Source organism: Syzygium oleosum, unplaced genomic scaffold (assembly GCF_021117445.2).
Source record: "Syzygium oleosum isolate NSW1041296 unplaced genomic scaffold, Sole_v2.1 Sole_v2.11, whole genome shotgun sequence".
In the NCBI taxonomy this organism is placed as follows: Eukaryota; Viridiplantae; Streptophyta; class Magnoliopsida; order Myrtales; family Myrtaceae; genus Syzygium; species Syzygium oleosum.
In genome coordinates, this window is record NW_026607495.1 from 4,111,199 (window position 1) to 4,182,613 (window position 71,415).

General features: G+C 41.9%; 4 protein-coding genes, 1 long non-coding RNA gene and 3 pseudogenes across 6 annotated transcripts in view; all 8 read left to right on the forward strand.

Moving 5' to 3' along the window:
- Positions 1–4,152, forward strand: part of LOC115668222 (cysteine-rich receptor-like protein kinase 25) — a 24,016-nt gene extending 19,864 nt beyond the window's left edge. The window contains exons 8-9 of the mRNA XM_056316157.1: positions 1–138; positions 3,682–4,152. The exon at positions 1–138 is cut by the window's left edge and continues 183 nt beyond it. Coding sequence (XP_056172132.1) covers positions 1–138; positions 3,682–4,152 — 609 coding nt within the window. The remainder of the gene's footprint in view (positions 139–3,681) is intronic.
- A 4,073-nt stretch (positions 4,153–8,225) lies between these two features.
- On the forward strand, positions 8,226–8,756 carry LOC130139254 (cysteine-rich receptor-like protein kinase 17; annotated as a pseudogene).
- A 9,169-nt stretch (positions 8,757–17,925) lies between these two features.
- LOC115673835 (cysteine-rich receptor-like protein kinase 44) lies at positions 17,926–21,055 on the forward strand. Of its 2 annotated transcripts, XM_056315720.1 has the most exons (7): positions 17,926–18,859; positions 19,111–19,239; positions 19,520–19,641; positions 19,736–19,946; positions 20,092–20,329; positions 20,464–20,614; positions 20,734–21,055. In XM_056315720.1, the coding sequence occupies exons 1-7, from the start codon at positions 17,938–17,940 to the stop codon at positions 21,040–21,042; spliced, it is 2,082 nt and encodes a 693-aa protein (XP_056171695.1). In that variant the 5' UTR covers positions 17,926–17,937; the 3' UTR covers positions 21,043–21,055. The 2 variants fall into 2 exon arrangements, with proteins under 2 accessions (XP_056171695.1, XP_056171696.1); XM_056315721.1 differs by lacking the exon at positions 19,111–19,239.
- Positions 21,056–29,107: 8,052 nt separating this feature from the next.
- On the forward strand, positions 29,108–32,827 carry LOC130139367 (cysteine-rich receptor-like protein kinase 34). Its single transcript, XM_056316174.1, has 5 exons — positions 29,108–29,216; positions 29,309–29,519; positions 29,665–29,902; positions 30,037–30,187; positions 32,294–32,827. Exons 2-5 carry the CDS (start codon positions 29,402–29,404, stop codon positions 32,600–32,602), a joined length of 816 nt encoding a protein of 271 aa, XP_056172149.1. The 5' UTR covers positions 29,108–29,216; positions 29,309–29,401; the 3' UTR covers positions 32,603–32,827.
- A 4,596-nt stretch (positions 32,828–37,423) lies between these two features.
- On the forward strand, positions 37,424–37,924 carry LOC130139315 (cysteine-rich receptor-like protein kinase 14; annotated as a pseudogene).
- Positions 37,925–37,997: 73 nt separating this feature from the next.
- Positions 37,998–40,724, forward strand: LOC115668997 (cysteine-rich receptor-like protein kinase 44; annotated as a pseudogene).
- A 3,993-nt stretch (positions 40,725–44,717) lies between these two features.
- LOC115664728 (cysteine-rich receptor-like protein kinase 44) lies at positions 44,718–49,208 on the forward strand. The gene is made up of 7 exons (XM_030586618.2): positions 44,718–45,564; positions 46,894–47,025; positions 47,418–47,545; positions 47,633–47,843; positions 47,936–48,173; positions 48,301–48,451; positions 48,531–49,208. The coding sequence occupies exons 1-7, from the start codon at positions 44,757–44,759 to the stop codon at positions 48,876–48,878; spliced, it is 2,016 nt and encodes a 671-aa protein (XP_030442478.1). The 5' UTR covers positions 44,718–44,756; the 3' UTR covers positions 48,879–49,208.
- A 4,432-nt stretch (positions 49,209–53,640) lies between these two features.
- LOC130139316 (uncharacterized) lies at positions 53,641–55,990 on the forward strand. Its single transcript, XR_008817557.1, has 2 exons — positions 53,641–53,796; positions 55,685–55,990. It is a non-coding gene; the product is annotated as an uncharacterized LOC130139316 (long non-coding RNA).
- Positions 55,991–71,415: the final 15,425 nt, after the last annotated feature.

A 71,415-nucleotide genomic window follows, 5' to 3' on the forward strand; every position in this document is an offset into this window, starting at 1 on the left:
CTTGAACTACCCCAACGACCGGCCTTCTTCCCCAGCAGGATTGAGAGACTGATGGAAGAGCTGGAATCAGACCAATCCACCGGTAGGTCGATGCCATTGTCGACCACTGAGATGTCGGACCAATCCACCGGTAGACTGGTATGAACCGCGATGTGAGTGGATCTTTTGTCATGATAGTCTTACAGAGACCTTGATCATAAGATCCTTCGCATTCCCACTGAGATCATCTATAAACAAAGAGCAAACACCTAAGTCCTGTATATCTAAAAGTACAAAGTGTCTTTTCTTTTAGGCTAACCATGTCTTATTCCACTGGATATGGAAGGTTGTTTATATTAATATTTGTATGTGGTTTTACTGGATCGAGGAATCAAGTTTTTTTTTTTTTGGTTAAAAATCGAGGAATCAAGTTCTTCCTCGTCTAAAGCAATAATTAATTGAAACGATTGGAGTCACTCAATAGTCATGATTTTCTCACACTACTTTTCATTATATATGATAACGTACATTCTTTCGTACATAATCCGCACCGCTTTGTTGCTGTCAAATTTCCGCAAATATTCCTTTGCATCACCTGCCTATTTACAAGATAATAATGGTCGGTGATTGATAATGATGAAAAGGCAAGCAACTTCACACAAATCCTTCCATTTATATTTCCCCATATGTCTTCCACAAAATAAACACCTCTTTCTCTCTCTATATAAATATCTGAGATCTTAGCCATGGCCTACAAGGAGTTGAGCTAGTCGATTAGCTCCTCCATGGCCGGAAAGTGCTCAAATGGTTCTAGTGTTGAGTAGCAAGATGGGATGTTGAGGGAGGGAGGGAGACTGCGAGATCATAGGCCGAAGACCAGATAAGTGTAAATTGAATAAACACGCATTAATGTCGTAATAGCCCATAAAGGGTTGACGTACAAAGTAATGTATAATTCCATGAACTCAGTTTCTGGAAACCTATTTCATATTAATATAATTAGATTATATGAATCTTGTACAGAACCTACTTAGCTTGTAAGTTCGAATAATTTCTAGTTCAACAAGGATAGAGGATCTCACTCCATCAATATTTTATTTTGGTGGGTCCATATTCCGAGTTTGAAGGGTCACAGACCTTGTCAATGACCCTGCACAAGGCCAAATAGGTGTTAGACGTGAATTTTTACAAGAGAAATAATATGTAGATAATTACAAAAATGAACATTTACATCAAGTAAATTCTTTGTTAGACCTTATGTTGGAGTTTTATTTAAAGTGGATCCAAATACCTTCATAAAGGTTTATCTCTCGATTAAAAGAAAACATGAGAGATACGATTGCAATATTTTTCGATTCATAATATGTGTACATGCAATATTGGTATGCGATGCGACAACTTAAAACATGACAGCAAGGAAATTTTGCCTTAGAAATCCCCTAATATTGGTATTAATGTACTATTTTTAATCGGAATGAAATTAACTTATATTGGTGTTAAAATGTTCATCAAAATATTATTTGACAGCTTCATAAAAAGAAACTGTGTATGGATGGCTGGTGGAACTAAAGGGATTCGCAGCCAATGTGATTAATCATCTGAGTTTGGATGAAATGTGAATATGCTTTGTCTTCTCATATAAATGTGGATTTCAAGGGGTATATTCCGAAGCACCTAACCATTGTTCCAGATCACAGCCATGTCTTTCGTTGGAAAAAGGAATTGGAAACCCTCAAATTTTTCTTACATTCACACGCAGTGCGAGCAATTGAATATATTATCTTCACTTTACAACGAAGACTCCTCTGTCTCTCTATCTCGCATTCCTTGTTTGAATTTCAATTGTTTTTTTTATTCGATTTAACCATATTTGTTGCCAAGTGAACGATAAGATTTGACTTGTTCTTTCCAGAGTGAGCTTAGCCAAGAAGTAATTGCATATTTTATAAAGGGGACTTGCTAGCCTGACGTTGTCGTTAGACTGAGTTTCTAACGGTTCTATGTTGACCGCAATTTTCATTCCATAGGCTGTTTAATTGCTTCTCATAAAAAGTAGAACGGTTCCCTTGTAGAAAATGGAAATGAAAAACCATTCTTTGTAGCATGATCCTTTTTTTAAAAAAAAATTTTACTCGACATTTTGTTATATTAAAACGTCATAAATCTTATAATATAGAAATATTCACATTGTATGACATTCTGCTCTTGACAAACGCCAAAATATCTATATCTCATAAAATAAAACAAGAAAGTTATGACAGTCACTCAGTTACAATAATACGAAATTATTTGTAAATAAATTTTCTCATACTTTATGATATGTTGCACTCGATTGCAATAAAGCGTTATCAACGGTGGTGCAAATTCGTAAAATGAAACAAAAATATATTTTATGACATCATGAATACTTGATTACGATCAAACGTAACAAAATTGTAGTAGAATATCGTAAAGTGAAGGAAAATATATTTTATGATCTTTTGTGCTTGGTCACATCTACCACCAATATTTTTAAGGGTTAATATCACGAAAAATTTTAAATTGGTACATCTATGACAAATTTACCCCAAACTAATTTTTTGATCACGAAAAACCCCAAACTGGCACACCTGTGACAATTTTACATCGAATTAATTTTTTGACTACTAAAAATCCCGAACTGGTACACATGTGACAAATTTACCCTTTGTTAATTTCAGTTAAATTTTTCTATCAAATTGATGAGTTTGATGGTACGTGATAGTTGACGGGTGTATTAATTTAAGGTTTTACCTCTCTATTTGTCACAAGTTTATGAATTTGTGGTTTTTCGTGATGTTAATCCAACGGAGGGTAAAATTATCACAAGTGTCCTAATTTGGAGTTTTTGGTGGTAAAAAAATTAGTTCGGGGTAAATTTATCACATATATATCAGTTTGGGGTTTTTGGTGGTCAAAAAATTAATTTTGGGTAAAATTATCACAGGTTTACCAGTTTAGAATTTTTTGTGATCAAAAAATTAGTTCGGGATAAATTTATTACAGATGTACCGGATTAGAGCTTTTTATAGTTAAAAAATTAATTCGAAATAAAATTATCATAAATATATCAATTTAAGATTTTTCGTGATATTAATCGTATTTTTAACCTTTTCTTCCCATTTTGGGAGGATATCGGTGGGCCCGATAGACTCTTTTTTGCACACCATTCCTCCTAAACACGTGTAAGAGTTCTGACTTTTTCCCCACTAGGCAAAATGGCAGATGTAAATCAATTTGTCGGATCCATGTTTTCAAAACTACAATTATTCGAGTACGTGACATCACCTCGCTTTGCTTTTCGCGACATCACCTCACTTATTATTGTCACGTCACCCCTAGACTTAATCACGTCAAAGTTTTTTTTATTTCCTTCAACTTCCACACCCGCCTCTAATTGATAAGTCACATGAATGGAGGGATAAGGACAAAAAAAGTATCATAATATTTTTTTTCACATTTGAATGTTAAAAATTTGCAAAAGTGATCACTTGAGTGCCAAATGCTATATGACAGCCAGAAAATCCGATGTGGCTTCGCTGGAGCTGACGTGGCTTCACCAGAGCTGACGTAGAAAATATTTTGATATTTTTTTGAATTTTTGAATTTTTGAATTTTTTTATTTTTGCAAACTTTGTTTTCAATGCTAGCAAGGGTCACCGGTGATTCTCGCTGATTGTGAAGGCCTCGCCCAGATTGGACAAGGGCCGCCTTGCCCTTGGTTGCGAATGCCCTGGGCAACGCCGCGAAGGCCGTCTCGCCGGCCGTGGGCGAGGCGGCCTCGAAAGATCTGGTGAGAGCCTTCACCGCCACGGGCGAGGCAGCCTCGCCAAATCTGGCGAGAGCCTTCACCACCTCGCCTGTGCCGGTGAGGCCGCGATGGCCTCGCCAAGGGCTTTCGCCATCGCAGGCAAGGCAGACTCGCCGGATCTGGTGAGAGCCTTCACCGCCGCGGGTGAGGCGGTCTCATCGGATCTGGTGAGAACCTTCGCCGCCGCACCTGCTGCCGATGAGGGATGGCCTCACCCAGGGCATTCACAGCTGCAGGCAAGGCAGCCTCACCGGATCTGGCGAGAGCCTTCACTGGCTCGCTCGCGGCGACAAGGCCGCGATGGCCTCACCAAGGGCCTTCGTGGCCATACCGGCCGATGGTGAGGTGGCCCTCACCCAATTTGGCCGAGGGCGAGGCCTCCGGCGAGGGTCACCGGCGACCCTCGCCAACCTTGAAAAAAAAAGAAAAATAAGAAAGAAAAATAAAAATTAAAAGATAAAGATAAAGAAATTTTTTAAAAAAATCAATAAAATAACATAAAAAAATCCATGTCGGATGAAAAATTAATTAAAAAATCCACGTCAGCTCATTTGCCGGAAATGACACTCAAATGATCTATTTTCGCCGGAAGTGGCACTTAAATGATTTATTTTACTTCAATGTGGCACTCAAGTGAGCAAAAAAAAAAAGTTATAGCACTCAAGTGAACGCCGTACGAAAGTTATGACACTTCTAGTGTCCTTGTCCCCATGAATGGACATCATATACATTTGATTTTGATTAGGTTTTGTGCCGGTAATTTTCATAATTTGTTCCCAACCAATTGGAAGTATGGCTAAAGGACCCTCCTCCAACCAGGATTAAAGGAAAATATTGTTTTCTTTTTTCATTTTACACAAAAGGACTTCCTCCTTGTTTAAGCATACTATATAACATGTGTAAGGTCCAAATCAATATTTTATGTTCATCTTCAAAAGAAGGATTTATATAACGTACACCATCGTGTATCTAACTAAGCATGAGAAAGAAGAAGAGTTCTATGACTTCTAGTTTATACTCAAGGCTGCTCAAGGCTGCGAGCAGGACGATGATGACCAATGTTGGTGTCAGCGGGGCTACAATTTTGTTTGTTTTCATTTCTTCTATTTTGCTTATTGTTTTACGAATCTTCAAATTTGTTTTGATTATTTAAGAAAATTTACTACTTATTTAATCATCATGAACTTTTCCCTTGCTAACTCATTTTTTTGGTCGGCAACTCAGCTTTTCCAAGGTCCATGTTAGCAATAATCGGTCGGAAAAAATAAGAGATTAACCAAAGGACGAATGATGTGACTTTCTAAAGAAGTACATGGACGGTTTTGAAAAGAAAACAGAGGGGTGGTTTTGAATTTCAAGTAAAAGTAGAGGATCCCTAGTGAAATTATCCCCTGAGATGTACAGGTGAATAGTGATTTTGCTATAGCGTCTGATTGAGTAATAAGCTAACTTCGAAAAAAATATTGCATAGTCTATGGACTATATAAATTAAATCGATCTAGACTATTGATCATGTGAACCCACGATGGAATCAAATTAATTATTCAAATGATATTAATTTATATGGTTTATAAAATATACGGTAACTTTTCGGCTAAGCTCACTCTAAAACGAAGAGTTCAAACCTTATCATTTCAATATTTTTTTAAAAGGCTACTTCATTCATATATGGTCAAAACCTAAACACTAATAAAATGTGAAGCTCAAGAAGTGCTACAAGAAAAACAGCCTGAGACGACAAAATTTTTTGCGACGAAAATGACTTTTGTCGCCTCAAGTTACCCAAAGTTTTTTGTCTCCTTAGGATGAACCAATTTGCAAGGAAAAGTGCCAAACAAATTTTAAATCTTTTTCATTGGTGCCAATTTAGTCATAAAACCTTTTTTCGGTGCCAATTCAGTCTTAAACCTTTTGCATTTGTGCCAATTCAGTCCTAAACCTTTTTATGGTGCCAATTCAATCCTAAACCTTTTGCATTTGTGCCAATTTAGTCCTAAACCTTTTATTTTTATGCCAATTCAGTCCTTCCAACCAATTTTGGTCGGATTTTACTGACGTGGACGTCGACCGGCTGACAGCCGGTCACTGGTGCTGACGTGGACAACTTTAATGATATTTTGATATTTTTTTGAATTTTTTTGAATTTTTTTATTTTTTTTATTTTTTCTTTTCTTTTTTTTCCCCTCCCCTCCCTCCTTCCTCTGGCCGGCACCGGCGAGGACGAGCCTCGCCCGTGACCGGCGTGAGCGAGCCTCGCCGGGACCATTGACCGGCCAGAGGAAGGAGGGAAAGGAGGGGAAAAAAAAAGAAAAAGAAAAAAAGGAAAAAATAAATAAATAATTCAAAAAAATATTTAAATATTATTAAAGTTGTCCACGTTAGTGCAGGTGACCGACTGCCGGCCGGTCGACATCCATGTCAGCAAAATCCGGCCAAAATTGACCAAAAGGACTGAATTAACACAAAAATAAAAGGTTTATGACTGAATTGGCACAAATGCATAAGGTTTAGGACTGAATTGACACCATAAAAAGGTTTAGGACTGAATTGGCACCAATGCAAAAGATTTAGGACTGAATTGGCATCATAAAAAGGTTTAAGACTGAATTGGCACCAATACAAAAGATTTAGGACTAAATTGGTACCAAAAAAAGGTTTAGGACTGAATTGGCACAAATGCAAAAGGTTTAGGACTTTTTTGGCACTTTTCTCCCAATTTGCAAGTTAACTCTAGGGAAAGTTACTGTTGTCATTGATTCGATTAAAGAAGGGATTTTTTTTAACCTACGATGACAAAAATGAATTTTTCTCGCCTTTGGTCAGATCAAAGGAGACAAAAATAAAAAGTTTACGCGTTTAGTGGTGATGACCTAAGGCAACAAACATCAGATTTTGTAACAGCCATAAACCTTAGGGGTTTAGGAATACTAATAATTTTATCGCCTTAGATTTTTCTAAGGCAACAAAAATGAATGACCTTGTCGCCTTTTGTTGGATTGGTTATCAAGATTTTCTTTGAACATGAGATAATATAGTATCAAATTTTTACATGTAGTCATTATGTACAAGAACTGCTGAGTTATATATGAAAGTTGTCACTCTTGATATCTAATGGTTGAATATATTACATATACAACAAGTGAGTTACCAATTAAAGCATTTAATTCAACAAATGCATAGCATCGAGGGTATTATAGTCTTCTAATTATTTTTATTCTAAAAGAACCCTTGCTTTTAGATTAATCAATTAAAAATAAAAAGTTGTCACTTTTGTGGAATGAATTAATTGATCAGCGATTAGAAGGAGTTCTCTGTGTTATATTTGCGAAAGTCGGTTATATATATGAGCTTCATACATTTCTTTTAGCTAGCTAATAGGTTGTAAGTTATCACATTTATATATATTTTTTGTATATTTGTTACAAATATAATTAATTTCATTATTGGAAGAATGAATCGTTTTTTTGTCATTAAATATAAACATTTGATGTATGACAGAATAGAAATCTTTTCGCCTTAGACGTACTCTAAGGCGACAAAAGTAAGTTATTTGTCACCTTATGTATATGATAAGGTGACGAAATTTATTATTTTACCACCTTAGATATATCTTATTGTGTCCCATGAGCACTCACATAATCAACGGCTGGGATGCTGCCACATCACTCTCTTTATCCTTTTCCAGCAACCCAAGACCTTGTAAGTTTTTTTCTCACAGAGGAAAAATCCTCCTTCATCCATCACTACCCTTCGGCCAACGTCACCATTGCCGCTTCGGAGCATCATCATCGTTCTCCAACCCAGACCGTTCCACCACCAGCATAGTCACCACCGATGCGGCTGTTCCAACCACCATTATCACCATCACCACCATCGGCAACAAGAACAAACTCTCTCTCTCTCTCTCTCTCTCTCTCTCTCTCTCTCTCTCTCTCGGTTGACAACCAGGAGGTGGCGACAATTGGGTCTAGCTAAGCAACATAGGCTTGAGCAATTTATGTTGATGATATCTTCTCAGACACGCCCGATTTTGCTCTTTGGGCCAACCGGGCCTCCAAATCCATGACCTACTCTCTAGTCGTGACCAGAGAGAGATCTGAGACTGACAAACAAATCGATGCAGGCCACCGTAGTGTGCCGGGGTTCCGAAACTTACCGGAATAAAGCTAGATTGCAATACTCGTACAAACGATTTTGGCCTCTGTGGGTGTGACCTTGCGTTTGTGGAAGTAGCCCATGCCTCTAAAGCCACCATCATGGTATGTCCAGGGTTAGCATTTGCATTCGCATAATTTCTTGATTTTGTGTTTTGTCACGCAAACGCTATGACATGGGCCATGCCCTATGTTGGAAACAGTCTCCCTTTTGAAGAACTTATATTGGTCTTCTTTCCTTTATTGTCCTGATCCTCTTCAATCTCTACTTCAAGTTTTTCTCCAGAGCATCATCAAAATCCAACCATGACCTCCGTAATTCACCTCACTCACAATCACAGAGGACGACTCATACTTCTCATCTTCAACTATGAAGCTGAAGCAGCCTGCAACCATTCTGTCTGCACAGCCTCCTTCAATCCCTCCTCTTTTTCTTCGTCTTCCTTCTTACCTTCTCTTTCTTCACATCCTAACGTTCGACATGACGATTATCACTGCTACGACACGGCAACTTCATGGCCGCCGGCAACTATGCTGAGAACCACAAGCTCCTCCTCTCTTCTTTCCCTAGCAACATGGCTTTGAACGGCGGGTTCTCCTCTGGGACGGTAGGGAATGGCTCAGATGCCTTTACGTGTTCAGTTTCTGCAGAGGCGACTCTTCGAACGACACTTGCATCAAGTGCATAAGCGCTACTGCTGAAGATTTGATGGTCGAGTGTCCAAACCAGAAAGCTGCATACTCCAAGGGGACAGTAAATCCTCCGTGCTTCATCCGTTACTCTGATATTCTGATGTATGGCGTGAAGCAGACATCTCCGACGCTAAAATTTCATCGTGTTGGCGGACTTGGAGCTCAAGTTTGCGGAAGGGGGTGAACTTCCAGACCGTGTTCGTGCTGTTGCAGTGCAACCCCAATTTGTCCCGGTTTGATTGCCAGAGTTGCTTGTGGGAATGCATTAATGATTATCAAGGATGTTGCCACGGAATGTGGTCGTGAGCTATTTTAGCCTATTTGTTAGGCATTTTTATTGTATATATTTCTTCCTAGTATAGAATCATTCCTATTGTATATCTCCTAATTAGGGTTTTCATATGTCCTATATATATAACAGGATTGAGCATTGTAAATGTACAGAAAACATATTCATTGAATACAAAAAGGAGAGTCTTTTTCTACATGGTATCAGAGCCCTAGGGTTTGATCCTTGGGGTACTGTACATCAATCATCGACTACGGTGGTCCCACGTGCGTCTTGCCTCGCTTTCTTTCTCTATTGCGCCGTCCGACGTGCGTCTTGCCCGATCTTCTTCATCGCAATTCAGTTTGCGAAGCTGATCTCATGGCCGACGAACAGTCGAGTGTTACAACTGACCAAGCGGATGCTAGTGCCTCTGCTACTGCCATTCTGGCAGACCTGACCGTTGCAATGAAGCAGCTCTTGACCCAGCAGGCCGCGCCGCCGCGCGCTGAACCTCCTGTTGCACCGATTGCTGTCAAGCTTGATGGAAAAAATTATGGCGTATGGTCCTAGGTTGTTGAGATGTATGTCTCGGGCAAAGACAAACTGGGCTATTTGAATGGTGATTCTCCTGAGCCCCCTCCTACTGATCCATTTTTCAGACAATGGAAGACCGATGATTCTACGGTGAAAGGTTGGCTTATCAATTCTATAGACCCAGCCTTGATACCAAACTTTATTCGGTTTCCCTACTGCCAGAGCCGTATGGGATGCTGTGGCAATGACCTTTTTTGATAGATCTGACACCTCCCAAATCTATGATATTAAGAGGCAGGTTTCTCGATTGAAGCAAGGCGGTGGACCCATCGAGAAATATTACAATGATCTTCAAGGGCTCTGGGGCTCTGGCGTGAGATTGATTTCCGCCGTCCTAATCCTATGCAATGTCCGGCCGATATTCTGAGGTACAATGCCATTGTCCATGAAGATCGAGTTTATACTTTTTTGGATGGTCTCGATGACCGCCTGGATAATGTTCGTGCTGATGTTATGAAGATGGATCCATTTCCCACTATTGAGCAAGCTTATGCCCGAGTCAGGCGAGAGGATATGCGCCAATCTGTCATGCTCTCCACTCCTGTTGAGGTCACCTCTGGTTCCGCTATGGTGTCACAGCGGGGCAAGGGTGATCAGTTAGTGCTTTCTGCCCGGGGACCTTGCCCTAAACCTAGTATGCCAATTCAATCCGAGGGATGCTCTCACTGTGGGAATCCTAAACATACAGCAGCATCTTGTTTTAAACTGCATGGTTATCCGGACTGGTGGGATGATTTTCAGACCAAGAAGAAGAAACTAGGCTCCCAAAAGGGGCGGAATGGAGGGCAAGCCTCCTTAGTGACTAGCGGCTTGTCATTAATTCCCATGGAGTCTGAATCTGATAATGCCGAATCTCTTGAAGGTAATTGTGGGTTTGTCTTTGCTAATGGACATGGTGATGGTCATCATGGGTGGATAATTGATTCTGGCGCTACAGATCATATGACTCCGGAATCTGGTGACCTTCTTACATCTACTACACCACGTCGAGATCATATTTACAATGCTAATGGACATAGCTTTCCTGTGACGGCTGCTGGGCGTGTGTCTGTCACGCCTTCTATCTCTCTATCTCATACCTTACTTGTTCCTTCATTGTCTAATCGTCTGTTATCAGTTGGACAGCTTACTAGTGAGTTGAACTGTGTTGTGCTTATGTACCCTGATTTTTGCCTGTTTCAGGACATTCTCACGAAGGAGATTATTGGGCGTGGTACTAAGAGGGAGGGGCTGTATTTCGTGGATGAAATTACTTCTGGACGGACCTATCATTCTCGTGAACAGTTAGCTCAAGAGAAGGAACTTTGGTTATGGCACCGTCGGTTAGGTCACCCATCCTTTGGGTATTTACGACATTTGTTTCCCAAGTTATTTCATGGTTTATCGAACTCTAGTTTTCAGTGTGATACATGTATTTTGGCAAAGAGCCATCGCACTTGTTTTCCTCCCAGTTTGAATATAAGTTCTACTCCTTTTTCCTTAATTCATTCTGATGTATGGGGTGCGTCTCCTATTACTACTGTATCTGGGTTTCGATGATTTATCATCTTTGTTGATGATTGCACACGTATGACTTGGCTATATTTGATGAAACATAAGAATGAGGCTGAAGCTATCTTTCGGACTTTCCACCGTATGATTCAGACTCAGTTTGGGGCCAAACTTCAGGTTCTCAGATCTGATAATGGTGGCGAATACTTAAGTAAACCTCTTGCAGCTTATTTTCAAGAACATGGTTTGATACATGAAACTTCTTGCCCTCAGACTCCTCAGCAGAATGGTGTTGCTGAGCGCAAGAATCGCCATCTTCTCGAAACCACTCGAGCACTCTTGGAGGGTAGCCATGTTCACCATCGTTTTTGGGATTCTGCCGTAGTCATAGCTGCTTATTTGTTGAATCGCATGCCTTCCCGCATTCTGAGCTATCGCACGCCAATGCAAGCACTTGCTGCCCATGTGTCTCTTCCTTCGGTTCTTACATTGCCTCCTAAGGTGTTTGGGTGTGTCGCTTATGTCCATCTTCACAAAAATCAACGGACCAAACTTGACCCTCGTGCAGTCAAATGTGTGTTTCTTGGTTATGGCCCTTCTCAGAAAGGGTATCGGTGTTATGATCTTGCCGGGAAGCACACGTATGTCACCATGGATGTAACATTTATCGAGACAGAGTCCTATTTTCCTTCCCCCCAGTGTCCTGTTCAGGGGGAGACTAGTTGTAGAACCAGGCATTGGTGGGAGGTAGGAATTGCAGGAGCAACGGATGGGTGCGCATGGCCACGTGATTCTGAGGCTGCACGTGATTCTGAGGCTGCTGAGGCTGAGAATTTTGAGCTATTGCCGCATGATTCTGAGGATTCTGAGGCTGCACGACCAGACAACACTGAATTACTGCATGGGTCCGAACAAGTGTCAACAGATGCAAAGCTGCAACAGCCCTCCTTGTCTTCGCCCTCTTCGCCCTCTTTAGTACCACTCCAAGCTCCTGAGAATGTACCTAAGGTAAGTACTTCTACTGTACTTGATTCTTTTGAAGATACTGATGTGCTTACTGGTTATAAGCTACCCGATAGGCATAATAGGGGTAAACCACCGAATTGATATTCTCCAGATGTAGAGGACCGCCGGTCTCGATACCCTATTGCAGACTATGTGTCTGCCAAGAGGCTGTCCACACCATTACAAGCCTTCGTGCTTACGATTTCCTCAGTTCAAGTTCCAAATAGGGTTGAAGAAGCCATAAAGGATCCGAAATGGCTTCAAACGATGGAGGCAGAGATGGAGGCGTTGGAGAAAAATCGAACTTGGAAACTTGTGGAACTACCAAAGGATAAAAAGCCGGTTGGATGTAGGTGGGTGTTCACAGTCAAACATAAGGCAGACAGCACTATTGAGAGGTATAAGGCGCGACTTGTAGCTAAAGGGTATACACAGACTTATGGGGTGGATTATCAGGAAACATTCTCTCCAGTTGTAAAGTTAGACACTATAAGAGTGTTGTTATCTCTGGCTGCAAACTTGGATTGGCCTTTGCATCAATTTGATGTGAAGAATGCATTTCTTCATGGAGATTTAGAGGAGGAGATCTATATGGAGCTTCCACCTGGATACAGATGCGCAGATAAGCCGAACATGGTCTGTAAGCTGGAAAGATCATTGTATGGGTTGAAGCAGTCCCCTCGTGCATGGTTTGGTCGCTTTAGCTCAGCTATGAAAGGGTATGGATACTCCCAAAGTAACTCAGATCATACTTTGTTCTTAAAAGGTGCTCAAGGAAGAATGACAGCTCTTATCATATATGTAGACGACATGATTATTACAGGCAATGATAGTGCAGATATTATGAGACTGCAGGAATTATTATCTAGGGAGTTTGAGATGAAGAACTTGGGAGGTCTGAAATATTTCCTGGGAATCGAGGTTGCTAGGTCGAAGGAAGGGATTTACTTGTCTCAGCGGAAGTATGTTCTTGATCTTTTGACCGAAGTTGGCATGCTAGATTGCAAGCCTGCAGACACTCCTATGGTACAAAACTGTAAGCTTGGAGAGTACCCTGATCAGACGCCTACTAATAAAGAGAAATACCAAAGGTTAGTAGGTTGATTGATTTACTTATCACATACACGTCCTGATATTGCTCATGCAGTAAGTGTGGTGAGTCAGTTCATGCATGCACCTAGTGAGGATCATATGAGTGCTGTGTGGCGCATCATTCGATATTTGAAGTCAACCCCAGGAAAGGGGTTGCTATTTGCAAAGAATGGCCACCTTGAAATAGAAGGTTACACAGATGCAGATTGGGCTGGAAGTGTGACAGACAGGAGGTCTACATCAGGGTATCTTACATTTGTGGGAGGCAACCTTGTTACATGGAGAAGTAAGAAACAAAAGGTTGTAGCTCGGTCTAGTGCAGAAGCTGAATTCAGAGGTGTAGCAAAGGGGTTATGCGAACTTCTATGGCTTCGGAAGCTGCTAACTGAGCTCGGGTATCGATCAGGTTTGGAAATCAAATTGTTTTGTGATAATAAAGCAGCCATAAATATTGCTCATAATCCAGTTCAGCATGATAGAACCAAACATGTGGAGATTGACAAACATTTCATCAAAGAGAATTTGGAGGCAAAAGTGATCCAGTTACCATTTGTCAAGTCTGAAAACCAGTTAGCTGATATATTGACAAAGGCTCTATCAAGTAGAGAATTTCATTGCTCACTTATCAAGTTGGGTATCAAAGACATCTTTGCACCTACTTGAGGGGGAGTGTGGTTGTGAGCTATTTTAGCCTATTTGTTAGGCATTTTTATTGTATATATTTCTTCCTAGTATAGAATCCTTTCTATTGTATATCTCCTAATTAGGGTTTTCATATGTTCTATATATATAACAGGATTGAGCATTGTAAATGTACAGAAAACATATTCATTGAATACAAAAAAGGAGAGTCTTTTTCTACACGGAAGACTAAGCGGTCTGTTTACAAGCCAAGCTGCTTTATCCCATGAGACTTGTACCCGATTCTTGACTCCGATCCCGGCATTCCGCCCTCATCTCCACAGCCACCAACTGCAGCCACCGTGACCGACCCTTCTGCTCCTCAGCCTGCAAATGCCCAAGTCACCAATGCTTGGTTCAATTTTTTAGTTACTGGTGATTTAAATTCATGAATTACAATTCTTATTCAGAGTTCTCGCCTACTGCGTGGGATAAAGCCTTATCCGATATACATGAAATTGCTGGTTTGCATGTATCAAAGGCCCGTTTGAACGTTATTGCAAAGATCACGGTATCAAGTTTAAAAAGATTGTTTCAAAAACACCACAATAAAATGGGGTTGCAGAGAGAATGAACTGGATAATTAATGATCGGATACGTGTTAGCTTTCTCATGTGAAGTTGCCTAAATCATTCTGGGGTGAAGCGATGAGAACGCCAGTGGACTTAATTAACCTTTCTCTATCAATTCCTCATAGGAGGGATGTTCCGCAAAGAGTCTAAAGATGTTTCATATAATCATATAAAAGTTTTTTGTTGCAGGGCATTCGTGTTTGCTCCAAGAGATGAAAGATCTAAGCTTGATAACAAGTCTAAGCAGTGTATCATATTAGGTTATGGACATGAGGAGTTTGGCTACAGATTATGGGATCCAGCTGCAAAGAAAGTTATTAGAAATCGAGATGTGATTATCATTGAGCATCAAACCATTGAAGACATCAACAAGTGGGAAAAACCAAACTCTACACGCAACAATTCACAAATTCAAACAAAATTAAAACCAAAACTTTTTCTAATTAAAAAAAAAATAGGTTACTTCATGCATAGACGGTAAAACTCTTAACACCACATAAAAATGTGAACCTCAAGAGGCGCTACGAGAAAACAACCTAAGGCGACAAATTCTTCTTTTGCGACAAAAATGACTTTTGTCACCTCAGGTTACCCAATTTGTTGCCTTAGGTGCGACCTAAGATAACAATCATAATTTTGTCGTCTTAGGATGAACAAAGGCGGCAAAAACGAGTTTGGTCGCCTTAAGTAAAACTTAAACGACAAAATTAGAACTCTGTTGCCATTAATTCAATCAAAGATGAGATTTTTTTTGAACCTACGGCGACAACATGAAATTTTCTCGCCCTTGGTCGGACAAAAGGCAACACAGATAAAAAGTTTTGTTGCCCTTAGTCATAAACAATGACCTAAGGCGACAAATGTCAGATTTTGTCGCCTTTGGTATGTGGTCGCTTTTGGTCATACCTAAGGCCACAAATTCTCGTCGCCTTAGGTATAGTCTAATTTGTCGCCTTAGGGATACTGATAACTTTTTCGCCTTAGAGTCTACCTAAGGCGACAAAAATGAATGATTTCTTTGCCTTTGGTTGGATTGGTGATCAAGATTTTCTTTGAACATGAGAGAAAATAGTATCAACTTTTAACATGTAGTCGCGCGCTGTGCACAAGAAATGCTAAGTTATATAAGAAAGTTGTTACTCTTGATGTCTAATGGTTGAATTTATTACGTATACAGCAAGTGAATTACCAATTAAAGCATTTAATTCCACAAATGCACAAAATTGAGGGTATTATAGTCTACTAATTATTATTCTAAATGCGCCCTTGCTTCTAGGTTAACAAATTGAATATAAAGTTGGCTCTTTTGTGGAATGAATTAATTGACGAGCAATTTGACAGAGTTTTCCACATTATATCTTTGAAAGTCAGTTGTATATATGAGCTTCATATATTTATTTTGGCTAGCTAGTTGGTTGTAAGTTACCACATTTATATGTTCTTGTATACATCTGGCAAATATAATAAACATTGGAAGAAAAAATCACGGCCGTCATTAAATACAAACATGTAATGTACCACAAAATTTATATTTTGTCGCCTTAGGCACACTGTAAGACCTTAGGGAACGAAAGTCATAAAAGTAAGGTTTTAGGTGTCCCCAATGGTGTGCCTGGAAAAGTGTCAAAAAAGTCGTAAACCTTTTGCACTGGTATCAATTTAGTCCTAAACCTTTTTTTGGTGCCAATTCAGTCCTAAATCTTTTGCATAGGTGCCAATTCAATCCTAAACCTTTTGTCTTTGTGCCAATTCAGTCATTCCGACCAATTTTGGCTGGATTTTGCTGACGTGGACGCCGACCGGCCATCGGTGTTGACGTAGATAATTTTTAATAATATTTTTATTTATTTCTTTTTTTTTTTCCTCCCCTCCCTCCTTCCTCCAGTCCGGCGACTGGCCACAGGCCAGAGGCCGGCGAGGTCGCTTTGCCGGATGGCCGTGAGGGAGGCCTCGCGCTGGGCAGGCGAGGTTGGAGAGGTCGGCGAGGTCGGGCCTCGCCCAGCCGCCAGTGAGGCTCGACCTTGCTAGATCCGATGAGGTCGGGCCTCGCCCAGTTGCAGGCGAGGCTCGAGCCCTCGCAGGAGGCCACAACGTTGAAGGCCTCTGGTGAGGGCTCGAGCCTTGCTAACGGCTGGGCGAGGCCCAACCTTGCTGGATCTGGCGAGGTCGAGCCTCGCCGGCCTTTGGCCTCTTGGCCGGTTGCCGGTTCGGCGATCGGGTAGAGGAAGGAGGGAGGGGAGGGGAAAGAAAAAAAGAAAAAAATAAGTAAAAATTCAAAAAATATTAAAATATTATTAAAAGTTGTCTACGTCAGTGCCGGTGACTGGCTGCTGGCCGGCCGGCATCCACGTCAGCAAAATCCGGCCAAAATTGACCGGAAGGACTGAATTGACATAAAGACAAAAGGTTTATGACTGAATTAGCACAAATGTAAAATGTTTAGGACTGAATTGGCACAAAAAAAAGGTTTAGGTCTAAATTGGCATAAATGCAAAAGGTTTAGGACTGAATTAGCACCAAAAAAAGGTTTATAACTAAATTGAAACCAATGACAAAGGTTTATGACTTTTTTGACACTTTTTCCCATGGTGTGCCCCATCAACCATTGCATATGAATGGTTGGGATGCTGCCGCATAACTCTCTATTTCCTTTACCAGCAACCAAACACTTTCTTTTTTCACAATGGAAAATCCTCCTTCAACCATCACCACCCCTCGCCCAACGTCGCCACAGCCGCACCGGGGCACCGTCATCGCGCCTCACCCGAGACTCCTCCGCCACCAGCATTTTCACCACCACCGCAGCCTTTCCAACCACCATTATCGCCATCACCTGAATACACCGTCGGCAACAAACACAAACTCTCTCTCTGGTGGGGTTGACCGCCGTGGAGGTAGCGGCCACTGGGTCTGGCTAAGCAATCATAGGCGAGAACGCGAAAGTAAGAAGCAACGGATCGAGCAATTTGTGTTGATATGTATATTCTCAGGCATGCCCATGTTGCCATTTGGGCCGACCGGGCCTGGGCGAGACCCACGGGCCTCCAAATCCATGATCTACTCTCTATTCGTGATCCAGAAGTCCGAGATTTTTTTTGAACATAACCATTTCCATTTCATTCATTCAAAAGACGAACCAGAAGAGCAAGGTTGACTAGAGTCAATACAGATTAAATCCCAAAAAGGTTTGGGAGGTCTAAACATCCAACTGTAAGGGAGTGTCCCTTTTCGGTAAGATTTTGCGATCCAGAAGTCCGAGATTGACAAGCAAATTGATGCAGCCCACCGCGGTGCCGAAGTTCCATAACTCATCCGCATTAAGCTAGATGCACACGATGCTCCTACGAACAATTTTAGCCTCTGTGAGAGTGACCTCACGTTTGTGGAATAGTAGCCCGTGCCATTCAAGCCACCACCGTGGTATGTCAAGGGTTTGCAGTTGCATTTGCATAATTCCTTGATTTTGTGTTTGTCACGCAGACGCGCTTTGACATGGTCTTGTCCCTCCATTGTCCTCATCTACTTCAGTCTCTATCAACGACTTTTTTAATCCAGGCATATTGCCAAACTCCAGCCATGACTTCCACAGAGGACGACTCATGCGTCTCAACTTCAACAATGGAGCTGAAGCAGCCAGCGACCACCATGTCTGCACAGCCTCCTTCAATTCGTCCTTTTCTTCTTCGCCATCTTCCTTCTGTCCTTCTCTGTCTTCACATCCTAGCATTCGACCTCTCCGACGCTCAATACTGCTATGACACGGGCAACTTCACGGCCACCGGCGACTACGCCAAGAACCGTGAGCTTGTCCTCTCTTCTCTGCCTAGCAAAATGGCTTTGAACGGCGGGTTCTACTCCGGGAAAGTAGGGAACGGCTCGGACGTTGTTTACGTGCTCAGTTTCTGCAGAGGCGATTCTTCGAACGATACATGCTTCAAGTGCATAAGCTCTGCTGCTCAAGATTTGATGATCAAGTGTCCAAACCAGAAAGTTGCGTGCTCCTGGGGGACAGATCCTCCGTGCATCATCCGTTACTCTGATGGTCCGATTTACGGGGTGAAGCAGACATTTCCGACGGTAAGCTATTATAACACCGGCGACCTCCAGATGGATCAGGATCAGTTCGATCAGATATGGAGGAACTCGACAGAGGAGCTAGCAGCGAGGGCTGCGAAGGGGACATCAGAGCTCAAGTTCGCGGTAGGGAGGACGGCATTGCCGGAATTCCAGACCATGTTTGCGCTGTTGCAGTGCAGCCCCGATTTGTCTCTGATTGATTGCCAGAGTTGCTTGTGGGAATGCATAAATGATTATCAAAGATGTTGCCATGGAAAACAAGGAGGCGGTGTTAACAAGCCGAGCTGCATTTTCCGATGGGACCTGTACCCATTTTTCAACTCCGATTTCGGCAATCCGCCGCCATCTCCACCAGCACCAACTGTAGTTGCTGAGGCCGACCCTGCTGCTCCTCCACCTGTAAATGCTCAAGTCACCAATGGTTGGTTCAATTTTAAGGTTACTGCTGATTTTAAATTTATGAATCACAACTCTCATTCAGAGTCCGCACCTGCTACGTGGGATGAAGTCTTATCCAATACACATGAAATTGCCTGTCCATGTATAATTGGGGATTAGTAGGGCCCAATGTTTGGATGTCCGTGCTATTGAAAGAATCATTTTCATCTGAAATGCTAACAATCATGAGTTTCGATTTCAAATTGGATTAAATGCATTGCTTGATGTTGGCAGGTAATATCTCAAAGTCATTACGCATCGTGGTTGCCGTGGTAGGTTCGGCAGTTTTCTTCGTGATGCTTGTTGTCTCCGTGTGTTGCTTCATTGGAAGGAGAAGACGTAATCCATGGAAGGTCACATCTGGTTAGTGGATTTATCGGTAGTTTTGCGTTCTGCATCTTAGTTGGTATTAGATGACTTCTTATCAAGCTTAGCATAAGGATTAAAGTAGTGTGCGAGGGCGAACGGCGTGATTTCGGTTTATATTCCCCTTTTGAGAGACAGTGCAGAATCTAAAACCAATCCTAGATTTTTGTTAAATAATTAAGAGAGCCCAAATGGCATGTTAAGAACAAGAAAATTTTGAATTTTTTTCTGGTCGGATTCTGGGAATCTCATGTTGATTGCTCTGCATTTTCTTCAGCAAAAGACGAGGTCAAAACTGCTAAAAGCTTCCAGTTCAAAATAAGCGAGATCAGGGCTGCCACAAATTTCTTTTCAGAAGGCAATAAGCTTGGAGAAGGGGGATTCGGAAAAGTTTATCGGGTAGCTGGAATTTTTTTTTTTTTGATGTTTATTTGGGAATTACATCACTACAAGGAGATAACGTTGTTTCTTGCAAATGAAAATTTGACTGCAGGGCAAGCTTGAAAATGGACAAGATATTGCTGTGAAGAGGCTCGAGGGGTGTTCTAATCAAGGTCAGCAACAGTTCAAGAATGAGGTCACTCTGTTGGTCGGACTTCAGCACAAAAATCTGATTAAGCTCCTTGGCTATTGCTTGGAAGAAGGGGAAAGACTTCTTATTCTTGAGTTCGCACCCAACGCAAGCCTTGAAGGATTCATTTCTGGTACGAACTAGGACGTTCAAATTTGTCGCTTCCATTTCAATGATAGTAAATGTACTGATTGGACAGATTTTTGCATCAAACCATTTGGTAGTACTTTGCATTACACGCAGAACAATTAAGAACCTAAACAATGTCTATTTTGCAGATTCAATCAAACGTATGTTGTTAACTTGGGAGAGGTGTTTCGGTATAATAAGTGGAATCGCTCGAGGACTTCGTTATCTGCACGAGGATTCACGCTTTAGGATCATACACCGCGATCTGAAGCCTGGCAATGTTCTGCTGGATGAGAACATGAATCCCAAGATAACTGATTTTGGCACGGCAAGGTTATTCCTTTTGGACCAAAGTAGAGCAAATACTGCACAAATAGCGGGAACTTTGTAAGTTTAAAATAGACTTACCTAATGCTCCTTCGTCTATTTCATCCTTTCAAGGAAAGCATACAATGATAACAGGCACCAATTTCAGTTTCCCCATTGATGATTCTTGGATCCATTTGTTTTACGTGTAACAGTGGCTATATGGCTCCTGAATATGTAAGACATGGAGAGATCTCTGTGAAGACCGATGTGTACAGCTTCGGCGTAGTGGTATTAGAGATCATCAGTGGCAAGAAGAATTCATACAACAACAGTTCGGGGACTTCCGAGCACCTACTGGGCTACGTGAGTATAAATTGTGGAATTTTGTCCAGTAATTTAGTTAGTGAAAATCTATAATGCTTCTCCTTGCGCATGTGAAATTACAAAACGCATTTAGTTGCTTTTGTGATTGTGTACTGCAGGCATGGAAAAATTGGAGAAAGGGTACACCTTTTCACCTTATAGATCCCATGTTAAATGGCAGCTCGAGAAGCGAAATGTTAAGATGCATCCACATTGCATTGTTATGTGTTCAAGAGAACGTAGCGAGACGGCCTACCATGGCTTCGGTGGTTTTAATGCTCGGGAGCCAGAGCACGACCCTCCCAATGCCGACACGGCCTGCATATTTGACAGATGCCAGTGGTAGAGAAATGTCGACTGCCGCTGTTCATCGCTCATCACCGACATCAATAAACGAAGCTTCCATGACGGATCCACACCCTAGATGATATTATTACCGAAGGATCGAAGCTGAAAGTGGAAGTAAGACGATGCGAGCTGCTGTTTTAAGATAAGTTTATGCTTTTGAAAGGTCTAAACTCTTGGCACATCAGAAATCTAGCTAGAGATTATGCGGTGGAATGGTAAAAAATAGAATGAAAACTCTTGTTTATTTTTATAATATGAGGGTATAGACTCATGGACCCGTTATCTGGAAATCAATGGAACACCCTGCACAGCACACAAACCAATAAATACTTAAATTCAAGCTTTTGATATACGCAGTTTGCTCTAAAGAGTCCATTTTTTTTAAGAAAATACTTCAGGATCGCATATGTTACTTCATCATCTAACATGATGGACAAATCAAGCTATTCAAGTAATTTATTAGCTTCTCTCTCCTCCATAATAACTTGTATTCACGATCTAGTATAATCTCCGAAAGCCATTTTTTTTTATGTCGCTCTACACTACATAACAATATGATGTGCTGATATCTTCTCCTAACGGAGTGTAGGGAAATAGCAAAACTAAGAAAACGAAGTTGATTTTCTTATTTTCAGAGGGTGGGCATCCGCCACCCGCCATTGCCGGACGGCCCTCGCTAATGAGCTATGGAGAGCCCGCCCCCCTCTCCAGTGATGCGCGTTAATGCCGCTGCTCGGCCGCGCGCAATCAATCATGAAGCTTTTTAATTAGCAATGTGTCAACATAACAAAAAGAGCAAACTTGAACAAGAAAAACGAAAATACACCGATGCACCAATTTCTAGCCAAAACAAGAAAAACCGCAAGACCCATCTCTCCCTCCTCACGGCCATCCCGCCCCCCACCACCCGGGTGACGCGCATCTCCCGGCTTTCGCCGTCGACATTGCTGTCAATGGTTCGTAGAGAACTAAATAGCAAACTTTTATCATCAGTGGTTAATAGCCGACTGGAAATCGAAATTCGGGTCAAGGTTACACCTTAGGAGTTCAATATACGGTTGATCCATTCAATTTGCAAGTTATTTCCCTTTCATATCAGAAGTCTTCTATGTTGAATTCTTGCTCCAGAGAATTTGCGGTCGTCTTTCTACCGTATCGCGTGCTCTCTCATTTCCACTGGCACTACCCACTAGGCTTCTTTGATTCTCGGTCAATCCGTCAAAGTTAAAGATAGTTTCCACTTTTCTTTTTTTTGGTTTTTTCCCAGCAATTATGCTGTAATAATCCTACATATTCTTTTCATAAGAATAGATTTCTAAGCTGATAAGAAAAATATTGTCCATCCCAAAGATCACCCTCCCCGATGGAATTTGCAAGTAAAACGTACTTTTTTTACTGCCCCGTCGAAACTTAAGGATATATCTAAATTCCAAAAAAAAAATCATGAATAAATTCTATATAATCCAATTTATATGTCGACCATTACATATTATGAAAATCTCGTATATTTAGAATTAGAAAAAATCAAAGCGCGTATCCGACAATACTAAGAAATTCTTCTACGGTTCAGTCTCGTCACGCAAAAAATCAACTTTGAATATTCTACTGTTTCTATTTCGTTATTGTCCTTTGTCTACTCCAATCTCTATCATCGGGTTATAAGACGATGTTATATAATATACTCTGAAGCTTCGCACCAATTGTTTAAAGTGAATATGAAATCATAGTGGACCACATGGTGCATTATTAGTGGAGTTAATGTTATATAACAATCAAACGTTTATATTTTAGTTTATTTGCTTTGTTTCGCGACACCTACTTGTGAGGAAAATTATCCAAAAAATCATAAATCTATTGTACTTTTGTCAGTCCAGTCCTAAATCTTTTAATTTTATCAATTATGTCATAAACATTTTTACGGTTTGCTAATTTAGTTCATTAGACCAATTTTAGCCGAGACGTGGACGCCGGCTGTCCTACGTGGCACGGTCGGCGACCCTCGCTGAACTTGGAAGAAGAAAGAAAGATAAAAATAAGAAAAGAAGAAAAAAATAATTAAAAGTTCCTAAAAAAATTAAAATATTATTAAAAATTAACCCACGTCAGCGTCAACCATTTTATATAGAATTACTGGTGTCCACATCAGCAATTTTCAATTAAAATTGATCAGGTGGACTCAATTGACAAGACATAAAAGGGTTTACGATTCAATTGATAAAACTAAAAGATTAATGACTGAAATGATAAAAATACAATATGTTTAGAACTTTTTGAATAACTTTCCTCCCCTATTTGTGGGTGTGTGGGTGAATAATAAAATTCTGATAACAAAACACAGCACACGATATTCTTTGACCAGGGCCACAAGAATCCGTACAGGAAGAAGTCAAACTTCGAAGATTCTATTGTTTCCTTTCGTTATTGTCCTTGTCTACTCCATTCTCAATCATGGGTTATAAAATATTATACAATATAGTCTGCAAACTTCGTAGCAATTGCTTAAAGTCAATATGAAATCATAGTGACCTGGCCTTAAGACAAAGATAGACGTGTTATCACATAAGTCAAGATCAACGATACGTAAGTGGGCATGATGATTCATGCAGAAAAAAAATATATTATCAATAATTCGAGAGGAGCGGAAAAGTCGGTCTTTGATGGAACACATCGTTTAGCTTACACTACAAAAAAAAGTAGGTTTTAGCGACAAATTTTGCCACGAGAAATTTGTAGCAATGAATTTTACCAAATTTTTTGAAGAAAAAAATTTCGTCGCCAATTCGGCGTCGTAAAATTTAACGATGAAAAATTTCAATTTTCGTCGCTAAATTGCAACGAAATATATTCGTTGCTAATTATTTATGGCAAAATTCGTCACTAATTTGCCACGAACTGTATTCGTGACAAAATTCGTCACTAATTAGCCATGAACTATATTCGTGGCAAAATTCGTCGCTAATTATTTGTGGCAAAATTCATCGCTAATTTTTTAATAATTTTTTTTATTTTTTTCGAATTTTATTTTTGTATTTTTCTTTTTCTTTTTTTTCCCTATATCCTTCGCCGGTCGCCGGATCGGCGACCAGCAGAGGCCGGCGAGTTCAACCTCGCTGGCCATGGGCAAGGCTAGCCCTCGCCAGCACTGGCAAGGCCACCCGACCTCGCCCAGATCTGGGGGAGGCCAAGCGGCCTCGCCATGGCTACCGCTCAACCTCGCCGTCGCGCCCAAATCTGTGGCGAAGAGCAGAGGCGCAGAAGAGAGAGAAAGTGCTGTGGCTCGCCCTCGCAATCTCCCACTGATCCATAATCCATTGAGGTACGCAGCATTGGTAGCTTGACTCCAACCCTAGAATCTTGCTCGGTTCCTCCCTCTTTCAACGCCGGGCGCCGTCGTGTTCTTCACGGCGAGCTCAGGTTTTCATTCCGGGTCTCGCGGGGGTGTCGGGTTTGAATCGCCGTTTGTTGTTCCCTCGTGCTCGGGTTTTCGTTTGTGATGGTTCTGCACATTATGTTGTTTTTTATGTGTTGAGGCAAGGGGGGGTGTTTTTTCTTTTCTGGGTTCTGTGGAACGATGCGTGTGGCCTTTCCCCGGCTCTTGATTTCGTGGGAATTTGCAACGAATTTTCTTTTGTCGCAAATTAGCGACGAATTCAGTTTTCGTTGCAAATTCCGTCGCTAATTTGCAACGATTTTTTTTCGTAGCAGATTAGCGACGAATTTAATTTTCATCACAAATTCTATCGCAAATTAGCGACGAAAAATTATTCGTCGCTAATTTTCCGTAGCTAAATCCTTGTTTTTTTGTAGTGTTAATTGAATATTTCACATAAAATATTATGGGCAAGTGTTCGAAAGCTAGGCTCTATATCACGTGCTTTCTAAGCTATAGAGCATTTAAAATGCTTCCGTGATGAATCAAGTACCTAACAAACTTATGTCAAAGATAAACCTGTTCTCACATAAGTCAAGATCTACGACAACACACTTACGTGGGCAGGGAAAATTACTAAAAGAGTCACTAATGATGTCAATTTAGTCAGAAATTTTTTTTTTCCAACTGAGTCATAAATATTTTATATTTATGGCAATTTAGTCCATCCAGTCAATTTTGATAGGAAATCATTGACATGGACGTCGGCCGTCCTACGTGACACGCTTGGTGCTGACATGGATAATTTTAAATAATGTTTTAATATTTTTTTGAATTTTTTATTTTTATTTATTTTTCCTTTTTTTTCTTTTCTTTCTCTTTTTTATTTCCTTCCTTTCTTCCTCCAGCAACTGGCCAAAGGCAAGGGCCGGCGAGGTCCGATGAGGTTGACCCTATGTGGGCATGATAATCACGTAAAATGAAATTATTAACAATTCGAGAGGAGTAAAAAAAATTTAGTATTCGAGGGAACATATATATATTTTATTATTAACCATTGCGCATAATTGAATCATTTCATATATTAATAGGGGGAAGTGTTCAAAATCTAGGTAAGTACGAGTTTGAGCATACATTATTTTTTGAACAAGATTTATAGTTTAGTATTCCCTACACAAATAATTTGATTATTTATTGAAAATATGATGTTAACCAAAGCCCGTACTTCGGTTCTGGACCACCGCTTTGAATTCGTTCAAACACAAGTTTTTCACCCTAATTACAATTATCGAACGAGCGAGGGGGTAAATTAAAAAGAAAAGGCTAATGATAACAAATGTAAAAACATTTCTCAATTAGGTTCCGTTTGTTTCTCAGAAAATGAATGATTTGAAAAATATTTTCTAGGAAATCCGGCAAGGGTCACTGCCCAATTGCCGGTCACCGGTCATTGCCAAATGCCGCTAGTCGCCGTCGGTCATAGCCGGCCACTAGTCACCACTAGTCGTTGATCGTCACTGGTCACCATCGGTTGTCATCAGCCAGCGGTCACCACTAGTTGTCATCGGTCACCGGTCATCAATCGTCGATTGTCGCCGTTCGGCAGTCATCAGTTGTCATCAGACGTCGCCAATCACTGGTCGTCCCCCAATCACCACTGGCCGTCAGTCGTCGGTCGTCACAGATTGCCGGTCACCAATCATTGTCATTCGTTAGTCATCAATAGTCGCCAGTCCCCGGCCACCATCAATTGTCAGTTGCTAGCCGGCTGCTGGTCGCCGATCACCAGTTGGCTGGAGGTTGTTGGCCGTTGCTGGTCACCAAACGTAGAAGAAAAAAAAGAAATAAATAAATAAAAATATTTAAAAAATCAAGATTTTTTTTAAAATTACTAAAATTGTCCACAATGTTTTAGCAATATATATTTTAAAAATTTTATAAGAAACAAGTTTTTCTAAATTAGATTTAATATTGAAATCTTTTAGTAATATGAGTTGGGTCAAGTATAGGTTGGGTTGGGTTGGGTATGGGTCAATAGAATTGTGCTGTATGAAAATGGGTCAAAATGGGTTAAATGGGTCAGATCATTTTCGACCCGACCCACGTATTTGACAGGTCTAGTGAAAGCCAGTGGGATATATTTCTTTTTAAAGGATAAATGAACATACAGTTTTTAGGGCACTATTCAACGACTGCGCTATCTCCATCCATAGGGTGGGGTTTGTCGTATGGAATCGATTGGCGTATGCATCATACACATTCTCGAGCCAATTCCCCACCATTGCCAATATCTACTCACACTACAAAAAAACTGAATTTTTGCCACGAAAATTTGCGACGAAAAAATTTTCGTTGTAAATTTGCGACAAATTTTCCAACGAAAAGTAAAATTCGTTGGAAATTTCCAACAAAAAATTTTTCGTCATAAAATTCGTTGGAAATTTCCAACGAACTATATTTCGTCGCAAAATTCGTTGGAAATTTCCAACGAAAAAATTTTCATTGGAAAATTAGTTGGAAATTTCCAACGAAACAAAATTCGTTGGAAAATTCGTTGTAAATTTCCAACGAATTTTTTTCCGTTGGAAATTTCCAACGAATTTTCCAACGAATTACAAAAAACCCGGTACTGTTCGGCATTTTTTATATTCGTTGGAAAATTTGTTGGAAATTTCCAACGAATTTTCCAACGAATTTCAATTTTCCGGGCAATTATTTCAGTTTGTGCAATTTTCGTTGGAAAATTCGTTGGAAATTTCCAACGAATTTTCCAACGAATTTCAATTTTCGGGCAATTATTTCATTGTATACTATTTTCGTTGGAAAATTCGTTGGTAATTTCCAACGAATTTTTTTTTGTTGGAAATTTCCAACGAATTTTCCAACGAACTCCAAAAAACCGTGTACCGTTCGGCATTTTTCATATTCGTTGGAAAATTTGTTGGAAATTTCCAACGAATTTTCCAACGAATTTCAATTTTCGGGCAATTATTTCATGGTATACAATTTTCGTTGGAAAATTCGTTGGAAATTTCCAACGAATTTTCCAACGAATTACAAAAAAACCGATACCGTTCGGCATTTTTAAAATTCGTTGGAAAATTCGTTGGAAATTTCCAACGAATTTTCCAACGAATTTTAAAAATGCCGAACCAACGAATTTTCCAACGAATTTCAATTTTTGGGCAATTATTTCATTGTATACAATTTTCGTTGGAAAATTCGTTGGAAATTTCCAACGAAAAAAAATTTGTTGGAAATTTCCAACGAATTTTCCAACGAATTACAAAAAAAACCGGTACCGTTCGGCATTTTTTAAATTCGTTGGAAAATTCGTTGGAAATTTCCAACGAATTTTCCAACGAATTTCAATTTTCCGGGCAATTATTTCAGTTTATACAATTTTCGTTGGCTCCGTCCCCGCGTCGTCGGCTCCGTCCCCGAAGGTGTCGCTGCGGCCATCCAGGGCCAGGCCCCCGCGGCGGTCGGCGCTCCCGACGCCACCATGGGCCGCCCCCGACGCCTCGTCGCCGGCGAGGGCCGAGCTCGCCCAGATCTGGGCGAGCTCGAGCTCGTCGCCAGCGAGGGCCGAGCTCACCCAGATCTGGGTGAGCTCGGCCCTCGCCATGGCCGGCGAGGCCGCCACCCATCCCGCCTCACCGCCACCGTCCAACCGACCTCGATCTCTCTCTTCCTTTCTCGGCCGCGTGAGCCGCTTGGAACCGCCGCTCGCCGGTCCCGCGGCCTCGCCGGCCATGGCGAGGGCCGAGCTCGCCATGGCCGGCGAGCTCGAGCTCGCCCGTCATCGGGGAGCTCGGCCCCGCCGCGCGACGAGCTCGAGCTCGCCCAGATCCGGGCGAGCTCGGCCCTCGCCGGCGATAGGCCGGCCTCGCCACCGGCGAGGGCCATTTTTCGGCCAAAAAAAAAATTTTTGAAATTGAAATTTTTCGACCAAAAAAAAAATTCGATGGAAAAAAACTTTCCACGATTTTTCGATCAAAAAAAAATTTGTAATTTCCAACGAAAAAAAATTCGTCGGAAAAAAAAATTCGTTTCCAACAAATTTAGTCACGAGTTTTCCAACGAAATTTCCAACGAAAATATTTTCGTCGCAAATTTCCAACGAAAATTGAAATTTTTCGTCGGAAAATTTTCCAACGACCTATTACCAACGAATTTTTTTTCGTTGGAAAATTTGTTGGAAATTCGTTTTCCAACGAATTTTCCAGAATTTTTCGTTGGAAATTTCGTCGGAAAAAATCAGTTTTTTTGTAGTGTCAATTTGGACCACCTCACATAGACCCAAATGTTCATAATATGGAACAAGCAAAGTTTCGAGTTCCTTCAACTTGAATCTTGAATCCAATAGGATAGACACAAAAAAAAAAGAAGGTGGAATGTTCTTATACCATTTGAGGGATTTTGCCATCATGGCCATTATCGCTTTATAGAAGAAGGAACCATCCTCGTTGTTTGCTAATTTAAGTGACATGATATATAGAAATGAAACGGGCGGTTGGTTGACCGATTATAGCTGGACTAAGCATTCGTTGCACCATTGAAAATTGCAAGAAATCCCTAAAGACTTCAACAGCCCTCCAATTTTGTTGTTTCAACTTGAAAGACTGACACTTTCGCTATGATTGGTGGAGTACAACGTCACATTATTCTTTCTCGACAATTAACTTGAAATGTTTAATGAGTTAAGAGAACATTCCAACGTAATCAATTAAAAATAATGCTCTCTGCATTTTCTTCAGCAAAAGAGGAAAGGTCAAGACTGCTGAAAGCTTATAGTTCAAACTAAGCGAGATCAGGGCTGCCACAAATTTCTTTTCAGAAGGCAATAGGCTAGGAGAAGGGGGATTCGGAAAAGTGTATCGGGTAGCTGGAAATTTGTTTTTGATGTTTATCTGGGAATTACATCACTACAAGGTGATAAACGTTGTTTCTTGCAAATGAAAATTTGACTGCAGGGCAAGCTTGAAAATGGACAAGACATTGCTGTGAAGAGGCTTGAGGTGTGTTCTAATCAAGGTCAGCAACAGTTCAAGAATGAGGTCACTCTAATGGTCAGACTTCAGCACAAAAATCTGATTAAGCTCCTTGGGTATTGCTTGGAAGAAGGGGAAAGACTTCTTATTCTTGAGTTCGCACCCAATTCAAGCCTTGAAGGATTCTTTTCTGGTACGAACTTGGACGTTCAAATTTGTCGCGTCCATTTCAATGATAGTTAATGTACTGATTGGACAGATTTTTGCGTCAAACCATTTGGCAGTACTTTGCATTAAACCCAGAACAATTAAGAACCCAAATGATGTCTATTTTGCAGATTCAATCAAACGTATGCTATTAACTTGGGAGAGGCGTTTCAGTATAATAAGTGGAATCGCTCGAGGACTTCTTTATCTTCATGAGGATTCGTGCCTTAGGATCATACACCGTGATCTAAAGCCTGGCAATGTTCTGCTAGATGAGAACATGAATCCCAAGATAACTGATTTTGGCATGGCAAAGCTATTCGTTTTGGACCAAAGTAGAGCAAATACTGCACGAATAGCAGGAACTTTGTAAGTTTCAAATAAACTTATCTGATGCTCCTTCGTCTGTTTCAACCTTTCTAGGAAAATATACAATGATAACAAGCACCAATTTCAGTTTCCCCATTGATGATTCTTGGATCTATTTGTTTTATGTGTAACAGTGGCTATATGGCTCCTGAATATGTAAGACATGGAGAGATCTCTGTGAAGACTGATGTGTATAGCTTCCGCATAGTGGTATTAGAGATCATCAGTGGCAAGAAGAATTTAAACTTTAACAGTTCGAGGACTTCGGAGCACCTACTGGACTACGTGTGTAAATTATGGGTCCAAAAAAAAAAGGAAAATGGTTGAAATGTCAAAAGAAGCAACAGTGATGCTCGGCTCCTTTTAAGACGCCAAAACCACGAACAGAAACAAAAGAAAAGAGAGGAAAAGAGGAGAAAGGAGAGGAAAGGAAAGAGGAAGAAGAAAAAGAGAAAAGAGAAGAGGGCTTTGCACCGTGGAGGTCTCGCTAAGTCGATTTGACTTTGTAACGCAACGCTCCGTAAGTATTCGCACCCCTCGTTCAATTAATCGGAATATTTTTCGGGTTAGGGCTCGTAATTCGGAGTTATGTGTTATTCGAGCGGCGAAATCAGATTTTTTAGTCGTAGAGCTACGTATTTTTATAGAATTGGTAGTTTAGGGTGTTGCGAGGCCGTGGGATTTTACGGAACCTGATTTGGACTTACGGTTTGCCGGATATGAATTTTTGAAGTTGAGTGCGTGCAGTGAACAGTGCGCGATCAGTGGTTTTTAAGCCGGTTTTTGTCAATTTTCGGCTCAATATTAGGACGGCCAAGTTGGGTTCTTGTATTACTCTGAATAAGCTTTCTCTTGACTATAAGTTCGCTTAGAACGGAATTTAGTGGAGAAAGTTATGGTGCAATCAAGTTTCGCACTCAAGTTCCGCGTCGTGGATGAATTTGGATAATCGCTTTGGACGAGTGATTTGGGGTCGTCTTTTAGTCGTTATATTAGCATCTAAGCCTAGTTGAGCCAAGTCGTAGTTGAAGTAATATTTTACTCGGTTTTGATACCGTTTTTCGACTTATTGTTAGGTATTCGAGTGCGTCGGCTCGAGAAACCGCTGTAGGTTAGTTTTTCAGCTTTTCAAGGTGAGTGGTATTATTTCTTCTTTGAATTTATAAGCTCAAGTTTAGAAAATGAGATGTTATAGATATGTTATCATATAAGAATTGGCATTTTGTTTGCATAAAAAACTGGATCGAGCATTTACTGCCATTTTGTGTATTTGAAATAGAAGATTCCTTTTGGTTTCGGTTTGAACTTATGGAATGTAAAAGGGTTTGTGAAACCATTTGTGAAAGACTTATGAGGAGTTCTTGGGTTTGAATGTGATTTTTAAAGGGTTATATACCCGTTTGCGAAATGATTTCTGAATATTGGTGATTTTGATTGTGGATTGGATTTGCTGGTATGGGAGGATGTGGATTTTGATGCTCAGTGTCTCTGTGAACCCAAATGAGGGGTTGTGGGTATGCGCATACTAGTTTAGGATATCATTGTGAGCCGAGCCACCGGCTTATAGTAGGTGAAGACCTTGCCAAGGGGGGAATCTTGGTCGCCTTTCACGGGGCGTTATCCGTGATCATACTTAGATTTCTAAGCATGAGATTGGCCAATGAAATTGACCATTGGCGTGTGCTTTTCGACGAGATTGGGCAATGGAATTGATCATTGGTTTCTTCTTTGATATTATTAATTAAAACAAGATTTCGTATTGTGAAAAGGTTATTTTTAAAGTGGTATATAACGTATTTTGACGTTGAAGTTTGTGATATGTTGGAGTTGGGTTAATTGGGCTTTCGTTTGGTCTTATAACCGTGTGCATAGTGGGTGGTGCTCGATCTACTTAGAAGAAATGTATTACTCACTGAGCCGTGATAGCTCATTCCTCTCATCTTACTTGTTTTTCAGGTTCTTCACCGAGACGCTAGTAGGCGTGAGAGTTCCGGTGTCGGGGAGGACATTTTGATAGTTGGGACTTTTTGGTACGAGTTACACATAGATGTGGAGTTTAAGTTTTAGCCTATTGCTGGTTATGCTTTTGGCCTTTTGATGGATTGTAGTTAACTCTGATATTATAACCAGATAAACTCTATATCATGTATATATATGTGGATGCATATATTATGATATTAGGTGAGTTTTGGTTATGTTTAGACTGCGTCCTTTTGAGAAAGGATGGCCGTGTCATGCCCTTATTCTTGTTAAGTTTGGGGTGTGACAACGTGAGTATAAAATCGTGGAGTTTTGTCCAACAAATTAGTTAGTGAAAATCTATAATACTTCTACTTGCGCATGTGAAATTACAAAACCCCATTTACTTGCTTTCGCAACTGTGCACTACAGGCATGGAAAAATTGGAGAAATGGAACACCTTTTCACCTTATAGATCCGATGGTAAATGGCAGTTCGAGAAGCGAAATGTTGATATGCATCCAGATTGCATTGTTATGTGTCCAAGAGAATGTAGCGAGACGGCCTACCATGGCTTCGGTGGTTTTGATGCTCAGGAGCGAGAGCACGAGCCTCCCAATGCCGACACGGCCTGCATACTTGACAGATGCCAGTGGTAGAGAAATGTCGACTGCCGCTGTTCATCGCTCATCACCGACATCAATAAACAAAGCTTCCATGACGGATCCACACCCTAGATGATATTATTACCGAAGGATCAAAGCTGAAGTTGGAAGTAAGATGATGCAAACTGTAGTTAAGATAAGTTTATGCTTTTGAAAGGTCTGGACTCTTGGCAAGTTCGTCAGAAATTTAACCAGAGAATATGCGTTGGAAAGGTTAAAAATAGAATGGAAACTCTTGTTTATTTTTATAATATGAGGATATAGACTCATGGACACGTTATTTGGAAATCCATGGAACACCCTACACAGCACATGGACCAATTGACCTTTAAATTCAAGCTTTTGATAGATGCAATTTGCTCTAAAGAGTCCGTTTTTTGAGGAAAATACTTTAGAATTGCATATATTACTTCATCATCTAACATGACGTACAAATCAAGCTATTCAAGTAATTTATTAGCTTCTCTCTCCTCCAAAATAACTTGTATTCACGATCTAATATAATCTCCGAAAGCCATTTTTTTTATGTCGCTCCACACTACATATCAATATGATGTGCCGATATCTTCTCCCAATGGAGTGTAGGGAAATAGCACAACTAAGAAAAACAGAGTTGATTTTCTTATTTCATAGGGTTAGCATCCGCCACCCGCCTTTGCCGGACGGCCTCTGCTAATGAGCTATGGAGCGCCGGCCTGCCTCTCCAGCGATGCGCGTTAATGCCGCTGCTTGGCCACATTCAATCATTCATGAAGCTTTTAATTAGCAATGTGTCATCATAACATGAACAGAAAACATGAACCAGAAAAACGAAAATACACTGATACACCAATTTCTAGCCAAAATGACAAAAATCGCAAAACACATCTCTCCGTCCTCATAGCTCCGCCGTCCCCCACCACCCAGGTGACTTGCATCTCAAGGCTTTTGCCGTCGACATCGCTGTCAAAGTATTATTAAATATATATTTATATTTGATAAATTATTATTTTTAAATTTGATTTAAATCAACAAATAAATAAATAATAATAAAAAGCCTAGAATTTACTTTGTGTCTTGGAAAAATTAATAATAAAAAAAATAATGGCGCACCCCGGGGGGGGGGGGGGGCGGGGGCGAGGAGGAGGAGTCGTCTGCTAGAGGGGTTCTTGGTCCACGAAACGGAGGAGGGTGGTGGTAGGCTCAGGGTCTGAGGGTGGGGATTCGAGGGTTTAGAGCTTGGAGGATGTGAAGGAAGAAGATGAGAAATAGTGAGGAAATAGACGCAATCAGTGTTCCTCTCCAAGGCCTCCTCCTCGGCGGATATCGTTAGTTCGAGCGAAGAAGAGAAATCGCGAATCAAGAGGGGGAGGGAGTATAGAGCGCAAGTGAAGGCACTGTTAAGATGATAATAGAAGACTATGATTTTTTTTCACCCTTTTCTTTCTTTTTTTTTTTATAAATAAATTTACATTTTGACCCCTAATTTTTTGAAAATTTATAAAATTAACCTCGTGTGTGTCGGAATCGCGTGTCGGGATTCTGGACTCGCGTGTCGATGGCATGTTTGGCGCGTTGACCGCGTGTTGGATTTTCGACACCTATTGACTGCGTGTCTGAACGTGTTGGAGTGTGTCAGACACGTGTCACGTGTCGGACACCGACACGTCAGGCTCTTGAACGTGTCCGTGCTACATAGCTCACCAGTCTTGGGCAAAGGTCACAAGATCTGGTAGAGGGCTGCAACCCTCACTTGTGGCTGGACTTGGAAGAAGAAAAAGAAAAAGAAAGAAAGAAAAGAAAAAAGAAGAAAATAATAATTAAAAATTTTGAAAAAAGATTAAAATATTATTAACTATTGTCAACGTTAGCATCGATCGTTTAACGTGGCACTACCGGCGTCCACGTTAGCAACTTTCAATTAAAATTTGCTAGATTGACTCAATTGGTAAAACGTAACATAAAATTTATGACTAAATTGACAAAATTGAAAGCTTTGAGACTGAATTGACAAAAGTAAAATAGATTTATAATTTTTTAAATAATTTTTCTGCGGGTGAATAATTAAATTTTGAGAAGAAGCCACAGCACACGATATTCTTTGACCAGGGCCATTAAGAATCCGTGTAGGAAAAAGTAAACTTCGAAGATCCTGTCGTTTCCTTTCGCTGTTGTCCTAATCTACTCCAATCTCTATCATCGTTTATATATAAACTTATACTCTAGACCTTCGTACCAATTGTTTAAAGTATATGCGGAATCGTAATGACTGGTGTTAGACAAAGATAAACGTGTCGTCACAGAAGGCAAAATCTACAACAACGGACTCACGTGGACAAAGAAAATTATTAAAAAAAGTCATAAACCCAATACAGTCCAAAACCCTTTTTTTGGTCAATTTTGACAGAAATTGCTAACATAGACGCCGGCCATCCTACGTGGATGGTCAATTTTGACAGGAAATCGCTAACATAGACGCCGGCCATCCTACGTGGCGCACCCAGTACTGATATGGATAATTTTTAATAATATTTTAATAATTTTTCAAATTTTTATTTACTTTTTTTTTATTTTTTATTTTTCATTTTTTTTTCTTTTCTTTCTCTTTCTTTTTTTTTTCCTTCCCTTCTTCCTCGGGCGATCGGCCAGAGGCAAGGGCCGGCAAGGTCGACGAGATTATGTCAATTTCTTTTTTCCCTCCTTAAAATATTGTATAAGAACCTTTCCGAGAGGTTAAAACAGATTGATCCTGTTTAAATGCATTTAGTCTTAGATAATTTGCCAAAGTTAGCACGTTTTCTGTCTTGCATGGAAGTGTTCAGCTGTACAATATCGTTCTAGTAATGGCTGCTAGAGGGGAAATTCACAGGATGACTTTCTTCCATCTATTTTTAAACAACAATGACATGATCTGCAACAATTGCTAGCATTTGGCAGCTTGGCTCCGCTAGTTTTGTCTGGTATTTTCAGTTGATAGCTATTACCTTGAGTTTGAAAAGAAAGTCGAGAAAGATTAAATTTGCCTTGCTCTAAGTCTTGCGTAATTTGGTTAGAACGACAGCCATTGATGTGACTAGCGCAGCGAAAGAGATCTCGTGCCTCAAGAAAAGTGAGATTACAAATTCGGTTCTTACTCGACCAACTACTTCGAACCAGAATACAAGAAAGCAATTTCTCGTGAATCCCCTAATCCTAGTATGGATGGTTTGCCTTTGATGGACTAAGAAAGTGGCTTTTTTTTTTACGCGTGAAATTGAAAATTGACCCAAAATAGAAAATTTTTTGTAACATAAATGGAACGCAAATCATGCATACCTTTTTTACACTCTCTCCGTCTGCGGTGAAGTCCACGAAGATATTGTTCTTTACAGTTTACAGATATCCATATACCAAGTCAATGAAGGCCACATATTAGCAAAAATGTCTGGGGCACCTGCAATTGGAAGCAAAAGATATAATCAATTTAAGATGTTTTCCAAGGAATTTGTAGGTTAATTGAACATTTTGACTACAGTTTTAGCACTTTAGGCCCAGCAAAGAAGAGTGAAAGAAGCATAGCTTTTGCAAGACCTTTTCTAACTGAAAAGGGGGGAAATAAGTAAGAGGACCGAAATATAAGTTACAGGGAAGAGAAGCAATGGAAGAGACTTATAACTCTCAGACAAACTTTCTTGCCTTAAAATGTTGAACAATGGAAGGAAACTACTTAACATGCCATGAGAAAAAATGTCTGCTCCACAAGAGTCCCTTTTTGGTCCCATGTCGAGTCCCACAGCTTAGAAAAACATGAAAACCGTTTGCTCGTAAATCTCCCAAAACAGAAGAATTAATGCGATCAACATCGATACAGCCCAAGTCCCGCCTTCCATCCTTATGCGCAAGCCCGCACAACGGCACCAGACTAACCTGTCACTTCCTAAAGTTGCGATTCCCATTGCCTTAAATGGGCAGAAGAGACATTGTGCTAGACATAACAAAAAAGATCTCGAACCATGCAAAAGGATGGATCAGACCGACAATAACAATTAACCAGAGATGATCCCAAATAACTTCTGACACCGGTCTCAACGAGCTGCGCAAAGATCCACCATTCGTGTCGAGCCCAGAAAAGATTACAAGACGCCCATACTATCCAATGAATTAAGCCTAGGCAAAATTAATAGCTCTAAAAAGGCCAAATATCTGGAAAAAGGTTTAGAGGACTGCATCGAAGGAACAGGGCCCATTACTGAGTTGTACACACCCAATTTAAGGTAAGACAAAACATGATGAAGCAGCGAAAGATGAGGAAAATACAGTTCTTCATTGCAATACAATACTCAACAGCAAAAGCAAGAAACACTGATCCTTTAGAAAGAACTTGCAGAGAGGGAATCGAGGACTTTAAATCACAAACTCTCTCTCTCTGGTGGGGTTGACCACCATGGAGGTAGCGGCCACTGGGTATGGCTAAGCAAACATAGGCGAGAACGCGAAAGTAAGAAGCAACGGATCGAGCAATTTGTGTCGATATGTATATTCTTAGACATGCCCATGTTGCCATTTGGGCCGACCGGGCCTGGGCGAGACCCACGGGCCGCCAAATCCATGATCTACTCTCTATTCGTGATCCAGAAGTCCGAGATTGATGCAGCCCACCGCGGTGCCGAAATTCCAAAACTCATCCGCATTAAGCTAGATGCACGCGATGCTCCCACGAACAATTTTAGCCTCTGTGAGAGTGACCTCGCGTTTGTGGAATAGTAGCCCGTGCCATTCAAGCCACCCCCGTGGTATGTCAAGGGTTAGCGTTTGCATTTGCATTTGCATAATTCCTTGATTTTGTGTTTGTCACGCAAACGCGCTTTGACATGGTCTTCTCCCTCTGTTGTTCCCATCTACTTCAATCTCTATCAACCACTTTTTTGATCCAGGCATTACCAAACTCCAGCCACGACTTCCCCAGGGGACGACTCATGCGTCTCATCTTCAACAATGGAGCTGAAGCAGCCAGCTACCACCATGTCTGCACAGCCTCCTTCAATCCTTCTTCTTCTCCTTCGTCGTCTTCCTTCTGTCCTTCTCTGTCTTCCCATCCTAACGTTTGAACTCTCCAACGCTCAACACTGCTATGACACGGGCAACTTCACGGCCACCAGCAACTATGCCAAGAACCGTGAGCTCGTCCTCTCTTCCCTGCCTAGCGAAATGGCTTCGAATGGCTGGTTCTACTCTGGGAACATAGGGAACGGCTCGGACGTTGTTTACGTGCTCGGTTTCTGCAGAGGCGACTCTTCGAACGATACTTGCTTCGAGTGCATAAACTCTGCTGCTGAAGATTTAATTATCAAGTGTCCGAACCAGAAAGCTGCGTGGTCCTTGGGGACAGGAGATTCTGTCTGCATCATCCGTTACGCTGATCGTCCGATGTACGGCGTGAAGCAGACATTTCCGACGTTAAGCTATTACAACACCGGCGACCTCCAGATGGATCAGGATCAGTTCGATCGGATATGGAGGAACTTCACGGAGGAGCTGGCAGCGGGGGCTTCGATGGGGACGTCGGAGCTCAAGTTCGCAGCATGGAGGACGGCGTTGCCGAACTTTCAGACCTTATTCGCGCTGTTGCAGTGCAGCCCCGATTTGTCTCAGATTGATTGCCAGAGTTGCTTGTCGGATTGCATAGATGATTATCAAGGATGTTGCCATGGAAAACAAGGCGGGGGCGTTAACAAGCCGAGCTGCATTTTCCGATGGGACTTGTACCGGTTTTTCGACTCCGATTTCAGCAATCCACCACCATCTCCGCCACCACCAACTGCAGTCGCCAAGGCTGACCCTGCTGCTCCTCTACCTGCAAATGCCCAAGTCACCAATGGTTGGTTCAATTTTAAGGTTACTGCTGATTTTATATTCATGAATCACAGCTCTCATTCAGAGTCCGCGGCTGCTACGTGGGATAAAGTCTTATCGAATACACATGAAATTGCCTGTCCATGTATCAATGGGGATTAGTAGGGCCCAATGTTTGGATGTCCGTGCTATAGATAGAATCATTTTAATTTGAAATGCTAACAATCACGAGTTTCAATTTCAAATTGGATTAAACGCATTGCTTGATGTTGGCAGGTAATACCTCGAAGTCATTACGCATTGTGGTTGCTGTGGTAGGTTCGGCAATTCTCTTCGTGATGGTTATTGTCTCCTTGTATTGCTTTATTAGAAGGAGAAGAAGTAATCCATGGAAGGTCTCATCTGGTTAGTGGATTTATCGGTAGTTTTGCGTTCTGCATTTTGGTTGGTATTGGATGACTTCTTATCAAGCTTAGCATAAGAATTAAACTAGTGTGGGAGGGAGAGCGGGGTGATTTTGGTTTATATTCCCCTTCTGAGAAACGGTGCAGAATCTAAAACCAATCGTACATTTTTGTTAAATAATTAAGAAAGCCCAAATGGCATGTTAAGAACAAGAGAATTTTATCTACTTTTCTGATCGGATTCTGGAGATCTCATGTTGATTGCTCTGCATTTTCTTCAGCAAAAGAGGAGGTCAAGACTGCTGAAAGCTTACAGTTCAAACTAAGCGAGATCAGGGCTGCCACAAATTTCTTTTCAGAAGGCAATAAGCTTGGAGAAGGGGGATTCGGAAAAGTGTATCGGGTAGCTGGAAAATTTTTGTCGATGTTTATTTGGGAATTACATCACTACAAGGAGATAAACGTTGTTTCTTGCAAATGAAAATTTGACTGCAGGGCAAGCTTGATAATGGACAAGACATTGCTGTGAAGAGGCTTGAGGGGTGTTCTAATCAAGGTCAGCAACAGTTCAAGAATGAGGTCACTCTGTTGGTCGGACTTCAGCACAAAAATCTGATTAAGCTCCATGGCTATTGCTTGGAAGAAGGGGAAAGACTTCTTATTCTTGAGTTCGCACCCAATGCAAGCCTTGAAGGATTCATTTCTGGTACGAACTAGGACGTTCAAATTTGTCGCTTCCATTTCAATGATAGTAAATTTACTGATTGGACAGATTTTTGCATCAAACCATTTGGTAGTACTTTGCATTACACGCAGAACAATTAAGAACCTAAACAATGTCTATTTTGCAGATTCAATCAAACGTATGTTGTTAACTTGGGAGAGGTGTTTCGGTATTATAAGTGGAATCGCTCGAGGACTTCTTTATCTGCACGAGGATTCACGCTTTAGGATCATACACCGCGATCTGAAGCCTGGCAATGTTCTGCTGGATGAGAACATGAATCCCAAGATAACTGATTTTGGCACGGCAAGGTTATTCCTTTTGGACCAAAGTAGAGCAAATACTGCACAAATAGCGGGAACTTTGTAAGTTTAAAATAGACTTACCTAATGCTCCTTCGTCTATTTCATCCTTTCAAGGAAAGCATACAATGATAACGGGCACCAATTTCAGTTTCCCCATTGATGATTCTTGGATCCATTTGTTTTACATGTAACAGTGGCTATATGGCTCCTGAATATGTAAGACATGGAGAGATCTCTGTGAAGACCGATGTTTACAGCTTCGGCGTAGTGGTATTAGAGATCATCAGTGGCAAGAAGAATTCATACAACAGCAGTTCGGGGACTTCGGAGCACCTACTGGGCTACGTGAGTATAAATTGTGGAATTTTGTCCAGTAATTTAGTTAGTGAAAATCTATAAAGCTTCTCCTTGCGCATGTGAAATTACAAAACGCATTTAGTTGCTTTTGTGATTGTGTACTGCAGGCATGGAAAAATTGGAGAAAGGGTACACCTTTTCACCTTATAGATCCCTTGTTAAATGGCAGCTCGAGAAGCGAAATGTTAAGATGCATCCACATTGCATTGTTATGTGTTCAAGAGAACGTAGCGAGACGGCCTACCATGGCTTCGGTGGTTTTAATGCTCGGGAGCGAGAGCACGACCCTCCCAATGCCGACACGGCCTGCATATTTGACAGATGCCAGTGGTAGAGAAATGTCGACTGCCGCTGTTCATCGCTCATCACCGACATCAATAAACGAAGCTTCCATGACGGATCCACACCCTAGATGATATTATTACCGAAGGATCGAAGCTGAAAGTGGAAGTAAGACGATGCGAGCTGCTGTTTTAAGATAAGTTTATGCTTTTGAAAGGTCTAAACTCTTGGCACATCAGAAATCTAGCCAGAGATTATGTGGTGGAACGGTAAAATATAGAACGAAAACTCTTGTTTATTTTTATAATATGAGGGTATAGACTCATGGACCTGGAAATCCATGGAACACCCTGCACAGCACACAAACCAATAAATACTTAAATTCAAGCTTTTGATATACGCAGTTTGCTCTATAGAGTCCATTTTTTTTTTAAGAAAATACTTCAGGATCGCATATGTTACTTCATCATCTAACATGATGTACAAATCAAGCTATTCAAGTAATTTATTAGCTTCTCTCTCCTCCATAATAACTTGTATTCACGATCTAGTATAATCTCCGAAAGCCATTTTTTTTTTTTTATGTCGCTCCACACTACATAACAATATGATGTGCTGATATCTTCTCCCAACGGAGTGTAGGGAAATAGCAAAACTAAGTAAAACGAAGTTGATTTTCTTATTTTCAGAGGGTGGGCATCCGCCACCCGCCATTGCCGGACGGCCCTCGCTAATGAGCTATGGAGAGCCCGCCCCCCTCTCCAGTGATGCGCGTTAATGCCGCTGCTCGGCCGCGCGCAATCAATCATGAAGCTTTTTAATTAGCAATGTGTCAACATAACAAAAAGAGCAAACTTGAACAAGAAAAACGAAAATACACCGATGCACCAATTTCTAGCCAAAACAAGAAAAACCGCAAGACCCATCTCTCCCTCCTCACGGCCATCCCGCCCCCACCACCCGGGTGACGCGCATCTCCCGGCTTTCGCCGTCGACATTGCTGTCAATGGTTCGTAGAGAACTAAATAGCAAACTTTTATCATCAGTGGTTAATAGCCGACTGGAAATCGAAATTCGGGTCAAGGTTACACCTTAGGAGTTCAATATACGGTTGATCCATTCAATTTGCAAGTTATTTCCCTTTCATATCAGAAGTCTTCTATGTTGAATTCTTGCTCCAGAGAATTTGCGGTCGTCTTTCTACCGTATCGCGTGCTCTCTCATTTCCACTGGCACTACCCACTAGGCTTCTTTGATTCTCGGTCAATCCGTCAAAGTTAAAGATAGTTTCCACTTTTCTTTTTTTTGGTTTTTTCCCAGCAATTATGCTGTAATAATCCTACATATTCTTTTCATAAGAATAGATTTCTAAGCTGATAAGAAAAATATTGTCCATCCCAAAGATCACCCTCCCCGATGGAATTTGCAAGTAAAACGTACTTTTTTTACTGCCCCGTCGAAACTTAAGGAAATATCTAAATTCCAAAAAAAAATCATGAATAAATTCTGTATAGTCCAATTTATATGTCGACCATTACATATTATGAAAATCTCGTCTATTTAGAATTTGAAAAAGTCAAAGCGCGTATCCGACAATACTAAGAAATTCTTCTACGGTTCAGTGTCGTTATTGTCCTTTGTTTACTCCAATCTCTATCATCGGGTTATAAGACGACGTTATGTAATATACTCTGAAGCTTCGTACCAATTGTTTAAAGTGAATATGAAATCATAGTGGACCGCATGGTGCATTATTAGTGGAGTTAATGTTATATAACAGTCAAACGTTATATTTTAGTTTATTTGCTTTGGTCTGCGACACCTGTTAGAGAAAATTATCCAAAAAGTCTTAAATCTATTGAGATTGTGGCCGGACTTGGAAGACAAAAAAAAAGAAAAAGAAAAAGAAAGAAAGAAAAGAAAGAAGAAGAAACTATTAATTAAAAATTTTGAAAATAAAATAAAATATTATTAAATATTGTCCACATTAGTTCTAGCCGTTCTACGTGGCACTACCAGTGTCTACGTCAGCGATTTTATGTTAAAACTTACTTGATGGACTTAATTGCCAAACGAAAAAAAAAAGTTTTATGACTGAATTGACAAAATTAAAAGATTTAAAATTGAATTGGCAAAAGTAAAATAAATTTAAAATGTTTTAGACAATTTTTCTGTGGGTGAATAATTAAATTCTGAGAAGAAGACATAGCACACGATATTCTTTGACCAGGGCCATAAGAATCCGTGCAGGTAAAAGTCAACTTCGAAGATCCTGTCGTTTCCTTTCGCTATTGTCCTAATCTACTCCAATCTCTATCATGTTTTATATATAAACTTATACTCTTGACCTTCGCACCAATTGTTTAAAGTATATACGGAATAGTAATGGACTGGTGTTAGACAAAGACAAATGGGTCGTCACAGAAGTCAAGATCTACAACAACAGACTTATGTGGACAGAGAAAATTATTAAAAAAAGTCATAAACCCAATTCAGTCCAAAACCCTTTTTTTCGGTCAATTTTAATAGGAAATCGCTAACATGGATGCCGCTCATCTTACGTGGTGCGCCCAGTGCTAACATGGATAATTTTTGATAATATTTTAATATTTTTTCGAATTTTTATTTACTTTTTATTTATTTTTCATTTTTTTATTTTTTTTCTTTTCTTTCTCTTTCTTTTTTTTTTCTTTCCTTCTTTCTCCGGCGATCGGCCAGAGGCAAGGGTCGGCGAGGTCGACCCTATGTGGGCATGATAATTCACGTAACAAGAAATTATTAACAATTCGAGAGGAGTAAAAAAAATTTGGTATACGAGGGAACATATATATAGTTTATTATTAATCGTAGCGCGTTGTTGAATATTTCATATAATTATAGGGGCAAGTGTTCAAAATCTAGGTAAGTACGAGTTTGATTTATAGTGTAGTATTATCCCTACACAAATAATTTGATGTTGATATTGAAAATATGATGTTAACCAAAGTCCATACTTCGCTTCTGGAACACCGCTTTGAGTTCGTTCAAACACAAGTTTTTCGACCTAATGATGATCATCGAACGAGTAGGTGGAAATTTAAAAGAAAAGGCTAATGATAACATCTTTAAAAACGTTTTTCGACTATTGTCAGTTGACCAGTTTGAAGGTTCTCTAGACTCGTTAAACGTTCCAACTTACTTGTCGTGAAAGAATAATGTAGACGTTGTACTCCACCCCTCGTAGCAAAAGTGTCGGTCTCTCATCGTTGAAACAACAAGATTGGAGGGTTGTTGAAGTCTGTAGGGACTTCTTGCAGATTTTCAAGGATGCAATGGATGCTTGGTCCAGCGATTATCTGTCAAGCAACCGCCCGTTTTATTCCTATATAAGATGTCAGTGAAATTGGCAAACAATGAGGACGGTTCCTTCTTCGATAAAGCGACATTGGCCATGAAGGCAAAATCCCTCAAATGGTATAAGAACATTCCACCTATTTTTGTGTGTGTAATGTCTTGGATTCACGGTTCACGTTGAAGGAACTTGAAAACTCTGCTTGTTCCATATTACGAACATTTTGGGTTATGTGAGGTGGTCCAAATTGAGTAGATATTGGCAATGGTGGGGAATTGGCTCTAGAATATGTAAAATGCATATACCAATCGATTCCATATGACAAACTCCACCCTATGGATGGAGATAGCGCGCTCGTTGAATAGTGCCCAGAAAATTGTATGTTCATTGCTCTGTAAAAAAGAAATATATCCCACTGGCTTTCTCTGTCATCTACTAGTAAGGTTGAGATATACCTGAGGATGAACTAATCCAATTACATTCAAAAAGTTGGCAAAGACAACATCAACATTTCGAAGTTGGTGACTGAGCAAAGTTTCGTGTTTCCCCATTCTTTCTACCATGGCTCGTGACTTGCTCCCCCCACGGTGTCCATGGTACTTCGAGTTCGCCTTCAGTGCTAGCCGATAGATATGAAAGACAATAAGAGCAGCTTGACTATGAGAAATGTGAAAACGGATGGCAAAGAAAAAGGTCATCTGGCCTCCATTCGGTTCAGACTTTTCTCAAAAAGTAGAAATTTACAAACGTTGAATAATACTTTCATCAAAAAGTATTCATTTGACCTCCTTACGGTCAATCACTCGTTTTCTGGCAAAGAAAAAGAAAGATTCAATGATTTCAATGGTATGAAAATTCAAGCCGCCCCAACCCCCACCCCAAAATAAAAGTCGTGGACGAAATAGATTTCGACGAAGCAACTTGTGTAGGAACTACACTAACTACATATTCACAAATTATTAGCCCATCGATATTAATCTAAGAAAGACCGGAAACACCAAAGAAACGGGAAAGAAATGTGTCCTCCAAATCTCCTCCTCTTGCTTCTTCTCACCTTTGTTTCCGCCATTAACGCCCAAACTTTCTTCCCAGCGCCCCACTGTGGTTCGACCGGCAACTTCACCGCCAACAGCACCTACCAAACCACCCTCACCACGCTCCTCTCCTCCATCTCCACCACCAACTCCTTGCCCCTCACCTACGGCTTCTTCAATGACTCTGCCGCCGTCTCCGGCGCCTCCCAAACCCTGTACGTCATTGGCTCCTGCCGTGGCGACCTCACTGCCGAGAGCTGCCGCACCTGCCTCAACGCCTCGGCCTCTGACATCCACCGCCTCTGCCCCCTCCAGAAGGAGGCGGTGCTCTACAGTGGGAACTGCATAGTCCGGTACTCAAACGCCTCGATCTTTGACACGGTCATGACCGACCCTAGCAACCTGCTGTCCAACGTGAACGACGTCACGAGCCCGGACACGTACAACGCGGCACTGCAGCTGCTGCTGGACGATCTGCGGGGCAAGGCGGCAACTGGCGGCTCGCTGAGGAAGTACGCAACGGGGAACACGTCAGTGAATTTTTCCACCATCTACGCAATGCTGCAGTGCACGCCGGACTTGACAGAGCAGCAATGCAACGACTGCCTGTTGACAGTCATCGCAAAACTCGGGCAGTGCTGTGCGGGGAAGTTAGGAGTGAACATCATGGCACCGAGTTGCCAATTCCGATACGAGACCAATGCTCAGTTCTTCGACCCGGTCGGCGAGCCACTTCCGCCGCCCCCCGCACAGCCGCCACCGGTGGCCGATGCGCCGCCTCCACCACCAGGTACGTTGGTTCTTGTTTAGGAGTTAGATACCAGGCGATTATGTCTCTTTCTTCTATAATTAATTATGCAAGTTCCACGTGAGATTTACATGATCAATCGTTCAAATGAGTTTAATCTACATGCTTTTTAGATCATGCAATTTTTTTTTTTCGTTTGGATCGGTACGTTGGATAAATTGTTTGTTGCAAGAAAGTAAGTGTGCGTTGGTCCATACTTTCGGCCAAAGAAGATGTGGGTTCATATCTCTCATCTTTGATGCATCCACATGGCCATTACCCAACTATTACAGCCAGTTCATTGAAGCGCAATTCATGGCATACATAGCTCACAAGCCGTCCTATGAGAATTTAAAATTGAATAATAAAGTGAGTCTAGGCTAAGGATAATGAATCGGTAGCAGATCTTCACTACTTCTCATCATCCTATACCACCGTTCGTAAATTAACATAAATGCAAAAAGTTTCTTAAAAATAAAACAAAAGGGTATGAAAATTACGAAGGCATAATTGAAACATCGGTGACACGCACTTACATGAGATCTTAGATTTTTTTTTTTTGGTCGAAGAGATCTTAGATTATTACTAGGATTTTATAACATCCGAAGTCAATGGAAAAGAGAGGCTAAAACTTACCTTAATTGCGTTTGGTCGTCCGAAGATGAAGTTACTTATGATAATATTGATTAGTGATATTAGACATTCTAAGAAGTTTTGCCCAAATCCTGTCACTAAATGGCGTGGCGAATTTTTATTGGGGTTTGAAATAAGTGCAATCCCTGCATTTAATAATCGACAACCAATAAAAAATCGGAAAATCACTTAATAAGAGGGTTCCAATTAGTTCTCTAATTATGTATAGCATTTCTCTAGATTGAGTTGGGAAAGAAATTCCTCTTTATTATTTATTTCTTATATTTCGCAAATACAGAAAATAGAGATATATACTACTCTGTTACGGTTCTTCTAACCCAAATTAACAAAAAATTGTAATTAATTTTCCTATTTATCCTTTTCGTTGGTGCTCCTCATGTATATAGTGGTCCCATATGTGCACATGGGGAGCATCTAATAACTCTGCAGAAAGTTTTGACCAGAACATTTGCAAACCTGGTTGTTCCTTGCTCCACTCGGTTCCTATAAACCATTGCACTGTCATTACCCAGATTTCCGTAAGAAATTCATGAAAGTAATGGACTTGAAGTTGAAAAGGTAAACGGTTAAACCCAAAAACTTTAAATTATGGAGAATAATGCGATCTTTCTGAAATGTTAATACTCTCCAACGAGACTTGGCAATGATCGTAAACATAATGTGCCTATGCTTTTGCAGGTGGAAAGAGCAATTCAACGAAGACTGTGATCATTGCAGTCGCCGCAAGTGTTTCTGTGGTACTTTTTATCGGCGTTGCCATACTCCTGGTAGTGAAAAGGAAGAAGCAGCAGCCCAGACAAAGAGTTGAAGGTGAGTCTTTATCTTTTTGCATTGGAACAGCGACTGTTCATGAGGTTAAAAACGACCATGAAAATAATTGAAGTTAACTAATTGTAATGCTTTTGCACCAGCACAATAGTGACAATTAGGCCATTTTTTTTTTTAACAAATTGGGTTGAGAATTCCGGAACATGGAATTGATATTTCGATTTTTACATACATGCACTGCTCGTACCTGTTCATGTGCGCATTTCTCATTGTCAATTGTTGACATTGCCCGATTAAGCAGGCCAAAATAGCAAGTTAATTAGTGACGCTTGCAGGTGCAATTATACTTACTAAAAGTTTGTGAACGTTTCATTACGAAAACTATGAAAGGACAATGATGTTTGCTCTGAATGACCGTGTTTTTCTCTTTCTAGGTGAAGTTGAGGATGAAATTAGCACGGCGGAGTCACTGCAATTTGATTTCAGGACTATTAGAGCTGCAACTGATAACTTCTCTAATTCCAAGAAGCTTGGACAAGGTGGTTTTGGTGCGGTTTACATGGTACTAACTAACAAAGCATCTGATACTCTTCGAATTGCTTCAATTACATATCGATACTCACAAGGACCAACTTTGACGAAAATTTAGGGTTGGCTCTCCAACGGACAAGAAATCGCAGTGAAACGGCTGTCGCGGAACTCAGGCCAAGGAGAAGTAGAATTCAAGAACGAGGTCATGTTACTAGCTAGGCTACAACATAGGAACTTGGTCAGGCTCCTAGGCTTTTGTCTGGAAGGAGTCGAGCGGCTTCTCATTTACGAGTTTGTGCCCAATTCAAGCCTTGATCAGTTCATTTTCAGTATGTTTCTCGGATTGTCATTCCTGAAATCAGATACTCATGAAATGATTAAGGGACGTCTAATAGAATGTGATTTTCAACAAAATGTGTAGATCCCCTCAAGCGTGCGAATCTAGACTGGGATAGGCGTCACAAGATAATAATGGGTGTTGCTCGAGGACTGCTTTACCTACACGAAGACTCTCGACTTCGTATCATCCATCGGGACCTCAAAGCCAGCAATGTTTTGTTGGACTTAGACATGAATCCTAAGATATCGGATTTCGGTATGGCGAGGCTGTTCGAGTTGGACCAAACTCAAGCAGAGACAAACCGAATAGTGGGGACCTAGTAAGTGCTACAACCTCCTATATCTAATCCTTACCAAAATAACAAAGGAAAACTATAGAGCTAATCTAGACAAAAAAAAAAAAAAGAAACTATGGGGCTAATAAAATGGACATATTTTGATGTACAGTGGATATATGGCACCAGAGTATGCGATGCATGGAAACTTCTCTGTCAAGTCCGATGTCTTCAGTTTCGGAGTACTGGTTTTAGAGATTGTGAGTGGTCAGAAGAACAATCTTTTCCGTGTGGGTGATAACACGGAGGTTCTTACAAGCTATGTGAGTATAGAAACATACCTTCTCATTTCGCATAATGTTTCGGAGATCAATTTGCTCAATGTTGATCAAATGCTTGCAGGTTTGGAAGAGTTGGAGGGAAGGAACAATATCAAACATCATCGATCCCTCTATAACTTCTGGTTCAAGTACCGAAATCGCAAGGTGCATCCACATTGGTCTACTATGTGTCCAAGAAATCGCGGCTAACCGGCCAACAATGGCCTCGGTCCTGCTGATGCTTAACAGCCACTCAGTCACTCTCCAAGTGCCATCTCAACCCGCATTCTTCATACATAGTGGCGCTGAATCGGATATTTCATCTACGCAAGATTATAGTTCGAGCGTATCTGAGGCCAACAGATCAAGAAGCAGATCGAACAACCACTCAAAAAATGAGGTCTCTGTGACCGAGCCATATCCACGGTAGCCTCGACAAACGGGAGATCAGCATGCACTGCACACTAATTTTCATGTTTGTCATGGTTTTCAGATCATCAAAATGACATTCTCATGATTTAATCCTTCCTTTTATTGAGGAGTTATATGGCTTCATTGGCTTGGGATTGAATCCAGACTCATAGAATTTTGGAAGTGAAGGATACTCTTAAAAGGTCATGCCTTACCCTACTTGTGTAAAGACAAGAACAGCTAGAACAGCTTGCTCTTCCAAAGCTAAAAAGGTCTAATTAAAGACATATGGATTCAAGCCACACGTCCAGGCGCGCAGTTAAACCTTTATCAAATTTTGAATTGTGAACATTTTCGTGCCAACGGTAGTCTACAAATTCATTGATTTTGTGTGAAAACATTTGCAACTTTTATTGGATGGGGAAGTTGAGAAGATAATCTAGCATTTCTGTACCTTTTCTTTCGAAAATAAATACTCAAACATCAAGCACAAGCTTGGTCTTCGGATCCTAAAGACAAGAGACAGACAAATCAAAGCCTATTTCTTATCTCTGTAACTAGGCTAAAAAATATCATATTTTAGTACAACGCGCATTGCAAACGAATATGTCTACATCTTAAACTTAGGCGTGCCACATTTTCTTGGTTCGATTGTGGTTACTTACGGGGACCTTTTTAAGTGCACTAGGGAATCGATTCTCCGATTATATTTGGTCGTAATTGTCACGACCTCACCAAAGGGAAAATTAATGGATTACTAAGCCTAAAAACTTAGGACGGACTCTCCTAAGCCCATACCAACCGCAATTTTTGGGTTTTGATTTAATCAATTTAACATGCAAACTACGGATCGACCACGGCCCCCAGCAAAAATAACTATCATTAAATTGCATGTAGTTTTTAGGAGCATTTCATGGCATATAGATAAATTCATAAAAAAAAGCATTTAATTAGACTGGTGGTGGATTAAGGTTCTGAGCTTAATTGAATTATATGGATCAAGCCCGTGAGGAAGGGAAAAATTCGGCCATGCCATGAGGAGTGTTGGTGGCCGTAAAGCCCAAGCCAAAATACAAGGTTCTGAGCTTTCATTGAGATAGTTTTAGCCCATATGATTAGGGCTAAAATTTATTAAGAATTTTCAGGTTAATTGAGGCCATAAGCGAAATTTAACTTAGCCAAGTCCATGCACCTTGCCTTGGCTGAAATCTACTAGAGAGGGGAGGCTTTATTGAATTTAGTTCAGTCAAAGTTAGCCCGTTAAAGTTTAATCAATGAAAGGCCTTGGGTTATTAGAGCCCAGTGCATTAATAAGGTCTAATCATGAGAAACTACTGCACCTCGAGACTCATCAACGACCTTGCTGTCCTCATCAACGACGATCCACGAGCCGAGCTGCTGGCCCGTCGAGTTGCTATCCAAACGTAGACCAACCTTGTATAGACAAGCTTCAGCCCCGTCGCCGATCCTCGCTAGTTCCTTGGCGTTAGCCATGATGACGAGCTCTAGCACTGTACTGAGCACGCCAATAGCGAGACCCTTGCTACTCTCTCTCCCGACCCTATTGCTCTTTGTCCCGATGCCTGCTGCTGATCCCCTCCTCCGAGACAAAGACGGTGCTTGTCTCTCTGTTTTGCGGGTTAACCGAGAGTCCCTACCAACCACCCATGGCCATAATCGATGGAGGCCAAGCCATACCGCATGCCAGCAACACCCCCACCACGAGCATCTTCATAGAGAGCAGTCCAAGTTGAGGAGCCCCTCATCAAGAGTCCACCGGGGCTGAGCACCTCATCATCATCGAGAGTCTATTGCTGGCCGCCGTCCCGTAATTCAACGGTCACAAAGTTGGAAACCAAATCTTCCAAATTAGGTAGTTATCTCAAACCAAATTTGAATATTTGATTTATTTCCTAATTTGATGATATTGTGATCTAACTTGAATTCTTGTGATTCAAGGCATATCCAATTATGATTATTTCCTAATTTGACAATGTGTACATGGTCAGTAGTTCGATCTACAACAATGGGATAGGATTATCGACAGCATGGAAAATCGGCAACTTAATCCTTAAGCCCCAAGATAAGGGTAGTTTTATTTGTCACCAAATTTGAGTTGATTGAATGATGTTTGAATATTTAATACTTTTCTTTTTCTGATTTGCTGATTATCTCTTGCCATGAACATTTGTCAACGTTTGATTTGTTTCCTATGCAAAAAATATCGATAAAGATTGCATAAGATTACCATTTATGACATTTGGATGGAGCGCAATCGAAAATAGTTTCAAAACAAGTTAACTGACATATATATTATTTTGGCTAAGGTGTGTAAAAATGTAAGATGTAGAGTGAGGGATAAGAACACTACAAATGCCATAACTTTTGTACAGTGCTCACTTGAGTGCCATAACTTTTTTTTTTCGATCAACTGAGTGTCATAACTAATGTACGGCGCTCAATTAAGTGCCATAACTATTTATCTGATGATTTAATTGCCATTTAACTTTTCAATCGATCACTTAAGTAACATACCTTTTTAAAAACGTTTACTACAAGTGTCATGCCATGTCGGATTTCTGGCACTTGGATGAACTTTTTGAAAAAAAATTTGGCCCTTAAGTGGTTGATTGAAAGTTGTGACACTTAAGTGAACATTTTTTTTAGAAGTTATGGCACTTTAATGGTTGAAAAAAAAAGCTATGGCATTTAAGTGAGCGCCGCACAAAAATTATGGCACTTGTAGTGTCCTTATCCTGGTAGAGTGGAGATAAAAAAAATTAGATTTTTCCCAACAAATGTTGTATTGGCTACTAAGTGGAGACTTTCTACCTCCATCTTTTTGAATTATTAGCACTATTTGTAATGTTGGGGGATGCTCATAAGATGTTATATTTCATCTGTTTTATAATACTGATATTTTGCACCAAAGAAAAAAAGAACACAAGAATGATTGATGTGAGGTTGTAAAGTGGTTTCCAAAGGTAAAATTAAGGTATGTATTTGATATATTAAAAAATAGAGGTATATAAGTGGTTATCTATTAAAAATGAAACTTTTTTAGATACTTTTTCATATGAATTTAAATATTATGTTGATAAAAAAAGGACAATTTTTTTTGTATAAATATGTAAATATCATTAATCAGATGAGGTACAAAAGCTTAGGAAAATCCCTTGGCATTACAAAAAAAAGGACTAATTATGCGGGATGATGGAGATATATAAGTGGTTATCTATTAAAAATGAGATTTTTTTAGGTACTTTTTCATATGAATTTAAATATTATGTTGATAGAAAAAAGGACAATTTTTTTGTATAAATATGTGAATATCATTAATCAGATGAGGTACAAAAGCTCAGAAAAAATCTCTTAGCATTACAAGAAAAAAGGACCAATTATGCGAGATGATGGAGGAAGGAAGCCTCCATATAGTAGCCAACAAAACATTTGCTTGAGAAGGCCTATAATTTTGGTAGAGTGATGCCCTACCCCTTATAGCCTTACGAATCATAGCTAACAGAAGATGAGCCTCAACTGACTTGTTTTGAAATCGTATGTGATTGCGTTCCATCCAAATGCAATAGATAGTCGCTAAGAAAGATAGCTTGAGGAGTCTCGCCTCCAAATTTTTGCATTTGGTGGCCCTAATCATCCATTGAAGTTCTAAGTTCCAACATCCCGCTGAACACCAAATTCCATTTTGTGCCAGGATATTATGCCATAAGTTGTCGGTCCATGTGCATTCAAAGAATAAATGGTTTTTGTCTTCTATACTTGTAACATCCTGAATTTCGACTTATTTCCGGAATCAATGAAATAGATGTTATTTTTCATTTCATTTTAGTAAGTCTCGCCCGGAATTGATCATTCTCGGAATACTAACCTTTAGGGAATGGCTACCTAGGGAAATGTACGTGGACCTAAGAACTCGATCATGAGTCGACCTTCGGTGACGATCGAGGTCGCCATAACTCGAATAACCCTAGGTCGATACGCGTAATCCCTAAACAGCCGCCCGTTAGTGAGAGACCCTAAAATTGAGATTGGGCGATTTTGATCGTGAAGTTGGATCCGGACTTGGATGTCGATTTTCAGGGTCGTGCGCGACTGTTTTTACGAGGATGACGTCATTTTAGTGTGGCCAACGATATTTGGGGTTGGTATGGTTGGAAAATGGAAATTCGGCCCGGGACTGAAAAATTACAGTTTTGCCCCTGTGGGCACCGAGGTTGGATTCGGAGGCCGTTTGAGGTTATTTTTCGTGGCCAAGGTCATTTTGGGGTGGCCACGCACATTTAGAGTGATTTTGGCCAAAAATTGGAATTTCGACAAAAATTGGAAAAATAATATTATTTTATTCCCGGAACTTCTCAGTCGATTTTCGAGGACTTAGAAAGTGAATTTCGCGATTCTGACGCCATATTATGTTGGCCACGCACATATGGAACACGTATGTGCGAAAATTGGAATTTCGCCCCGGAACCGGAAAATTACGATTTTGCCCCTAGGCCTATTTTGGGTATTCCGAATTTTGGGGATTTTGGAAATTGAATTTGGGGATTAAGTGTGGATAAATATCAGCCCCAAAATATTGGACAAAAACGCCCTTAGATATTTTGGTTTGGAAGAATGTAGACCAAGTGTTTTAGGGGCAAAATTGGAATTAAGGAAGAAATTGGTCAAACCTTGGACCAAATATTTAATTGTTTCTCTCCTCTCTCTCTCCTCATTCCCTCTCTTCTCACGGCAGCCCCCCCCCCCCCCACCAACAGAGAACTCTCTCCCTCTCTCCCTCACCAAAAATCCTCTCATCTCTCTCTCGGCCTTGGACCGCCGATCATAGCTGGAGCATCGTCGGAGCAAGCCGCCACCGCCGATCGCCGCCGGCCAGCCGTTCCCCCTTGCCGCTCTAGCCGAGTTAGTCTAGAGTTCGGGTAAGTCGCTCCCTAAACCTCGTCTAGGACGTCGGGTATTTTTCGGACTCGTTTGGGTGCGGTTTGGGGTGATTAGAGGTTGATTAAGGTGTTGATCATGGTTATTGGTGGTTGATCATGGCTATTGGTGGCTGAGTATGGCTGTTAGTGGTTGTTGCGGGTTGGATTAGACGTCGGGAAATGAGTTTTGGCGGTTGGAATTCGGTAGAAATCGGTTCGGGTTTGAATCCGTGAGGTTCGGGGTGAATCGCGGATTCGCGGTTACTGTACCCACCCGGTTTACTATTTACGTAGAAAATTTTGTGGGCCTAATTTGAGGAAATTTTCTTCATGAAAGTTGTTCCCAATATCTTGACGTATAACATATTTTAATTTGGGAATTTTTGGAAATCATTTGAGGCCATTCGGAAGTCCATCTTTGGACCGAAATAAAACTGCCCGATTTACTGTTCACCCGACCTTCGGGTCTGTTCGAATTTTTTATAAATTGTTTCAGGCCTATTTTCAAAATACTTCCTTCACAAAAGTTGTTGGAGACATTCGTGGTTATAACATATAAAAATTTCAAAGCTTTTCAAGGTAATTTGGGTGTTGAAATAAATGTATTTTGAGGACAAAATAGTCTGTTAGAGCAAACTGATTTTGGTCTGATTTCGAGGGACAAAAAGGCATAGTTGTAGATTGAACCGGAATTTGTGTTCTTCATAAGAAATGTTGATCAAGATGTGTTTTATGACATATCCAAAATTTAGAATTTTTGGAGTTCGTTTACTATTTATTTTATTGGGATTTCGGTCACTGTGTAAACTGCCCAGTTTTGACCCGATTTTATATATTCTCGGTTTTTCTCTCTCTCGAGAATTATTCGGTGTTATCATGGCATTTTGACGGGTAGTTTGATGCTTGAATGAGCTCGTATGTGTGATTGTGTGGCTGTGAGGTGTGGTGGCGTGATTGCGCATTGAGTTCGCGTGCCAAGCTTGGGTGTTTGTGTGGTGTTCGTGTGACGAGGTTGTGTAAATGTGAAATGTGTGTGAAGTGTGTATGTTTGGCAGTGTGTTTGTGTGGTGGCGTGGTACGTGTAGAGAGTGTGGAACAAAGGTTCGGATGTGTAGGATTGATTGGAAAAAGGTCCGTCCTGAGGCGTGTACGTTTACGCGGGACGATGCCGTCCCTGACGAGGTGACGATGCCCGGCCTGACGAGGTGTCGATGCCTGACGTGGTCAGAAGACCGTTGGCCTGATGCGTTTTACGCGGGCGCGGTAGAAGGAAAGTGTGTGTAGGATTCCGTCCTGAGGCGTGTTCGTTTACGCGGGACGATGCCGTCCCTGACGAGGTGACGATGCCCGGCCCGACGGGGTGTCGATGCCTGACGAGGTCAGAAGACCGTTGGCCTGATGCATTTTACGCGGGCGCGGTAGTGGTGGAAAGAGTTGAGAACGAGCGGGATTTGGCTTGACATGTGAGGATTGTGAAAGTGATGCATGGTGTGAGTTAGTGTGCGAGTGTGTTTGTATCGCGTGATGCAGTGCGCGATTATGGGGTAAAATCTGCTAGGCATGGTATGGGACGTGCCCAAGTAAGTTTTGCTTTATAATCGAGGCACGCGCGCGGCTGTGATGTATTGCTGTGGTATGATTGGCGCGTGTATTGATATGTGGAAAGTGTGTGATGGCATGTGTGCAAGAATTGTGTGTTGGGATTGTGGGCTAACGTGCATGGTGCGTATGTAGAGAGTCCAGGTATGTGTGAATGTTTGATTGCTGGTTGTGTGGTTGTTTGGTTGCGCGTTTGGATGTGTCTGGAATTACGTGATAGCCTAGGTGGGGCTTAGGTTGTGACTTATTGAGATGTGATCTTATGGTTGTTTCAACCAAACCATTTCAGAGCCCCTGCCTGAATGTCGAGATTGAGGTCGACTCGGAGTCGTCAGGTGAGCAGACAGCTGCGGAGGATTCAGGTGGTGATGCCGAGGATAGTGAGTCAGAGTGGACACCTTCGAGAGGGCGTATGGGATAGTTCCGAGAGGAGGATGCGCCCCATTTTTGGATAGTGCTGACCTAGAGAGCTGATCTTGATATTTTGGTGGTTTGGAGTTTATAGTTCGGTGTGCTTATAAATTATTTTGTGGTTTGTATTGGCAGATGATGTAAATATTTGGAAGTGTAATATATGCTTGGTGGTTTGACGATTTGTTCTTTCCTGGTATTCTCCAATTTTAATGTCCGGGATTTTTGATTGCTTCCGCCGCGAGTTAACTCTGATGGATCGTTGGGTCGGCGACGTTATTCCTGGGACGTCGCACTCTGTTCGACCGGAGGCGGGATGTTGCGGGCTCGACGGGGGTTCGGGGCGTGACATATACTGGTCATGCAAAAATTACACTTAGTATCAACTAAAGACAGCCATCGTTAAGGGTGTGCAAATTGGACTGCCTGAACTGGGAACTGCCCAAACTGGGAACCACCCATACCGGCCGATTTGGTCCAGTTCCCAGGAGTGTTGGTCCAGTTCCCGAGAGTGTCAGTCCAGTTCCCTGTTTTAAAAGTTAGAACCGGTATCCGGGCGGCCTGGTTCCCAGTTCCAAGGTGAGAACTGGATCGATCGGACCGCCCGGACCGGACTGATCAATATATATATATATATAAAACCCGTCAAAGTCAGGTTTTCTGCTTCCAAAGATTTGGAGGACCTCCTCCCTAGTTTGGGCTTGCCAATGCGCGTGCATGGTCAACAAGACCATGGCCCAAACCAGTAAGACCAAAGTCAGCATACATCTTCATCTTTTTGAGCATGCTGATATCATGTGTGGTTAGAGAATCTCACCATATTTGGTTGGGGAATTTCTACATTGATTGTTTCCATTGGACCGAATCGGACCGACGGTCCGGTTTGGTTCCCGGTTCCAAAACCAGTCGGTCCGGTTCTCGATCCTAGAAATTGGGAACCGGTCCTCCCGGTCAGGTTTTCGGTTCCACCAAAAATCGGACTAGACCGGGAACCGATCACCTCTAGCCATCGTGATATGGCTACTGCCATCGGTAGCCTATCTCTACAAATGAGCGAGCCTATAAAATTATGTTTGTTAATACCACTGGTCCAAACCAAATGATACCAGTCTACGGCCGATCCCTCCTGTATGAATTCCTTGTATATCTCTTTGTAGCAGTATATTTTACTAGATAGGATAGGTGTTAGAGCAAGTCTTAGCTTGAGAATACATCGCCAACTCCAAGTCATATTGCCGTTTATATCGAGTTGCATAATATGAGTACCTCTGCATTTATTGTGATGAACCCAAATACTCCATAGGGATGCGGTCGGAAGATTGATGAGGCTCCAGAGCATACGACCCAATAATACTCTATTTCAAAGTTTCAGATCGAGCAGGCCTAGTCCTCCTTCTTTTTTTGGTGTGCACACAACTTTCCATGCAACTTTGTGGGATCTATGAGTTTCTATGTTTCCTGTCCATAAGAACTGCCCAATCTTCTTTTCAATCTCATAGATAGTTTGCTTTGGAAGAAGAACCATTTGCATCCAATAAGTGTAAATGGAATAAAGTACCGATTTAGTCAATTGAAGTCGTCCTGCATAGCTAATATGATTCATGCCCCATTCATCTATTTTCTGGAAGATCTTTTCCGTCAGACCCTTGCAATTCGCGTGCGTGAGCCTTCGCGTAACAAGTGGAACACCAAGGTATCTGATGGGGAGAATGCATGTGGAGAAAGCATGTGATCCATTATAAGAAGTTTTTCAACCTCGGACAACCTAGAGAAAAAGATATGGCATTTTTCCGAGTTAAACTTAAGTCTTGTAAGAGCCACAAAATCATCAAGAGCATCCACAAGGCAAAGGACAGAGTTCACATCCCCATGGGCAAATAGGAACAGATCATCAGCAAAGCATAAGTGAGTAATCCTTTGCAGTTTACAACGCCAATGGAATTTAAAAGATGATGTAGAAATTTTCCCATTGATAATTCTATTAAAAATTTCCATAACCAGGACAACGAGGTAAGGAGAAAAGGGGTCATCTTGTCGTAATCCATTAGAGCTTTCGAAATACCCAACCTATTCACCATTGAAGTTAACTAAGAACCTTGGGGTAGTAATGCATTGATTTATTAGATCAATTCAATACTGAGGGGTATTAATTACTTTTAGAACCCCAAGAACAACATCCCACTTTACCATATCATAAGCTTTCATGAGATCAATTTTGATTGCCACCCTTTTACCTTTATTGCCCTTATGGTAGTTGTGCAAGAGTTCTTGGCACAGTAGAATATTCTTTGAAATCTATCTTCCCTTGATGAAAGCAGTTAGGTTGAGGCCAACGATCGAAGGGAAAGTACAGGTTATTCTTTCTGCAAGTAGCTTTGATATGATTTTATATATAACATTGCAGCATGAAATAGGCCTGTACTCCTTAAGGTAGCATGGATTTAAAACCTTCGGTACAAGAGAGATCAGTGTAGAATTTACCGATTTTAGCATTCTCATTGAAGAGAAGAATTCCATGATAGCATCTTTAATGTCATGTCCTATGATGGGTCAGGTTTTTTTTTTTGTAGAAAAAGCTATTATATCTGTCTGGACCGAGAGTTTTGAAATCGTTGAAACCCTTGAGAACTTTGAGAATATCTGCTCTCTGAATAGACAATGTGGTGAATAAATCACAAACATCTTCGTGAAATAGAGATGTGTAACTGTCATGCGGGATGCAATTATGACCGGAGTTGCCAAGTAAGTGCCGGTAATAGGATATTATTATATCCTTTAGAACCCCCTCATCGGTAATAATAGAGCCATCATCGAGTAACAACTGATTAATTATGTTCTGAACACTTCTACGCATCATGGAAGCGAAGAAAATCTTGCTGTTGATATCCTTGTCTTTAAGCCATAAATTTCTAGATTTCTGTTTGAGAAGGACTTTTTCATGTTTGCTAAGCGCAAGGAACTATTCCAGTTGTGTCTTTTCTTTATTCCGAGTGTTGGGGTTATAGGGTTTCAAAGCGAGCTCCCGTTGAATTCGCTGTAGGCTTTCCCTAGCTTTCTTTACCTCCAAATGTAGGTCACCAAATTGAGATCTGTTCATGTGCTTTAGTTGTCGCTTCAGAGCTTTATGTTTCTTCACCACTGTAAACATTTTGGATCCTCTTATTTCTTGTTGCCAACAAGTGTCTACCATGTGCAAGAAGTTGGGGCTTTCGGTCCAGAAATTGAAGAATTTGAAGGAGGATTTTTTCCTCTTTGTTGTTGGGTCAAGATGCACCAAACATGGGAAGTGGTCAGAAATATCCGGAAGCAAAAATTCAACCGAATAGTGATTATATATGTTCTGCTAATCCGCATTGATTAGGACTTTGTTGATTCTACTTGCTTTTAGATTACCATCTGCCCTTTTGTTAGTCCAAGTAAAGCGAGGGCCTATGGAAGGAGGTTCAATTAGTGCAAGCTCCTCAATCATGGTGTTTAGATCCTCCATACCAGGATTCCATCGAGTAGTGGAGCCAATCTGTTCATTAGTATCCCTCGTTTCATTGAAATCTCCCAATAGTAACTAAGGTAAATTTTCGAAATTAGCTGTAGAGAAGGTTACCATGTCATGCCACAAAACCTTGCGTTCAGCTTCACTATTACTTCCATATATCGCAAAGAGTAGAAAAGAATCATCTCTAGGTTTTTCAATGAGACAGCGTATGACTTGTGCTGAGGCCTCCATTGTCATGCCCCGAACCCCATCGAGCACTCGCCATCCTTCACTGGTTGATTAATGCGACGTCCCAGGATATCGCCGACCTTGCTTATAAATATCAGAGATTTGAATAAAAACAGCGGAAACCTCAAAATACCCGGACAAATAAAACTGGGATAATCATGGAGAATATACATTTTCATTCTCATATCCAAACTTATACAATATTTACAATTTACAACCACCATAAACACATACACACCAAACTATAAAACCACCGATATTCAAAAAGGATCGATGACTTGGATATTCTATCGCCAAAAATGGTACACCACCCAAAACCTATTTCCAACCCCTACGCTAGCCCCCTACGCCCTTTACTCGGCGTTAAGTCTGAGTGTAATCCCTCGTCCTCTGAATCTAAACTTCCCTAATCAGCCTGTTCCTCCGAGGACTCCGACTCTGCCTCAATCTCGATCGGGTGATCTATATCACCCGACTCAGCTGAAACCTCGACCGGCTCCTCAAAGAAATCGTCCTCGGGTACAAAATTGGGATCCATCCACTGCTCAAACGGGAGTATATACTCCAGGTCTTCTGCAAGCTCGTCCTCCGATTCTGCAGGTACATCTTTCGATTCGGCCTCTGCCCCTTTTTGTTCCGGTTCTTCTTCTGGAATTGGCTCAAGATCAACGTCCATCGGGTCGTCTCCCGCTAGAGACCCTTCCAGCTCCGGCTCGTGCTCAGCCCCTGAAGACCCTGGTGCTGCGGGCGCCGGATGCTGTCCTGACTATGCCAGACTGGTCTCTACACTAGTTAATTCACCATCTGGGGGAGGAATCGCAAAAGGGTCCCAGTCCCCAACTCCATCAAAGGGGACGTCAAATCCTCGGACATGACCGAACTCATCTATCCCGTCCCTGAAAAACTATGCGGTATATGTATGGGGCTCCCACAGGGGTAAACTTACGTCTACAAACACTACAGTAGTATGCCTAATCCAGGTCATATGGTCTTCCATAGGAAACTCTACGACATCATGCTCGGTGTGCATTGGTACTCCAAAATGCTCAGGTGGCGATGGAGGTTGAGGATTCATTATTCCTGCCGGGGTTCTGAAATATTTGGTTGAAACAACCGTGAGATTATATCTCAGTAAGTACACCCCTAAACCTCACCTAGGCTATCACGTACCTCCAGACAATCACAAAATACAATCACACACCCAACCATCACATAGTAGGCACACAATCAGTACTTATCTGGCCTTCCCAACGTGCAACCTGCACGTTAGCCATAATACCATATTTTCCAATCACATGCACGTTCGAATCACATTCACGCATTCACGCTTGCCTCATCACATTCCTTTCCACACCACTCGCCAGTGACCCGCGTTACAGTACACGCCTCAGGTTCACTGCGACTATCTCATCACAACACTCCAAGGCCCGCGTTACAGTACACGCCTCAGGCCATGTCTCTTGCCCGCGTTACAGTACACGCCTCAGGCTCAACATCTACCACCTACGGCACAACCCGCGTTGAAGTACACGCCTCAGGTTGGCAGTCTTCCGGTAATACCGGGTATCGTCCCGCGTTGAAGTACACGCCTTAGGACGGCACAATTCCCCGCGTAGTGATACCGCCTCAAGTATTTCCACGATTGCACATGCCATACCACACAGAATCTCTTGCTCATTCACATGCTTAACACTTACTTGTCACTCAATTGGCCAATCACACGTGGCCCGTGCACGCAACAATTCACATACATTTTTCATGCTCCCTAAGCATTCAATATGGCCAATTTACCAATTAATTCAATCTGGCCCGAGCGTGCACGTAATCAAGCACATTTCAAATCAATCAATTGCACACAAATGCACCCAATTTCATCACCACAATTCAGCCACAGTTCAAACACATATTCAACATACAAATCGCCATTTTTCCCTATCCAAACGGCGGTAAATCAATTTCGGCCCTTCACGGCATTTTCTCACACTTAGTTTCTGGACTTAAATATCCAATTTGTGCATCGAACACAACACCACAGCACTCAAATCAGCCACCCACAGCCCACCTTTGGCCTATAATTTTCACCAAAATTTCCCAAATTCGTCTCTAAGGCCCGCCAATCAATCCGCTCCAAAAATCATACAAATCCACACCTAATTAAACTCGATTTCGCTCCTAATTTTGTCCGTCAATACCCGACGTCCTAAATAGGGATTAGGGCGCAACTTACCAAAACTCTAGACTAACGCGGCTAGAGCGGAAAGCGGCGGCGATCGGCGAGGATGGCGGCGAACGGCGGCACGGCTCGGCGGCGACGGCGCGGCTTCCTTGGCCGTGGGTCACGGCCACATGAGAGGGGGAGAGAACCGGGAGGGAGAGGGGACGGCGTGGGGTGGTGGTGGCAGTATGAGGACGGTGAGGCGGCATGCCGGCGACGGGGGTGGCTCGGCGAGCGTGACCGGCGGCGGCCGTGATCGCCCAAGGGGAGAGAGAGAGCTCACGGTGGGGGGGAAGCTGCCGTGAGGGAGAGAGAGAGAGGAAATGAGGAGAGAGAGTGGGTCTTGGACTTAAATAGTCCAATTTTGACCAAAAGTGGCAATTTACCATCCTGCCCTTGTCTCTCAATCCAAATCGACGGCCCAGATTCGATCTTATCTTGAAACCGACGGCCGAGATTGAATCTTTCCCAAAAATATCCAAGGGCAATTTGGGAATTTCATAAAATTCCAAGGGCAAAAATGTCCAACCAAAAAGTTAGGGCAAAATGACCAAAATGCCCCTCCGTCATAAAACATGCCCTTCATAAATCCCCAAGGGTAAAATGGTCACTTTTCCATTTTCTTGCCGAAATTGAATTTTTATGGAGGATTCGGGACATTCCAAAGTTGCACGTGCCAACCACAACGTCGTCTTAACGTCCCGTTATGACTTCCAAATTTTCTGATGTCCAATTTGGGCTCAATTAAATAATTAAATTTTATTAAACGCAACTCGAGCGTTTCTCAAACTAATGGGTGGCTTTTTGGGGAAATTCGCATATTCGACTAGTGACTGATAATAATTTGAGTAACGTGCAAGTTCATTCGGTTCGTGACGACTTCGGTTGTCATTAAAATCGCGAGGATCAATCACTAAATCCGAGGGGCACGATCGTTCGGTATAGGTTCAGGATCATTCGTCAATTCATTTCATGGTCCAGCGGTATCACCCGCGACCCACTACTACGACAGTAGCGAACTGACCCCTAGCTATCCTTGGATCGGCTAACAGTGGTTCAAAATGTCACCTCGGCGATTTTATGATCGAAAATCAATTCACGATCGAATTTTCTTTAGTCTCACGAATTTAAATCCCTAACTAGCCTTTCTCTATTGGTTAGTATCCCAGGAATGATCAGTTCCGGGCGAGAACTAACTACGAGTACGTTCATAAAATCAAGCATTTCATAAACCCCAAATGGACAAATTTTAGGATGTCACAACTTTTCCTCCCTTACAAAAATTTCGTCCTCGAAATTTACAAGTTCTACTACTACTCAAACAACTGGGGGTATTGACGTTGCATCATCTCTTTACTTTCCCAAGTCGCGCCTTCAGTCCCGTGGTGCTCCCATATAACCTTGACCATTGGGATCGTTTTGTTCCTTAGAACCCGTTCTTTCCGATCTTCAATCCTTACTGGTCTCTTGACATATGACACCTTGTCATCGACTTCTATTTCCTCATAATTCAACACATAAGTTGGGTCTGGTTCATATTTCCTTAACATCGATACGTGGAACACATTATGCACTTGCGATAAATTTGGCGGTAGTGCAAAGCGATACGCTAACTCCCCGATCCTTTCCAAAACCTCAAAAGGTCCTATGTACCTCGCATTCAACTTGCCCTTCTTACCAAATCTGGAAAGTCCTTTCATGGGCGACGCCTTAAGAAATACGTGATCCCCCACTTGAAACTCTAAAGGCCTTCACCTTCTGTCTGCATAACTCTTCTTACGGCTTTGAGCTGTTTTCAGCCTTTCACGAATCACCTTAACAGCCTCAACTGACTATTGAATTAACTCTGGCCCGGTTATATTCCTTTCTCCTACTTCATCCTAGCACACGGGCATCCTACAAGCCCTGCCATATAGCCCTTCAAAGGGCGCCATTCCAATGCTCTGCTGAAAACTATTATTATAAGCAAATTCTACTAGGGCCAGTTGCTCTTCCCATTTACCCTGAAAATCCAACACACATGCTCGAAGCATATCCTCTAAGGTCTGAATCATCCTCTCAGACTGGCCATTTGTTTGAGATAGTAAGCTGTACTAAACTGCAACTTGGATCCTAATGCCAACTGCAGACTTTTCCAAAAACTGGCAGTAAATCTAGGATCACGATCTGAGGTAATAGTCACTGGTACCCCATGCAAACGAACTATCTGCTGCACATATAACTCAGCATACCGATCTAATGCGAAATCTTTTCGCACAGCCAAAAAGTGTGCCGACTTGGTCAGTCTGTCGACAATCACCCAAATCGTATCATGGCCTCTTTGGCTCCTTGGCAATCCTGTCACGAAATCCATAGTTATATGTTCCCATTTCCATTATGGGATTTTCAAAGGTCGCAATAATCCTCCAGGCTTACAATGTTGTGCCTTCACTTGCTGGCACGTTAGACATTTGGCCACATGTCTAGTTATATCTACCTTCATACCATTCCACCAGTAGTACTGCCTCAAATTCTGATACATTTTAGTACTACCTGGATGTATACTATAACTGCTACGATGCGCTTCTGACAAGATTTCTTCCTTAATTTCCGCATCGTCAGGTACGCATAATCGTCCTCGGAACTTCAATACCCCATCCGCGGATATCTGGAAGTCCGGCTTTCTTTTGGCCTCCTCCATCTCTACAATCCTTTGAATTTCTGGATCCGAAGATTGTAACACCTTAATCTTAGCCTGAATTTCCGGTTCAATTCTAAGCGTAGCCAGCAAGCTCGAAACTTGACTTACTTCGAATCTAAACTCCGAGTCTCGCACTTTTTCCAACAAAGTTCATTCTTTGACCATCAAATGGGCGATGCTCGACTTCCGACTCAAAGCATCGGCTACCCAGTTAGCCTTCCCGGGATGATATAATATATCACAATCGTAGTCTTTCAACAACTCCATCCACCGACGATGCCTCATATTAAGTTCATTTTGAGAAAACAGATATTTGAGGCTCTGGTGGTCGGTATAGATCTGAAATTTTTCTCCGCATAAATAATGTCGCCAAATCTTCAAGGCGAATACTATTGCGGCTAATTCCAAGTCATGCGTCGGATAATTCAACTCATGCGGTCTTAACTGCCTTGACGAGTAGGCCACTACTTGCCCATTTTGCATGAGTACACGCCCTAATCCCTTCAACGACGCATCACTATAAATTTCGTATCCTCCAGATCCTGATGGAATAGTCAACACTGGTGCCGTTGTCAATTTATGCTTTAATTCCTAAAAACTCCTTTCACATTTGTCGTTCCACTCAAATCTCGTTTCCTTTTTCAACAAATGCGTCACCGGTGTTGCTATCGCCGAAAATCCTTCTACAAAATGACGATAATATCCAGCCAAGCCTAAAAAGCTCCGAACTTCTGTTACCGTCATTGGTCTAGGCCACTTCATTACCGCCTCAATCTTTGCTAGATCTACTGAGATTCCCTCTCCAAAAATCACATGCCCAAGAAAAGTTACTCGATTGAGCCAGAATTCGCACTTGCTAAACTTAGCATATAGTGCGTTCTCTCTTAAAGTCTGCAATACTCGACTCAAATGAAATTCATGCTCCTCTAGACTCTTCGAATACACCAATATATCATCTATGAAAACGATCACGAACTAATATAAGAATTCCTTAAACACCCGATTCATCAAATCCATAAAGGCAGCAAGGGCGTTTGTCAATCCGAACGGCATTACTGTAAATTCATAGTGTCCATATCTCGTCCTAAATGCCGTCTTCGGTATACCTTCCTTCCTAATCCTCAACTGGTGATATCCCGTTCTCAAATCAATTTTGCAGAACACCGAAGCCCCTTGTAACTGATCAAACAAATCATCAATCCTCGGTAAGGGATATTTATTTTTTATCGTCACCTGATTCAGCTGCCTATAATCAATACATAACCTCAACGATCCATCTTGCTTTCTTTCAAACAAAACCGGCGCTCCCCATGGAGACGCACTCGGACGAATAAATCCCTTGTCCAATAATTCTTGCATTTGCACCTTTAACTCCTTTAACTCCGACAACGACATCCTATAAGGTGCCTTCGAGATTGGCTCAGTTCCAGGTGCCAACTCAATTACAAACTCTACTTCTCTTTCTGATGGCAATCCCGGCAATTCCTGAGGAAACACATCGGGATACTCGCACACCACGACTATATCCTCTAACCTCAGCTCCTCAGCCGTCGAGTCAACTACAACTGCGAGAAATCCTTGACACCCTTCACTCAACAACTTCGTCATTTCTAGTGACGAAATCCATGGAATCGAGGGTCCTTCTCAACTTCCTACAAATTTGAATTCCGAATGTCCAACAGGCTTAAATTGGATCACCCTACTATTGCAATCCATTACGGCCCTCTGCTTACACAGCCAGTCCATTCCCACTATCACATCGAAATCGTACATGGCTAGAACCGCTAAATCAATCCTTTCCTCTCTATCCCCGATCACAATCTTACAGTTTGGACACCCCAACGAAACCAGCATCTTATCATTCAAGGGAGTCGTCACACATAGCACAACATCAAGTAATTGCGGTTCTATTCCAATCAACTCAACAAATTGCTTAGATATGAAAGAATGTGATGCCCCAGGGTCGAATAAAGCATATGCAGTATGGTTGCACAGAGAAATCGTACAAGTGATAACCCCTGGCGCGTTCTCAGCCTCTTTTCTGGCCATAGCATACACTCGTCCTTGCGCTTCAGGCCTATTCTGGTTTGCTGTCTGGCCTGCTCCAATCTGATTCCCGTTCCTAGGTGGCGGCAACGTAGGCGGCCTATTCTGCTTGGGATTGGGGCAAGTTCTTATGTGGTGACCAAACCCACCACACCCATAACATGCTCCGCCCCGGGTTGGACAAGGTCCATTTCCATGCCTTTCCTCACATACCCTACATGGACCATTTTGATTACGGGGCCGGCTTCCCGATATTTCTTCTAATAGGAGGGACAAAACGTCTATTGCCCGACATCGGCCTCTTCCCGAGATTACGATTGTCCCTACCCTGGACAAACCGCGACCCAGATGTGGCTGCCTTGTCTACCTGATCACGCTCAAGGACTTGAGTCCTATCAAATATTTCCTCATAAGTCCTCAGATTCACCAGTAACAACTGGCTGCGAATATCAGCTTTCAATCCATCCCGAAATCTTCGCGCCTTGTCATCGGGATGCTCTACCATTCTCGGCGCAAACTTAGATAATCTAACAAATTCCGCCTCATATTGATCTACCGTCATCTGACCTTGGCGGAGTCTCATAAACTCTGCTAGCTTACTTTCCCTAGCACTTGCCGAGAAATACTTTTCATAAAAACTTTCAGTAAAAGTAGCCCAAGTCGGGACTGTACCTTCCAGAAACATCCTATCCCTAGTAGCCTTCCACCAATCATTCGCATTATCCTGTAATTGATATACCGCCAAGGTTACTTTCTCATTCTCAGTGCACCCCAACACCTCAAAAGCTTTCTCAAGTTCCTCTACCCATCGAAGTGTAGCCTTAGGGTCACCTCTTCCAGTGAATTTAGGCGGTTTTAACTTCATAAATTGCTCGACCAATTGGTGCATTGGTCTATTCACATTCATTTGCCCTTGCCCTTGATTTTCATTATTATTAGCAGCAGCGGCCTCGGCAGCTTGGGCAATCATAGCAGCTCGTTCCTAAGTCTGCTGTCCTATTATATTACCAATCTGCTCTAGGGTCCTCATGACCGCTTCCATTCTAGGACCCTCGGCAGGTCTAACATCCACTATAGGGTCCACTGCAGCTCTAGCATCAACTTCAGGGTTTTCTGCCGCTCTAACACCCAATCTGAGGTCCTCTACAGCTCTAGCTTGAGCACGACCTCTACCTCTTATTCCTCTTCCTGCGCCCCTTTTTAGGACTCTTCCTACACCTCTTCCTTCGTTGCTCATTATTTCAGCTTTCTACCACTCTCCTACCAGCTATAATTCCACTCAGGAATTAATAACCTAGGCCAACTAGATCAGTCTAGTCCTAGGCAGTGAATTAACACAAGAATTCACTTAGTAGGCAATCACTCACTACAAGCACAAAGACACAATCAATAGAGTCTGAACATTCACCTCAGGTCCAGACGCACCTGCATTTCATTCGTCATATCAATCAATTCACTCAATCAATTACAGCAACCAATCTGGAGGCACGTGTAGCTTATGCCGCCCTATAAATCACTAAAGTCTCCCTAAATTACTACCCCAGGGTCTCTGCTCCTTATCACTCCAACTTCGACCAGTTTAGATCGAGCTGACCTTGCTTTGATACCAATTCAAACTGGGATGTCACGCCCCGAACCCCATCGAGCACGCGCCATCCTTCACTGGTCGACTAATACGACGTCCTAGGGTATCGCCGACCTTGCTTATAAATATCAGAGATTTGAATTAAATAGGGAAAATCTCAAAATACCCGAACAAATAAAACTGGAATAATCAGGGAGAATATACATTTTCATTCTCATATCCAAACTTATACAATATTCACAATTTACAGCCGCCATAAACACATACACACCAAACTATAAAACCACCGATATTCAAAAAGGATCGATGACCTGGATATTCTATCGCCAAAAATGGTACACCACTCAAAACCTATTTCCAACCCCTACGTTAGCCCCCTATGCCCTTTACTCGGCGTCCACTCTGAGTCTGATCCCTTGTCCTCTGAATCTGAACTTCCCTGATCAGCCTGTTCCTCAGAGGACTCCGACTCTGCCTCAATCTCGATCGGGTGATCTATATCACCCGACTCAACTGAAACCTCGACCTATTCCTTCTCGACCGGCTCCTCAAAGAAATCGTCCTCGGGTACAAAATTGGGATCCATCCACTGCTCAAACGGGAGTATATACTCCAGTTCTTCTGCAAGCTCGTCCTCCGGTTCCGCAGGTACATCTTCCGATTCGGCCTCTGCCCCTTTTTGTTCCAGTTCTTCTTCTGGAATTGGCTCAAGATCTACGTCCATCGGGTCGTCTCCCGCTAGAGACCCTTCCGGCTCCGGCTCGTGCTCAGCCCCTGAAGACTTTGGTGCTGTGGACGCCGGATGCTGTCCTGACTGTGCCAGACTGGTCTCTATACTAGTTAATTCACCATCTGGGGGAGGAATCGCAGAAGGGACCCAGTCCCTAACTCCATCAAAGGGGACGTCAGATCCTCGGATAGGACCGAACTCATCTATCCTGTCCCTGAAAAACCATGGGGCTTCCACAGGGGTAAACTTACGTCTACAAACACTACAGTAATATGCCTAATCTAGGTCATATGGTCTTCCATAGGAAACTCTACGACATCATGCTCGGTGTGCATTGGTACTCCAAATGCTTAGGTGGCGACGGAGGTCGAGGATTCATTATTCCTGCCGAGGTTCTGAAATATTTGGTTGAAATAACCGTGAGATTATATCTTAGTAAGTACACTCCTAAACCCCACCTAGGCTATCACGTACCTCCAGACAATCACAAAACACAATCACACACCCAACCATCACATAGCAGGCACACAATCAGTACTTATCTGGCCTTCCCAACGTGCAACCTATACGTTAGCCATAATACCATATTTTCCAATCACATGCACGTTCGAATCACATTCACGCATTCACGCTTGCCTCATCACATTCCTTTCCACACCACTCGCCAGTGACCCGCGTTACAGTTCACGCTTCAGGTTCACTGCGACTATCTCATCACAACATTCCAGGGCCCGCGTTACAATACACGCCTCAGGCCATGTCTCTTGCCCGCGTTACAGTACAAGCCTCAGGCTCAACATCTACCACCTACGGCACAACCCGCGTTGAAGTACACGCCTCAGGTTGGCAGTTTTCTAGTAATACCGGGCATCGTCCCGCGTTGAAGTACATGCCTCAGGACGGCACAATTCCCCGCGTAGTGATACCGCCTCAAGTATTTCCACGATTGCACATGCCATACCACACAGAATCTCTTGCTCATTCACATGCTTAACACTTACTTGCCACTCAATTGGCCAATCACACGTGGCCCGTACACGCAACAATTCACATACATTTTTCATGCTCCCTAAGCATTCAATATGACCAATTTAACAATTAATTCAATCTGGCCCGAGCGTGCACGTAATCAAGCACATTTCAAATCAATCAATTGCACATAAATACACCCAATTTAGTCACCACAATTCAGCCACAGTTCAAACACATATTCAATATACAAATCGCCATTTTCCCCTATCCAAACGGTGGTAAATCTATTCCGGCCCTTCATGGCATTTTCTCACACTTAGTTGCCGAACTTAAATATCCAATTTGCGCACCGAACACAACACCACAGCACTCAAATCAGCCACCCACAGCCCGCCTTTGGCCTATAATTTCCACCAAAATTTCCCGAATTCGTCTCTAAGGCCCGCCAATCAATCCGCTCCAAAAATCATACAAATCCACACCTAATTAAACCCGATTTCACTCTTAATTTTTTCCGCCAATACCCGACATCCTGAATAGGGATTAGGGCGCAACTTACCGAAACTCTAGACTAACGCGGCTAGAGCGGAAAGCGGCGGCGATCGGCAGGGATGGCGGCGAACGGCGGCACGGCTCGGCGGCGACGGTGCGATGGTGGCGCGGCTTTCTTGGCCGTGACCCACAAGCCACACGAGAGGGGGAGAGAACCGGGAGGGAGAGGGGACGGCGTGGGGTGGTGGTGGGGGCGTGAGGACGGTGAGGCGGCGTGGCGGCGACGGGCGGTGGCTCGGCGGGCGTGATCGGCGGCGGCAGTGATCGCCCAAGGGGAGAGAGAGAGCTCACGGTGGGGGGGGGGAAGCTGCCGTGAGGGAGAGAGAGAGGAAATGAGGAGAGAGAGTGGGTTTTGGACTTAAATAGTCCAATTTTGACCAAAAGTGGCAATTTACCATCCTACCCTTGTCTCTCAATCCAAATCGACGGCCCAGATTCGATCTTATCTTGAAACCGACAACCGAGATCGAATCTTTCCCAAAAATATCCAAGGGCAATTTGGGAATTTCATAAAATTCCAAGGGCAAAAATGTCCAACCAAAAAATTAAGACAAAATGACCAAAATGCCCTTCCCTCATAAAACATGCCCTCCATAAATCCCCAAGGGTAAAATGGTTACTTTTCCATTTTCTTGTCGAAATTGAATTTTTCTGAACGATTCGGGACATTCCAAAGTTGCACGTCCCGACCACAACGTCGTCTAACGTCCTGTTGTGACTTCCAAATTTTTCGATGTCCAATTTGGGCTCAATTAAATAATTAAATTTTATTAAATGCAACTCGAGCGTTTCTCAAACTAACGGGCGGCTTTTTGGGGAAATTCGCATATTCGAGCAATGACTGATAATAATTCGAGTCACGTGCAAGTTCATTCGGTTCGTGACGACTTCGATTGTCATTAAAATCGCGAGGATCAATCACTAGATCCGAGGGGCACGATCGTTCGGTATAGGTTCAGGATCATTCGTCAATTCATTTCGTGGTCCAGCGGTATCACCTGCGACCCCGAATTTAAATCCCTAAGTAGCATTTCCCTATTAGTTAGTATCCCAGGAATAATCAGTTTCGGGCGAGAACCAACTACGAGTACGTTCATAAAATCAAGCA

What these genes read in the sequence shown, in the direction of transcription:
- LOC130139367 (XM_056316174.1), top strand. Translation starts at nt 29,402, where the DNA reads ATGGTCAGACTTCAGCACAAAAATCTGATTAAGCTCCTTGGGTATTGC. An exon ending in CCTTGAAGGATTCTTTTCTG is followed by an intron (nt 29,520 to 29,664) that starts GTACGAACTTGG and finishes TCTATTTTGCAG; the next exon opens with ATTCAATCAAACGTATGCTA. An exon ending in GCACGAATAGCAGGAACTTT is followed by an intron (nt 29,903 to 30,036) that starts GTAAGTTTCAAA and finishes TATGTGTAACAG; the next exon opens with TGGCTATATGGCTCCTGAAT.
- LOC115664728 (XM_030586618.2), top strand. Translation starts at nt 44,757, where the DNA reads ATGTGTCCTCCAAATCTCCTCCTCTTGCTTCTTCTCACCTTTGTTTCC. An exon ending in TGCGCCGCCTCCACCACCAG is followed by an intron (nt 45,565 to 46,893) that starts GTACGTTGGTTC and finishes ATGCTTTTGCAG; the next exon opens with GTGGAAAGAGCAATTCAACG. An exon ending in CCTTGATCAGTTCATTTTCA is followed by an intron (nt 47,844 to 47,935) that starts GTATGTTTCTCG and finishes CAAAATGTGTAG; the next exon opens with ATCCCCTCAAGCGTGCGAAT.
- LOC115673835 (XM_056315720.1), top strand. Translation starts at nt 17,938, where the DNA reads ATGACTTCCACAGAGGACGACTCATGCGTCTCAACTTCAACAATGGAG. An exon ending in AAATGCTCAAGTCACCAATG is followed by an intron (nt 18,860 to 19,110) that starts GTTGGTTCAATT and finishes TGATGTTGGCAG; the next exon opens with GTAATATCTCAAAGTCATTA. An exon ending in GATTCGGAAAAGTTTATCGG is followed by an intron (nt 19,642 to 19,735) that starts GTAGCTGGAATT and finishes ATTTGACTGCAG; the next exon opens with GGCAAGCTTGAAAATGGACA.